This window comes from Zea mays, chromosome 9 (genome assembly GCF_902167145.1).
Source record: "Zea mays cultivar B73 chromosome 9, Zm-B73-REFERENCE-NAM-5.0, whole genome shotgun sequence".
Taxonomy (NCBI): domain Eukaryota; kingdom Viridiplantae; phylum Streptophyta; class Magnoliopsida; order Poales; family Poaceae; genus Zea; species Zea mays.
In genome coordinates, this window is record NC_050104.1 from 47,942,619 (window position 1) to 48,013,601 (window position 70,983).

At 47.2% G+C, this 70,983-nt stretch overlaps 6 protein-coding genes across 6 annotated transcripts in view; 2 read left to right on the forward strand and 4 right to left on the reverse strand.

The window, feature by feature from the left end:
• The first annotated feature begins 28,852 nt into the window (after window positions 1-28,852).
• Window positions 28,853-31,056, forward strand: LOC100280866 (60S ribosomal protein L31). The gene is made up of 2 exons (NM_001153786.2): window positions 28,853-29,000; window positions 30,666-31,056. Exons 1-2 carry the CDS (start codon window positions 28,906-28,908, stop codon window positions 30,943-30,945), a joined length of 375 nt encoding a protein of 124 aa, NP_001147258.1. The 5' UTR covers window positions 28,853-28,905; the 3' UTR covers window positions 30,946-31,056.
• Window positions 31,057-33,602: 2,546 nt separating this feature from the next.
• Window positions 33,603-34,089, reverse strand: LOC103639928 (uncharacterized). The gene has a single exon (XM_020543913.2). The coding sequence runs from the start codon at window positions 33,972-33,974 to the stop codon at window positions 33,603-33,605; it is 372 nt and encodes a 123-aa protein (XP_020399502.1). The 5' UTR covers window positions 33,975-34,089.
• Window positions 34,090-34,508: 419 nt separating this feature from the next.
• On the reverse strand, window positions 34,509-35,065 carry LOC103638332 (uncharacterized). The gene has a single exon (XM_020543905.2). The coding sequence runs from the start codon at window positions 35,063-35,065 to the stop codon at window positions 34,694-34,696; it is 372 nt and encodes a 123-aa protein (XP_020399494.1). The 3' UTR covers window positions 34,509-34,693.
• Window positions 35,066-35,784: 719 nt separating this feature from the next.
• LOC103638333 (uncharacterized) lies at window positions 35,785-36,216 on the reverse strand. The gene has a single exon (XM_020543882.2). The coding sequence runs from the start codon at window positions 36,154-36,156 to the stop codon at window positions 35,785-35,787; it is 372 nt and encodes a 123-aa protein (XP_020399471.1). The 5' UTR covers window positions 36,157-36,216.
• Window positions 36,217-66,021: 29,805 nt separating this feature from the next.
• LOC100280051 (thioredoxin-like protein 5) lies at window positions 66,022-66,841 on the reverse strand. Its single transcript, NM_001152992.1, has 2 exons — window positions 66,623-66,841; window positions 66,022-66,534 (listed from the first exon to the last, which is right to left on the reverse strand). The coding sequence occupies exons 1-2, from the start codon at window positions 66,774-66,776 to the stop codon at window positions 66,272-66,274; spliced, it is 417 nt and encodes a 138-aa protein (NP_001146464.1). The 5' UTR covers window positions 66,777-66,841; the 3' UTR covers window positions 66,022-66,271.
• Window positions 66,842-67,051: 210 nt separating this feature from the next.
• The window catches only part of LOC100279955 (CDK5RAP3-like protein), a 3,993-nt gene continuing 61 nt past the window's right edge, over window positions 67,052-70,983 (forward strand). The window contains exons 1-9 of the mRNA NM_001152905.1: window positions 67,052-67,394; window positions 67,590-67,684; window positions 67,771-67,865; window positions 67,965-68,100; window positions 68,217-68,366; window positions 68,471-69,004; window positions 69,237-69,445; window positions 69,624-69,756; window positions 70,840-70,983. The exon at window positions 70,840-70,983 is cut by the window's right edge and continues 61 nt beyond it. Coding sequence (NP_001146377.1) covers window positions 67,199-67,394; window positions 67,590-67,684; window positions 67,771-67,865; window positions 67,965-68,100; window positions 68,217-68,366; window positions 68,471-69,004; window positions 69,237-69,445; window positions 69,624-69,756; window positions 70,840-70,980 — 1,689 coding nt within the window. The 5' untranslated portion in view covers window positions 67,052-67,198 and the 3' untranslated portion in view covers window positions 70,981-70,983. The remainder of the gene's footprint in view (window positions 67,395-67,589; window positions 67,685-67,770; window positions 67,866-67,964; window positions 68,101-68,216; window positions 68,367-68,470; window positions 69,005-69,236; window positions 69,446-69,623; window positions 69,757-70,839) is intronic.

Below are 70,983 nucleotides of genomic sequence, written 5' to 3' on the forward strand. Positions count from 1 at the left end.
GTAAGGAGGTCCGGAAGCTGCTAGATGCTGGCTTCATCGAAGAGGTCCATCACCCAGTATGGCTGGCCAATCCAGTCATCGTGCCCAAGGCTAACGGGAAGCTTTGGATGTGCATCAACTACACCAGCCTCAATAAGGCCTGTCCCAAGGACCCATATCCACTTCCACGAATAGATCAAATCGTGGATTCTACCTCTAGGTGCGACCTCTTGTCCTTTCTAGATGCTTACTCTAGTTTCCATCAGATCCAGATGTCTAGCCAAGATAGGAAGCATACCACTTTTATAACTGTGGACGGGCTTTACTGTTATGTTGTAATGCCTTACGGTCTGAAAAACGCCTTGCCAACATTTGTACGAGCGATGAGTAAGACTTTTGGTGACCTGATTAGGGACAGGGTAGAGGTATACGTTGATGACATCGTGGTCAAGACTAAGAGGGGGTCGACCCTAGTGGAAGACTTAACCTTGGTCTTCGACAAGCTGCGCGCAACACGCACGAAGCTGAACCCGGACAAGTGCTTCTTTAGTGTCTCCACAGGGAAGTTGCTGGGATTTCTAGTTTCACACCGGGGCATCGAAGCAAACCTAGAGAAGATAAAGGCAATGAGGCCTCTGACCCGCATCAAGGACGTCCAGAAGCTTATGGGGTCACTGGCCGCCCTTAGCTGCTTCATCTCAAGACTGGCTGAGAGGGCGCTGCCCTTCTTCAGGATATTGCGGAAGTCCGGTCCATTCTCTTGGACCGAAGAGGTAGAATGAGCCTTTCAAGAGTTAAAGCAGCACCTTGTGTCCCTGTCAATACTGGTAGCTCCTGAGCCGAGGGAACCGTTGTACTTATACATTGCAGCGGCTTCAGAGGCGGTGAGCATGGTGCTGGTCGCCGAAAGGACGGCACAACATCCCCAGGGGAGTCAGGAAGTTCCCCTAGGAGAAGGTGGTGGTCCGACCACCACGATGTTGACGGAAGGCCAGGAGTTTGAGGACCCGGGACCAACCACAGGGGTCCGAACCATCCAGAAGCCAGTCTACTACGTCAGCGAGGTCCTCCATGAGGTAAAGGTCAGGTACCTTGAGACACACAAGCTTATCTATATTGTACTTGTTGCGTCCAGGAAGTTGCGCCACTATTTTCAGGCACACAGGGTTGTGGTGGTGACCTCCTACCCGTTAAAGGCCATCCTCCACAACTCTAACGCCACGGGCAACATCGCCAAGTGGGCGGCGGAGCTTGCCGAATTCCAACTGGACTTCTAGCCTCGCCACGCCGTCAAGAGCCAGGTCCGGGCTGACTTCATCGTGGAGTGGACCCCTTCCCCGAGCGCTCCTGGGGGTCCGGATCCCGATTCGGACCCACACCTACGAAGCCTAGGGCTCCAGTCGTCACTGAGCCCCACTGGACCCTCTTCTTCGACGGGTCCACCCGCCAGCAGGGTGGCGGTGCGGAGTGGTCCTCATCGACCCAAGTGGAGATCAAGTGAAGTACACGGTGCACCTTGAGTTCAAGGCCACCAACAACATGGCAGAGTATGAAGCTCTGATCTTCAGTTTGACTGTGGCCCTATCCCTAGGGATCCGCCAGCTCCTCGTGAAGGAGGACTCCCAGCTGATTATCAAGCAGGTCCGCGGAGAATGTAGCTGCAACGAGCCTAGGCTCGCAGCTTACCTCCTCCACGTAAGGAAGCTGGAAAAGGACTTCACTGCCCTGGAACTGCGACATGTTCCTCGGGCTAACAACTCAGCAACAGATGAACTCTCCACGAGGGCATCAACTTGGGCACTCATGCCCGAGGGCGTCTTTGAAAGATGGCTGCTGAGACCTACCACCCAGCCTGCCGAACCGGTCGAAGGGGGTGAGACTAGCACCTCGAAGCTAGCGGTCCCAGTGGTGATCCATCCGCAGGACCCACCAAGAACTGTGTGTGCTACAGAGGGTCCTGCCAACCTCTTAGCACCACAGCCAGTGTTTCAGAGTGGTCCCGATGCATGGATCTCCGAGATCCGGGACTACCTAAAAGAAAATATCCTTCCTGAAGACCATGTGATCGCAGAGTGCATAGTGCGGTTGGCTAAGCGATACACGGTGGTAGAAGGGGATCTGTACCGCCGTGGCACCAACGGCATTCTCATGCAGTGCATCACCCAGGAGGAGGGTCGTGAGCTGCTCACGGAGATCCATGGAGGAGAGTGTGGAAGTCATTCATCATCCCGCACACTGGTTGGTAAGGCCTTCCGGCACGGCTTCTACTGGCCAACTGCTCTCTATGATGCAGCTGAGTTGGTAAAGTTCTGCGAAGCATGTCAATTCCATGCAAAGTAGATACACACACCGGCTCAGGCTCTGCAAATGATTCCACCCTCCTGGCCATTCGCCATATGGGGTGGATATCCTAGGGCCATTCCCCAGGGCTATCGGCGGGTACCGTTTCCTCTTCGTCGCCATCGACAAGTTCACAAAGTGGCCAGAGGCTACCCCTATGGTCAGTATCACCCAAGGTGCTGCTGTTGCTTTCCTCAAGTCGATTGTCTGCAGATTTGGGGTCCCAAGCCGTATCATTACGGACAACGGGACCCAGTTCAAAAGTCGGCTCTTCCAAGAGTATTGCGAGGGCATCAGCACCCAGCTCTGCTTTGCGTCTGTGGCTCATCCCAGGAGCAACGGCCAAGCTGAGAGGGCAAACGCAGAAATCCTCAGGGGACTCAAGACACGCACCTATGACTGCTTAAAAAAGCATGGTGCAAATTGGGTCAACGAGCTTCCATCCGTACTATGGGGGAACCGGACCACACCTAGCCAAGCTACCAGGGAGACCCCGTTCTTCCTGGTCTACGGGGCCGAAGCTTGCCTTCCCCCGGAAATCATTATGGGCTCCCCACGAGTCTAGTCTTTTGATGAGTCTATGCAGGAACAGCTACGGCGTGAGGACGTGGACTTCATCGACGAACGTAGATGGCAAGCGGCGATTTGAAATGCACGGTACAACCAAGCGCTCAGGCGCTACCACCAGTGGTTTGTGCATAGTAGGGAGCTCAAGGTCGGGGACCTGGTCCTAAGGAGAATACTGAACCGAGAAGGGTTCCATAAACTCTCCCCCAGTTGGGAAGGGTGACGGAAATATGTCGACCCGGGTGTGTCCGCCTTGCCACAACAGAAGGAGTACCTCTACCCAATCCCTGGAATATAGAGCATCTCCGTAAGTTCTACCCATAAAAGCAAAACTAGGAGGGTTGAGTTTTCTTCCTTTGTAACTAGGTTGCGCATATGTGTACGTCAATCCGGTGAGGTCCGCCCTCGTAAGCCCGGTCTATTGGTCTACACCCATGTATATCAAGTTATAAGAAAATAATTTACCCCCCAAATGTGCTTTTGTGATGGTTTTATTCTACTTCAGTTTACAAGCATTATTTTTTATCTAACCCACCCATACAGTTTCCCGCCCTTGCTGGTATGTGAAAGTCGCCTAGAGGGGGGTGAATAGGGCGAAACTGAAATTCTCAAAAATAATCACAACTACAAGCCGGGTTAGCGTTAGAAATATAATCAAGTCCGCGAGAGAGGGCGCAAAACAAATCGCAAGCGAATAGTGAAGTGAGACACGCGGATTTGTTTTACCGAGGTTCGGTTCTCTCAAACCTACTCCCCGTTGAGGAGGCCACAAAGGCCGTGTCTCTTTCAACCCTTCCCTCTCTCAAACGGTCCCTCGGACCGAGTGAGCTTTCTCTTCTCAATCACTTGGAACACAAAGTTCCCGCAAGGACCACCACACGATTGGTGTCTCTTGCCTCAATTACAATTGAGTGTTGATCATAAGAGCAAGTGAGAAAGAAAAGAAGCAATCCAAGCGCAAGAGCTCAAAAGAACACGGCAAATCTCTCTCGCTAATCACTAAAGCCTTTTGTGGAATTGGAGAGGATTTGATCTCTTCGGTGTGTCTAGAATTGAATGCCTAGCTCTTGTAAGTGGTTGAGAAGTGGAAAACTTGGATGCAATGAATGTGGGTGTGGTTGGGGTATTTATAGCCCCAACCACCAAACTTGACCGTTGGTGGAGGCTGTCTGTTCGATGGCGCACCGGACAGTCCGGTGCACACCGGACATGTCCGGTGCCCCCGCCACGTCATCACTGCCGTTGGATTCTGACCGTTGGAGCTCCTAACTTGTGGGCCCGCCTGGATGTCCGGTGCACACCGGACATGTACTGTTTCATGTCCGGTGCGCCAGTATGGCGCGCCTGCCTTCTGCGCGCGCTGCGCGCGCATTAAATGCATTGCAGGTAGCCGTTGGCGCCGAAATAGTCGTTGCTCCGAGGATGCACCGGACAGTCCGGTGCACACCGGACATGTCCGGTGAATTATAGCGGAGCGGCTGCTGCGCGTTCCCGAGGCTGGCGAGTTCCGGAGGTCGCGCTTCCTTGGAGCACCGGACACTGTCCGGTGTACACCGGACAGTCCGGTGATTTATAGCGCACCGGCCTGAGAAATTCCCGAAGGTAGCGAGTTCGAGTTGGAGTCCTCTGGTGCACCGGACACTGTCCGGTGGTGCACCGGACAGTCCGGTGCCTCCAGACCAGAGGTGCCTTCGGTTGACTCTTTGCTCCTTTGTTGAATCCAAAACTTGATCTTTTTATTGGCTGAGTGTGAACCTTTTACACCTGTATAATCTATACACTTGAGCAAACTAGTTAGTCCAATTATTTGTGTTGGGCAATTCAACCACCAAAATTAATTAGTGACTAGGTGTAAGCCTAATTCCCTTTCAATCTCCCCCTTTTTGGTGATTGATGCCAACACAAACCAAAGCAAATATAGAAGTGCATAACTGAACTAGTTTGCATAATGTAAGTGTAAAGGTTGCTTGGAATTGAGCCAATCTAAATACTTACAAGATATGCATGGATCGTTTCTTTCTTATTTAACATTTTGGACCACGCTTGCACCACATGTTTTGTTTTTGCAAACTCTTTTGTAAATCCTTTTCAAAGTTCTTTTGCAAATAGTCAAAGGCAAATGAATAAGATTTTGAGAAGCATTTTCAAGATTTGAAATTTTCTCCCCCTGTTTCAAATGCTTTTCCTTTGACTAAACAAAACTCCCCTTAAATGAGATCCTCCTCTTAGTGTTCAAGAGGTTTTGATATATCCTTTTTGATAATATTCTTGGAAACACGAAGTTTTTGAAATTGGTGGTGGTGCGGTCCTTTTGCTTTGGGCTCATACTTTCTCCCCCTTTGGCATGAATCGCCAAAAACGGAATCATTAGAGCCCTTGAAGTGCTATCATCCCCTTTGGTTATAAATAAATGAGTTAAGATTATACCAAAGACGACGTCCTTTTGCTCTCTCCCCCAAAGATGGAGAGTCTCTTGGAGCGACGGCGAAGGATGAGTTACGGAGTGGAAGCCTTTGTCTTCGCCGAAGACTCCAATTCCCTTTCAATACACCTATGACTTGGTTTGAAATAGACTTGAAAAACATATTACTCATAGCATATGAAAGAGACATGATCAAAGGTACATAAATGAGCTATGTGTGCAAGTCAACAAAAGAAATTCCTAGAATCAAGAATATTGAGCTCATGCCTAAGTTTGTTAAAAGATTGTTCATCAAGAGGCTTGGTAAAGATATCGGCTAATTGATCTTTAGTGTTAATGTATGAAATCTCGATATCTCCCTTTTGTTGGTGATCCCTAAGAAAATGATACCGAATGGCTATGTGTTTAGTGCGACTATGCTCGACGGGATTATCTGCCATCTTGATTGCACTCTCATTATCACATAGCAAAGGGACTTTGGTTAAATTGTAACCGTAGTCCCGCAGGGTTTGCCTCATCCAAAGCAATTGCGCGCAACAATGGCCTGCGGCAATATACTCAGCTTCGGCGGTGGAAAGAGCGACCGAATTTTGCTTCTTTGAAGCCCAAGACACCAAGGATCTTCCCAAGAACTGGCAAGTCCCCGATGTGCTCTTCCTATTGATTTTGCACCCCGCCCAATCGGCATCCGAATAACCAATTAAATCAAAAGTGGATCCCCTAGGATACCAAAGCCCAAACTTAGGAGTATAAGCCAAATATCTCAAGATTCGTTTTACGGCCGTAAGGTGAGCTTCCTTAGGGTCGGCTTGGAATCTTGCACACATGCATACGGAAAGCATAATATCCGGTCGAGATGCACATAAATAGAGTAAAGAACCTATCATCGACCGGTATACCTTTTGATCCACGGACTTACCTCCCGTGTCGAGGTCGAGATGCCCATTGGTTCCCATGGGTGTCTTGATGGGCTTGGCATCCTTCATCCCAAACTTGTTTAGAATGTCTTGAGTGTACTTCGTTTGGCTAATGAAGGTGCCCTCTTGGAGTTGCTTCACTTGGAATCCTAAGAAATACTTCAACTCCCCCATCATAGACATCTCGAACTTTTGTGTCATGATCCTACTAAACTCTTCACATGTAGACTCGTTAGTAGACCCAAATATAATATCATGAACATAAATTTGGCATACAAACAAGTCATTTTCAAGAGTTTTAGTAAAGAGTGTAGGATCGGCCTTTCCGACCTTGAAGCCATTAGCAATAAGAAAATCTCTAAGGCATTCATACCATGCTCTTGGGGCTTGCTTGAGCCCATAAAGCGCCTTAGAGAGCTTATAGACATGGTTAGGATACTTACTGTCTTCAAAGCCGGGAGGTTGCTCAACATAGACCTCTTCCTTGATTGGTCCATTGAGGAAGGCACTTTTCACGTCCATTTGATAAAGCTTAAAGCCATGGTAAGTAGCATAGGCTAATAATATACGAATTGACTCAAGCCTAGCTACGGGTGCATAGGTTTCACCGAAATCCAAACCTTCGACTTGTGAATATCCCTTGGCCACGAGTCGAGCTTTGTTCCTTGTCACCACACCATGCTCGTCTTGTTTGTTGCGGAAGACCCACTTGGTTCCTACAACATTTTGGTTAGGGCGTGGAACTAAGTGCCATACCTTGTTCCTTGTGAAATTGTTGAGCTCCTCTTGCATCGCCATCACCCAATCCGCATCTTGGAGTGCTTCCTCTACCCTGTGTGGCTCAATAGAGGAAACAAAAGAGTAATGCTCACAAAAATGTGCAACCCGAGATCGAGTAGTTACCCCCTTAGGCCTTGTTCGGTTATTGATATTACATGTGTATTGGGTGGGATTGGAATGGATTTTGACTTGTTATGGATTTAAACCGGCTCAATCCCACCCAATACATGTGGATTATCACCAAAACGAACAAGCCCTTATGAATGTCGCCGAGGATGGTGTCGACGGGGTGATCCCGTTGGATTGCTTGGTGGACTCTTGGGTGTGGCGGCCTTGATTCTTGCTCATCCTCCTTTTCTTGATCATTTGCATCTCCCCCTTGATCATTGCCATCATCTTGAGGTGGCTCATCTTTTGATCTTGCCCTTCATCAACTTGAGCCTCATCCTCATTTTGAGATGGTGGAGATGCTTGCGTGGAGGAGGATGGTTGATCTTGTGCATGTGGAGGCTCTTCGGATTCCTTAGGACGCACATCCCCAATGGACATGTTCCGTAGCGCTATGCATGGAGCCTGTTCTTCACCTATCTCATCAAGATCAACTTGCTCTACTTGAGAGCCGTTAGTCTCATCAAACACAACGTCACAAGAAACTTCAACAAGTCCTGAGGACTTGTTAAAGACTCTATATGCCCTTGTGTTTGAGTCATATCCTAGTAAAAAGCCTTCTACAGTTTTAGGAGCAAATTTAGATTTTCTACCTCTCTTAACAAGAATAAAGCATTTGCTACCAAAAACTCTAAAATATGAAATATTGGGCTTTTTACCGGTTAGGAGTTCATAAGATGTCTTCTTGAGGATTCGGTGAAGATATAATCGGTTGATGGCGTAGCAAGCGGTGTTGACCGCTTCGGCCCAAAACCGATCCGGTGTCTTGTACTCATCAAGCATGGTTCTTGCCATGTCCAATAGAGTTCGATTCTTCCTCTCCACTACACCATTTTGTTGTGGAGTGTAGGGAGAAGAGAACTCATGCTTGATGCCCTCCTCCTCAAGGAAGCCTTCAATTTGAGAGTTCTTGAACTCCGTCCCATTGTCGCTTCTAATTTTCTTGATCCTTAAGCCGAACTCATTTTGAGCCCGTCTCAAGAATCCCTTTAAGGTCTCTTGGGTATGAGATTTGTCCTGCAAAAAGAACACCCAAGTGAAGCGAGAGTAATCATCCACAATAACTAGACAGTACTTACTCCCGTCGATGCTTATGTAAGCAATCGGGCCGAATAAATCCATGTGTAGGAGCTCCAGTGGCCTGTCACTAGTCATGATGTTCTTGTGTGGATGATGGGTGCCAACTTGCTTCCCGGCTTGGCATGCGCTACAAATCCTGTCTTTCTCAAAATGAACATTGGTTAGTCCTAAAATGTGTTCCCCCTTTAGAAGCTTATGAAGATTCTTCATTCCAACATGGGCTAGTCGGCGGTGCCAAAGCCAACCCAAGTTAGTCTTAGCAACCAAGCAAGTGTCGAGTTCAGCTCTATCAAAATCTACCAAGTATAGCTGACCCTCTAACACTCCCTTAAATGCTATTGAATCATCACTTCTTCTAAAGACAGTAACACCTACATCAGTAAATAGACAGTTGTAGCCCATTTGACATAATTGGGATACGGAAAGCAAATTGTAATCTAAAGATTCTACAAGAAAGACATTGGAAATAGTATGGTCAGGTGATATAGCAATTTTACCCAATCCTTTGACCAAACCTTGATTTCCATCCCCGAATGTGATAGCTCGTTGGGGATCTTGGTTTTTCTCATATGAGGAGAACATCTTTTTCTCCCCTGTCATATGGTTTGTGCACCCGCTGTCGAGTATCCAACTTGAGCCCCCGGATGCATAAACCTACAAAACAATTTTAGTTCTTGACTTTAGGAACCCAAACGGTTTTGGGTCCTTTGGCATTAGAAACAAGAACTTTGGGTACCCAAACACAAGTCTTTGACCCCTTGTGTTTGCCCCCAACAAATTTGGCAACTACCTTGCCGGATTTGCTAGTAAGCACATAAGAAGCATCAAAAGTTTTAAATGAAATAGCATGATCATTTGATGCATTAGGAGTTTTCTTCTTAGGCAACTTAGCACGGGTTGGTTGCCTAGAGCTAGATGTCTCACCCTTATACATAAAAGCATGATTAGGGCCAGAGTGAGACTTCCTAGAGTGAATTCTCCTAATTTTGCTCTCGGGATAACCGGCAGGGTACAAAATGTAACCCTCGTTATCCTGAGGCATGGGAGCCTTGCCCTTAACAAAGTTAGACAAATTTTTAGGAGGGGCATTAAGTTTGACATTGTCTCCCCTTTGGAAGCCAATGCCATCCTTGATGCCTGGGCGTCTCCCATTATAGAGCATACTTCTAGCAAATTTAAACTTTTCATTTTCCAAGTTATGCTCGGCAATTTTAGCATCTAGTTTTGCTATATGATCATTTTGTTGTTTAATTAAAGACATGTGATCATAAATAGCATTAACATCAATATCTCTACATCTAGTACAAATAGAAACATGCTCAACATTAGATGTAGAGGGTTTGCAAGATTTTAGTTCAACAACCTTAGCATGCAACAAATCATTTTTAGTTCTAAGGTCGGAAATAGTAGCTTTGCAAACATCAAAATCTTTAGCCTTAGCAATCAAATTTTCATTTTCTACTCTAAGGCTAGCAAGAGAATCATTCAATTTCTTAATCTTAGTAAGCAAATCATCATTATCATTTCTAAGATCGGGAATTGAATCAATACAAACATGAGAATCAACCTTAGCAATTAATCTAGCATTTTCATTTCTAAGGTTGTTAATGGTCTCATGGCAAGTGCTTAGCTCACTAGACAATTTTTCACATTTTTCTACCTCTAGAGCATAAGCATTTTTAACCTTAACATGTTTCTTGTTTTCTTTAATTAGAAAATCCTCTTGGGAATCCAAAAGGTCATCCTTTTCATGAATAGCACTAATCAATTCATTTAATTTTTCCTTTTGTTCCATGTTAAGGTTGGTAAAAAGAGTAAGCAAGTTATCCTCCTCATCACTAGCATTATCATCACTAGAGGATTCATATTTTGTGGAGGATTTAGATTTAACCTTCTTCCTTTTGCCGTCCTTTGCCATGAGGCACTTGCGGCCGACGTTGGGGAAGAGAAGCCCCTTGGTGACGGCGATGTTGGCGGCGTCCTCGTCGGAGGAAGACTCGGTGGAGCTCTCGTCGGAGTCCCACTCGCGACACACGTGGGCATCGCCGCCCCTCTTCTTGTGGTACCTCTTCTTTTCTCTTCTCTTGCCCTTCTTGTCGTTGTCCCTGTCACTGTCACTTGATAATGGACATTTAGCGATAAAGTGATCGGGCTTACCACACTTGTAGCAAACCTTCTTGGAACGGGATTTGTAATCCTTCCCCTTCCGTTGCTTAAGGATTTGCTGAAAGCTTTTGATGATTAAGGCCATCTCTTCATTGTCGAGCTTGGAGGCGTCAATTGGTTGTCTACTTGGTGTAGACTCCTCTTTCTTCTCCTCCGTCGCCTTAAATGCCACCGGTTGCGCCTCGGACGTGGAGGGTTCGTCAAGCTCGTTGATCTTCTTTGAACCTTTAATCATACATTCAAAGCTCACAAAATTCCCGATAACTTCCTCGGGTGTCATTAGTGGGTATCTAGGATTGCCACGAATTAATTGAACTTGAGTGGGGTTAAGGAAAATGAGAGCTCTTAGAATAACCTTAACCACCTCGTGGTCGTCCCACTTTTTGCTCCCGAGGTTGCGCACTTGGTTCACCAAGGTTTTGAGCCGGTTGTACATATCTTGTGGCTCCTCCCCTTGGCGAAGACGGAAGCGACCGAGCTCCCCCTCGATCGTTTCCCGCTTGGTGATCTTGGTGAGTTCATCACCCTCGTGCGCAGTCTTGAGTAGGTCCCAAATCTCCTTTGCATTCTTCAACCCTTGCACTTTGTTGTATTCCTCCTTGCTTAGAGAGGCGAGGAGAATAGTTGTGGCTTAGGAGTTGAAGTGCTCGATTTGGGCCACTTCGTCCGTATCATAATCTTCATCCCCTATTGATGGTACCTGCGCTCCAAACTCAACAACATTCCATATACTTTTGTGGAGTGAGGTTAGATGAAATTTCATTAAATCACTCCACCTAGCATAATCCTCGCCATCAAAGGTTGGCGGTTTGCCTAATGGAACGGAAAGTAATGGAGTATGTCTAGATGTACGGGGATAGTGTAAGGGGATCTTACTAAACTTCTTGCGCTCTTGGCGCTTAGAAGTTACGGACGCCGCGTCGGAGCCGGAGGTGGATGTTGATGAAGAATCGGTCTCGTAGTAGACCACCTTCCTCATCCTCTTCTTCTTGTCTCCACTCCGATGCGGCTTGTGGGAAGAGGATTTTCCCTTCTTCTCTTTGTGATGTGAAGAAGATATTTTCTCCTTCCCTTTGGAGGAGTCCTTCTTCTTCTCTTCGTGGTGTGAAGAAGATCTTTTCTCCTTCCCTTTGGAGGAGACCTTCTTCTTTTCCTTCCTCTTGGTGCGGGACTCTTCCGATGAAGTGCTCCCTTGGCTTGTAGTGGGCTTGTCGCCGGTCTCCATCTCCCTCTTGGTGTGATCTCCCGTCATCACTTCGAGCGGTTAGGCTCTAATGAAGCACCGGGCTCCGATACCAATTGAAAGTCGCCTAGAGGGGGGTGAATAGGGCGAAACTGAAATTCTCAAAAATAATCACAACTACAAGCCGGGTTAGCGTTAGAAATATAATCAAGTCCGCGAGAGAGGGCGCAAAACAAATCGCAAGCGAATAGTGAAGTGAGACACGCGGATTTGTTTTACCGAGGTTCGGATCTCTCAAACCTACTCCCCGTTGAGGAGGCCACAAAGGCCGGGTCTCTTTCAACCCTTCCCTCTCTCAAACGGTCCCTTAGACCGAGTGAGCTTTCTCTTCTCAATCACTTGGAACACAAAGTTCCCGCAAGGACCACCACACGATTGGTGTCTCTTGCCTCAATTACAATTGAGTGTTGATCACAAGAGCAAGTGAGAAAGAAAAGAAGCAATCCAAGCGCAAGAGCTCAAAAGAACACGGCAAATCTCTCTCGCTAATCACTAAAGCCTTTTGTGGAATTGGAGAGGATTTGATCTCTTCGGTGTGTCTAGAATTGAATGCCTAGCTCTTGTAAGTGGTTGAGAAGTGGAAAACTTGGATGCAATGAATGTGGGGGTGGTTGGGGTATTTATAGCCCCAACCACCAAACTTGACCGTTGGTGGAGGCTGTCTGTTCGATGGCGCACCGGACAGTCCGGTGCACACCGGACATGTCCGGTGCCCCCGCCACGTCATCACTGCCGTTGGATTCTGACCGTTGGAGCTCCTGACTTGTGGGCCCGCCTGGATGTCCGGTGCACACCGGACATGTACTGTTTCATGTCCGGTGCGCCAGTATGGCGCGCCTGCCTTCTGCGCGCGCTGCGCGCATTAAATGCATTGCAGGTTGCCGTTGGCGCCGAAATAGTCGTTGCTCCGAGGATGCACCGGACAGTTCGGTGCACACCGGACATGTCCGGTGAATTATAGTGGAGCGGCTGCTGCGCGTTCCCGAGGCTGGCGAGTTCCAGAGGTCGCGCTTCCTTGGAGCACCGGACACTTTCCGGTGTACACCGGACAGTCCGGTGATTTATAGCGCGCCGGCCTGAGAAATTCCCGAAGGTAGCGAGTTCGAGTTGGAGTCCTCTGGTGCACCGGACACTGTCCGGTGGTGCACCGGACACTGTCCGGTGTACACCGGATAGTCCGGTGCCTCCAGACCAGAGGTGCCTTCGGTTGACTCTTTGCTCCTTTGTTGAATCCAAAACTTGATCTTTTTATTGGCTGAGTGTGAACCTTTTACACCTGTATAATCTATACACTTGAGCAAACTAGTTAGTCCAATTATTTGTGTTGGGCAATTCAACCACCAAAATTAATTAGTGACTAGGTGTAAGCCTAATTCCCTTTCAGTATGATGACATCCGAATTGAGTAGCCAGGCCTGCAGTTCAGGACCCCTGTACTGTTGCAGGGGGTCCGGCAACCTGGGGCCCAGTTCTAGAGAATGGACACTCGTCTCCTGGAGTGGTCCGGAGCCGTGTAGCTGCTTAGCCTGGTCACGTACCCTAAGTCTGCATGCTCCACCGCTCTGCAACGGGTGTCCTAGTATTTGGAACTGCAATCCTGAGGGTCCGGACATACGGCTTGGCTCCCCAGGCTAAATCCTGCAGGTCCTGTTGCATAAATCAAAGGATGGCAGATACCAGACGATGGGTCCTATGGGTGTGCTACTAAAACTTCAAAGCCTAAGTTGTGTGCAGGTCCAAGTCCTAGTCCAGGGCCGGACCACCAGTTTTCTCTTTGGTATACTGGTATCCATCCTCGACACGTCGAGCCTACCTACCACGGGGGCAAGTACTAGAGAGAAGTTGATAGTGCTACACATCATAAAGGCAAATAACATACAGATAAGTTCTAGTTTCAACTTCATTAACGGTTCTTAAAGTATATTATACAAAATCAAAAGTTGTTACAGTCGCTTTCCAGCGGAACCCTTGCTTTGTCTCTACTACTCTACAGGTCATCAGCAGGGTCACGCTGGAAGCGCTCGACCACCAGCTCCACGGCGTCTTGTATGCTCTCCCGGGCGGCGTCTTCAGTGGCAGCCACCGGACCAACAATCACCGGCTCCAAGGATATGGTCGGGTCGTGACTCCGGAAGCACGTCAAGACGTATTCAATCACCGCCCGGCAGAGCTTGCCGCCCTCTGCCTCCAGGCGGGCCCCCAGGATCTGATCCAGGCGATGGAGGTGGTCGGCGGCAGACTCCAGCACCAGGAGCGCATCGGTGACCGACACTAGGATGGGACTCATCCCTAGCGGCACCAGTGCCATGCTTGCCTCGCCGGCCCACGCGGCGATGCGCTAGACCCCGACGCGGTGCTCCGCTTGAAGATCTTCAAGGGCTTTCCTGGTGGCCTCCACCGCCTGGGGACCCGGCACCGCCTGTGCCACGTTGAACTGGCGGATTCGCTCCTCCAGCTTCCTCTCCCTCTCTTCTGCTTCGAGCTCGTGCTCGGCCAGCATCTCGCCTCGCCGGGTGAGCATTTCTTCCCAGAAGGTGAGATCCGTCTCTCACCTGGCGAGGTCTGCCTCCCGCCTGTCCAAGGACTGCTCCTTCACCTTGAGGTTCTCCTCGGCGAGGGCGGCATCGCTGGCCTTGCCCTCGAGCTCTTGCTCCCACTTCCTCATCCTCTCCACGGCCTTGACCTGCTGGACCCGCTGGGCTTCCAGAGTCTGATCCAGAGCGTTCAGCTTGGCCTGGTATTTTGTTGTGAGGGCCTCCCTCTGGGTCAAGGCCTCCTCCCTCCTGGCCACCTTCTTCTCCCTTCGGGACGCCTCCAGCTCCCTGGTGCACACCTTCTAGAGGTTTCTCTTGTACTCCTTGCGGTCCCGCTCGAGTTGGGACCGCTCGAAGATGAACTGGCGGGACACCGTCTTGGTGCACTCCTCCAGTTGTGTGCGCCAGTCGCTGAGGCACTGGTGCTCAGCCTCGAGCGCCTCCCACTCCCGCAAAATTGCTGCCCCAGTGTCGCTAAGGACCTGGTGGGCGCGAGATAGCATACGGGAGAGGGGGACTGGCGCAACTTCTTGCTCGGCACCAGACCGGAGCCATCGCCCGAACACCACCTCCATCTCCTCCAGAGCAGGCGGAGGGTTGGAGCTGGACGCGCCTCCTGCATCACCCCCAGTGTCCAGAGGGGCCCGGATCCCCCAGCTGGGACCCCCTCCGCCGCTGCGACGTCGCCCGACGCTGGCGCCGCTACCGCCGGATCCCTGGCTAGGGCATGGGAAGCCGCTGGTGTTGTCTTGGCAGCAGCCGGGGTGGTTCGCCGGCACCACTCCCAGCAGATGTCTGCTGTTGAGAGCCAGACCCAACGGTGGGCCTGGTATCTAGCGGAGGAGGTGTGGCCTTGGGAGCAGAGGGGGAAGAAGCCATGGAAAACAGATGATGGGTTAAGACCTGTCGCCATGATGATTAGGCTCAAAGAAAAAGGGACTACACTTACTTGGGGGCCTGGACCTTCCAGTGACCCTAGAAGCGGGACGGCTGCCGCTGCTGCTGCTGTTGCGGCTGCTGTTGCTGTTGTTGCTGCTGCTGCTGATGCCCCTGGGGGCGATCACCCCTAGATGGCAGTGGTGGTGGCGGGACCAGAGGACTGTGCCTCTCCGCGTCGTGGGTCCGGGAGCTAGCCTCCTCGGCCCCGCCTGCAGTCCTCTGGCGCTTCTGGGGGGGCTCCGAGACGAGCGACCCGCCAGCACGACGCAGCCTGCGTCGCCTCTCCTCCTCCGACCCCCCGGAGTCACCTGGAGCGGAGGCGCTGCTCGCAGCCCCTTTACCCTTGTCCAAGGGGATGGGGGCCACGGCGGGGTTGGCGCTAGGGGCCGCACCGGCGGGCTGGGGACTTCCAGCCAGTGCATCTGAGATTCAGATCCCGCGGTGGGGGTCCCGGTCGCCAGTCTGGCGGACCGCCACGCCGCTCTCATCGAGGGTCGGCAGCGTGGCCAAGATCGCTGTCCTCAGGCCTGGGTCATTGCAGAGTGCGGGGATGTTCTAGGGGAGGATCAGGGACTCAGGAACGAAAGTTTCCCCAGTGATCCCTCCTACCAGGACTGCCAGCTCGTCCCAGGACAGGTCAGTGCTAGGCTCGCGCTGGATCCTGCCGATGTCGTTCGGTCCGGTGAACCAGCAGCACATGCGCGGTCTCCTCTGCAGCGGCGCGATCCGGCGCTTCAGTAGGTCGTCGACCATGTGCATCAACGTCAGGCCGCCCGTAGCCATGCCCTTGATCCTGTCCAATATGGACAGGAAGTCTGGCACCAGGGACGGCTTGGTCCTCCACAGCTTGCGATCGAGCGCCGACCCATTGCTCGGTAGGACGAGGCGGTCGTTGGCCTCGACGCTGGCAATCACCCAGTCGCTGCGCCAGTTTTCCCACCTCGCGCCGCCAAAGGTGGGGATATAGACGATGGCTAGATCTGGCCTCGTCTGGAAGTACTAGGCACCAATGTGTTCCCTAGTCTTCTCGGATTTGACCAGCACGAAGAAGTAGCGAAAGAGGGAGGTACAAGGGGCCACACCTATGAATAGGGATGGCAATTTTACCCGCGAGTTCGGATATCCGTCGGATATCCGACCCGTCGGGTACGGGTTCGGGCACAAAATTTGACCCGTGGGTCTTACCCGTACCTGACCCGATTTTATTACGGGTCGGGTACGGATTTGATTTCTTACCCGCGGGTACCCGATGGATATCCGAAAATGGTGATTTTAGATTTTCAACCTACCAGTATGTTAGCTAGTTGTCCACCCTCGACAGCTCATCCTACTGCCATCCCTCCGTGTCTGCTGATGCTTCTGATCTAGTTCTAGTACTAGTGACAGTACGTTTGATAAAGTGCCAGTACGTAGTACCAGTGCTATCTAGTACAAGTACTTGAGCAAAGAGAGTGTTAATACACCAGACGACTATGCTAGCTACTCTCCGATTTTGACGAGTTGGAAGTTTATTAACAAAAAAACATTAGCAACACGTGTCTATGGCTACATCTACACGACTGCATTGTGCAACAACATTATGTGCCTCCGGTGATCATGGCGATGTGCGACGCTCAGAACTGCACTAGACTTCATTTAGGGAGAATGCACCAAGCTGCTATACCCGACGGATACCCGATATCCGCCTGATACCCGATGGGTACGGGCACGAGTATAAAATTTTACCCGTGGGTATAGTCATGGGCGGATATGGATAATACCCGCGGGTATGGTCGCGGGCGGGTATTTACTCTACCCGATCCGAACCCGACCCATTGCCATCCCTACCTATGAACATCTCGCTGAGGTGGACGAAGATGGCTGCCTGGAGGATAGAGTAGGGCGTGAGGTGCTGAAGCTGAAGCCCAAACTCCTCTAGCAGCAGCAGAAAGAAGGGCGAGATCGGCAGTGCCAACCCGTAGGAGATGTAGAAGGTGAACAACACGAACTCCCCGGCGGCAAGATCGCCGAGGGGGTCAGCGCCGGCACGGATTCTTCCGGTGAGCTCTGGCACGCTCCACCCGAGCAGGCCGTGCACCAGGTTAAGCGCTTCCTCAGGCTGGAAACGGTCAGGGTGACCAAGCGAAGCCATGGCGTGTGCGGCGGCGCGGGCGTAGAGCAGAGGAGCACGAAGGCAAAGGGGCACAAGTGATTGGGAGAGAATGCGAAAGGATACCTGCTGCACGTGGGGTGAATCCTTTTTCAAGGAAACATGAGTCCTTGTTAGGGAAACCCTTCCGCGCGCCCCTCAATCACCACAGGAAATCTCGCCCGACGGATACCTAAGACCCAAGCAGCCCAGTCACTGACACGGGGGCCCGGGTCCACAAATCATACAGGTTGTGCGCCGGATTTCAGGTGCGGAAAGAGCGAATCGCCACACGCGATAGCGTGCCGCCTTGCCTTGGGGCCGCTGCAAAAGACAAACCCAGTCTATGACACGGGGGGCGGGTCCACAAGTCATACGGGTTGTGCGCTGGACTTCGGGTGCGAAAAGAGCGAACCGCTGCGCGCGCCTGTAGTGCGTCTCCTTGGGGCCATTGCAGAAGACAAAAGGTAATTTTTTTAACAATGCAGCAGCAACGAGGCGCCCCACACGTGGCCCGGCGAAACCACCAGGCATGGGGGCCCGTGGGTCAGTCAGCCGCGAGGACAGATATGGCAGTTGGCGTGACCGAAGGTGGATTGACGGTGGGTGCGTCAGCAGACGCGCTGAAACAGCACGCCAATCATCAATCAGGCCATGTTGAGGCAAAGTACAAGCTTTGGCCCCACCTGCAGGCTCACATCCTACCCTAAGGTGGGCTCGGGGGCCACTATCGGTACCCTGAAACTAGGGTACCCCTTACTACTGTATGAAGACACAGCACCCACGCGACTATCTTTAGTCACGTGGTAAAGGAGCTGTACGTGGGACCAGGCCATGACTCGCCCCAGCCTCGGGCGACTACTCTGGGCCAGCAACAGCACCTGACCCCACCACATGAGTGGCTCCGGGGCCGCCATGTGTCCAGAAGAAGTGATATACTCCAAGGCATCAACAGTGGGTACGGACCCCCATGGGAAAGTGCCGGACCCGTGGATACACAGTTCGGACCTCCAAGTTGGTCTAGGACCCCCACATGTACGGACCGGACCCCTAGAATGGGATCCGGACCCCCCCTCGTATGGGGTCCGAACCACCTACAGTAGGGTCCCAAGGTTCCAGGCCAGAACATACCCGGGCCTTGGTCAGGGCTCAGGCAGGGGTCTGGTGCCGACATGTGTCCAGACCTGGTCTGCTGAGAACCGGACCTATCCGCATACACTCCTGCTCCCCGCTTAGGTGGAGACCCGATGCTGCCACGTGGCATACTGTGCGCGGCATAAGCCAACGGGCAGAACCTAACATGACGCCTATGGGCTACGCGCGCCTTCACATTCATTACGGATAATGCGTGTGTCTGTCCATTCCACTAACAGGCGGCATGCTCAGTCCACGATACATGGGCCACGCAGTTACTCACACGTTACCATATCAAGGGCAATGACTCACCATTACTCGTGCAGGTTACTGCCTATCAATGCTGCATGGACTACAGCCATCATGACTTCCGCTGATTACTCATGCGTTACTCTGTCAGCATTAGTTATTCCCATAATGTATTTCTTCCATTATGCTCCTGGGTCCGCATGTCGGGGCTCAACATCCTTGTATGTGCCTCCCTTAAACTATAAAAGGGAAGGCACACAACGTTACAAGGACAGACTCAATCACACGCTCACAATACAACTTACATACAGTGGAGGTAGGGTATTACGCTCCGGCGGCCTGAACCACTATAATCCCTCGTGTCCTCTTGTGGTCATCTCAAATTCACTAGACAGGCAAACCGCTTAGGCCCCCTCCTCATCTTAGGATTAGGGCGGGTGCGTTCCGCCACCCGGCCGGTGGATTTCCCAACCGACAACATGTATATGAATGTTGATGCTATGTCATGAATATGCAATTATACAATAGAAATATAGTAAGTTGCATCTTGAATACAACTTTTCTTCACGGTACAAATCAACTACTAAAATTTCCTAGTTAGGTGTTCCTTTGGGATTTGTATTAGATAATTAATCTTATGAAGCTAGTTATGGATTTTCTAGTCAAACAGTGTCCAAACCATTTCAAACTTCACTTAGGGTCTCCAATCATCATATTAAGCCTACCCAAAAAGTTTTATGATTTTTGGAATTACTAAATTAGTTCTTAAATTCTAAAAGGCTTTATTGAAGTACCTTTAAATACTACATAATTGCAAGTTCTTAAATTCTAAAAGGCTTTATTGAAGTACCTCTAAATTAGTTTTATGATTTGTATTGGAATGATTTTTATTAAATACTACTTGATTTTAGAAATCTAACAAAATTGGTTTCATAATTTTTATCATTTTCTACTATTTTCTACAGATTTCCCAAGTTGTCAGGAAAAAGAAAAAGAAAAATGATGAATAGGGTTGGGCCGAATCTGGCCCGAACCGGCCCACGGACAGCAGAAACATGCCCACGTCCGCGCCCGCGCGTTTAGTTTTGCGCAAAGGTCCCTGACCATTTGAATAACCAGTAAAGAGTCTAGAGTACTATTCACGTGTTTCACTGACAATCGCATATAGGCCCTTGTACTTCTATTTCTTCGCAACTCAAGTCCCCGACGGTGCTCCGGTCGAACTTGGCCAGAGTCACATGTACTCGCCGGCGGTGGCCTGTTCTGGTGAGTGTCGAGTACACAGACACCATAACGGATGCTACCCGAACACACCCACGGGCTTAATTGGACCAGTTCGTCATTAGATCGTAGCTGTTCGCGACAACGACGGAGCAAGATCACCGACGTGCCCATTCTGGTTTACCCAAGCTGGTCGCATTCAATCCAAGGACTCAGAATGAATCAGTGACCTTCTAGGACTACGGTGCTCACGCCAACTTGGACGGAGACAACTAGGAACGGTCGGTTAACATGAGCTATGTCCACGGCGGTGTTCCCGGACGATGACGCGGCGTTCCCTAAGCTATAGTGCGGTAGCATTCAATTGGCAGAGACCGGGAGTTTCACTAGCACCAGAGGATGTAGAAACATGGATGAGAGGGACGTGAACAGACCTGAGAACGGCTGGCCACGGCGCGATGCCTCACGGCAGCGTTCCAACCGATTTGGGGGAAATCCAAAATTCGCGAGCTATGGTGGATGATTTGAGGCGAGGAGTGGTGCTCTATGCGTGTAACAAGAAGGCGGAGCAGGGAGGGCACTCAATTTATAGCGAATTTGGGATGAGAATGTTCACGGTGGGGCTCGGATTTCTCCCACGACGGTCAGGCGTCGTGGCAAACAATGGTGCGATGACACGACTGGATATCTATGATCATGAAAGTATGACACAATCGCATGGACACCATGTAGTAGAGAGGCACAGTGAGGGAGGGCTCAACCGCCGATGATACCGCGGCATGAAGCACTCAATAGAGTGTCGCGCGCCGACCATATCTTTTACCCCTCCGGCTCAATCCGCAGAGCAGTGAATCGATCCAAAGTTATCCACTCTCCCCAGGCACGAATCTCCCAGGCGAGCGCGAATCGTGGCAGAAGATCGTCGGCGCCGGGTTCAAAGTTGATCAGAAACCACTGTCAGTTTATGTTCAGTGTAAGGCCCGACTGACAACCCGACTTCTAGGGCATTTTACTCCAATTTCTGTACCATTCTTGGGCTAGGTCACTTAATCAAACTTGGACTACTATAGTAGCTCTACAACTTTGTTGTGGTGACTCATGGTAAAATCCTCATAGATCAAAGATATAGAGTGATGAGGACATCACTTCTATACATACAATGAATGGACCGATAACACGATCTCGTGCACGACAGCTAAATCTCCAGGTACGTTCTACCCTAGTCAATTGTGTTTTAGAGCTTACGCTTGGGGCCATGGATGTTTTGATGATTAGGTACCTTGGAGAGGACCAGAAAGGACTTGAAAAAGGCCAAGGTGTTGAGGAGGAGCAGCAAGGGCGTCCACAACAGGAAGGAGATCAAGTCCGAGTCGGCTGCGACTCCATCTCGGGTTCTAGGACCAGTCTACACTAAAATGGACGCCCAAGATGCATCCGGACTCCAATTGCGACGGACTGGATATGGTTGGAAAGATAACGAGATTATGTAACCAACCCAACTGGTTCCACCCTAAAATTCATCTGGAGTAAACGGGAATCGTCGAAACAATTCAGCGTTCAGGTTTTGTTTTGGTGCTGCGAAACCGTCTGTTGGGCCGTTGGGCCGTGTATCGCGTCGGAGCCCATTAGGGGCGAGTCCAGGGGTCACGCACGCCCTAATACTCTATTTATTCAGCAGTCGCCGCCACATTTAGGTTTGGGTTTTGCTTAGATCAATTCTGTCATCGAACAGTGTCGTCGTCATCGGTTTGTGAGACCCCAACCCGTAATCAATACAATTTTGGTTGCGTTTCTTTCCTGTTCTTGCTTGTGTTCTTGATTGCGCTTGCAGGGATAAGCCTTCGTGGCGAGGTCACTCGTGTGTCACGGGTGATAACCAACTGAGCCGTGGTGTAGTGATTGCGAGGAATCGTTCGCTCGAAGCCTTGGATCATCAACGTCAAGATCTCCACTCAATCAAGTTATCGTATCTCATGGAAGATCGGGCCGCGTCTTCTATCAATTGGTATCAGATTTCTAGGTTGCCCGTGAGGTATAATCCTACCTTTAGATTAGTTTTGTTTCGTCCCATAGTCCACAAAAAGCCAAAAAAATAATTACGATCAGTTTATTCCGACCTAAAAACCATCGCCTTAGCCTTTGCACAATTCAGTTTTAGAGTGTTTTAAGGAATTTCAGAGATCCTTTGTGAATTTCTCTAGGACACAATACAACTCTGTTTCAAGTGAAATTTTGTGTGCTTCCATCCTTTGTGATTTTGGATCAGTGATAAAAAATTCATAATATTTCGAGCTCTTTTGCTGGTACTCCTTTGGAAACGCGCCTTTGATTTCTACTAGTGCTAAAAAATCTGCTCTATTTACAGAACTGTCATTTCTACTAGATACTTGTACCTCCTTTCTTGTGCTTTGGTCCAACTGTTCTATTACATTTTCTAGGCCAGCAACTAGGACGAGTACTTGGAACACTTATTCAGCATTGTTATCTGTTACTGACTTGTGTGCCATATATATATATATATATATATATATATATATATATATATATATATATATATAGTCAGCCTTCCCAGAACTCCAGTTTTCTCTCGAGCAGAACAGGTACTTCTTTGCAATCACACACACGTTCGTTGGACAGTCACACCGATCACCGTTTGCCACCTGCAGTGCTGGTAAGAACGTTGTAAGAGCGGGGTAAGACGCTTCATAATTTGTATTCCACCACCACCACCACCACCCTGAGAGATAGTTGTAGGGTTCACATTGTTTGTTGCCTTTTTGTCTCTGTTTTGTGCTAACAATGACAGGACCAAAGAATCAAATGGACAAGGACAAGGGGCCTAAGCTTAACGACGATGAGTGTGTCTCTCAGATAGAATTGAAGGAGATGATGCGCGCGATGATTGAAGCTTTTAAAAAATACCAGGACTTTGCCTCGACATCCTATGAGCACCTTGATCGACGAGTTGATGAACTTGTTACACGCATGGACGTACTGGAGGCTCGTCCCCCACCACCAACTCCAGCCCCAGCTCACTCTCCTGTGGACGACGACGACGATGTGTATGCACCGCTGCGACAACGCCTCACACGTAATCGACAAGGCATGGGAGGTAATGGTAGACGTTGTCATCATAATCCTGAACCAGACTATGATCCATTTGCTAAGATTAAGTTCTCTATTCCACCGTGCATGGGTTCTTATGATGCTGAAGCTTACTTAGACTGGGAGATGACGGTAGAACAAAAATTTAATTCCCATCTTGTTCCTGAGCAGCATAGGGTTAGACAAGCCACTAGTGAATTTAGAGATTTTGCTATCATTTGGTGGAATGAACTTGTTAACCCACGTGCTGCACCACAAACATGGAATACGTTAAATGAGGAGATGCGAGCTCGCTTTGTTCCCCCTTCTTATAGACATGATCTTCGAAAACAATTGCAACGCTTAGATCAGGGAGACATGTCGGTACAGGAATACTACCAAGAGCTTCAGAAAGGTATGCTACGATGTGGGGTAGTTGAGGATCCGGAGGATCAAATGGTTAGGTTTTATGGGGGATTGAGGCGGGAGATTCAGGATATTGTTGATTATAAAGAATATCATTCTATACAACGCTTGTTCCATCTTTCTATGTTGGCAGAAAAAGAATTGCAGGGTCGTCAACAGCGGAGGAGCAGCACTTTCGCGCCACACCAGCCACCGGCGCCAGCCAAGGCGTCATCCTTTCCGGGCGTATGGACGTCCACATCTTCCTCCACCAGCGGCGCACGCAGCACTGCACCTTCGACATCACAGGGACACGGCAACAGCAAGTCCTTGGTGCCTTCGGGTGTTGCAGCAAAACCTGCTACGACCACCTCTTCCACAGGCCGCTCCTCCGACATCAAGTGCCACCGCTGCCAGGGACTTGGCCGTATTCAGCGAGATTGCCCCAGCAAATGGGCATACATTGCTACTGGTGATGGTGGGTATGTTAGTGCTTCTGATGTTGAAGATGAAGATACTGTTGGAGCTAACATTGCAGAGACTTATGATGGTGATGAAGAGGTTCTTGGTACAACAGCGACCGAGACCTATAAGGCCTTGATTGTGCAACGAGCTTTGAGTGCCACGACTAGTGATGACGACAACAGACAGCGCCACAACATCTTCAACATGTTCCTCATCGTCAAGGACTGTCGTGTACATACCATCATTGACGGTGGTAGCTGCAACAACTTGGTGAACGTTGAGTTGGTCAAGAAGCTTGGCTTGACCACACGACAGCATCCCCACCCTTATCACATTCAATGGTTTAACAACAACGGTAAGTTCAAGGTAACAAAAATAGCAAGGGTGCATTTTTCTATTGGCTCTTACCATGACTTTGCTGATTTCGATGTGGTGAGTATGGATGCTTGCTCTCTTTTACTCAGACGTCCTTGGGAGTTTGATACTGATGCTATTCACCATGGTAGATCTAATAAATATACTTTTATGCATAAGGGAAAGAAAATTGTGTTGCTTCCTATGACTCCCACTGAAATGGTCCACTTAGAACATGAGAAAAAGATTAATGCTAAGCAAAAGGTGTTTTGAACTCTGAAAATTAGCAACCTATTAAGTTAAAAACTCCTACTTTGCTAGCTACTAAATATGATCTTGATGAGTTACATGCCTCTGTTGGACTTTGCTATGCCTTAGTGTGCAAAAATGTTTTCTATTCCATTGATGATACGTCTATTGCTTTGCCACCGGCTATTGCTAACCTTTTGCAAGAGTATATGGATGTGTTTCCCTCTGAGATACCTCTGGATTACCACCTGAGTTGCCTCCAGATTTTCGGGTTAGTTCCACCTTTAACATTTCAGATTTGAAGCCATATATGGGTGGCGAAGATGAGATCGAGTAGAGGACGACTCCAATTCAAGAGGAGGAGGATGATGAGGACATCACTTCTATACATACAATGAATGGACCGATAGCACGATCTCGTGCACGACAACTAAATCTCCAGGTACGTTCTACCCTAGTCAATTGTGTTTCAGAGCTTACGCTTGGGGCCATGGATGTTTTGATGATTAGGTACCTTGGAGAGGACCAGCAAGGACTTGGAAAAGGCCAAGGTGTTGAGGAGGAGCAGCAAGGGCGTCCACAACAGGAAGGAGATCAAGTCCGAGTCGGCTGCGACTCCATCTCGGGTTCCAGGACCAGTCTACACTAAAATGGACGCCCAAGATGCATCCGAACTCCGATTGCGACGGACTGGATATGGTTGGAAAGATAACGAGATTATGTAACCAACCCAACTGGTTCCACCCTAAAATTCATCCAGAGTAAACGTGAATCGTCGAAACAAGTCAGCGTTCAAATTCTGTTTTGGTGCTGCAACACCGTCTGTTGGGCCGTGTATCGCGTCGGAGCCCATTAGGGGCGAGTCCAGGGGTCACGCACGCCCTAATACTCTATTTATTCAGTAGTCGCTGCCACATTTAGGTTTGGGTTTTGCTTAGATCAATTCTGTCATCGAACAGTGTCGTCGTCATCGGTTTGTGAGACACCAACCCGTAATCAATACAATTTTGGTTGCGTTTCTTTCCTGTTCTTGCTTGTGTTCTTGATTGCGCTTGCAAGGATAAGCCTTCGTGGCGAGGTCACTCGTGTGTCACGGGTGATAACCAACAGAGCCGTGGTGTAGTGATTGCGAGGAACCGTTCGCTCGGAGCCTTGGATCATCAACGTCGAGATCTCCACTCAATCAAGTTATCGTATCTCACGGAAGATCGGGCCGCGTCTTCTATCATAGAGGCTTAAAATTGGCCTGTTAACAATGTTTTCAGAGTTAAGCATATGGGTGCTCTTGGATCTTTTGCAATTTACCCCAATTTGCACCACAAAACTTGGAAAACCCCAAACATGAAAGTTGCTTAACTTTGGTTATTCTATCACTTTGATGTATACACCTTTGACTAAAAGTGTATAGAATTTGAAATCACCCAATAGGGCACTAATTAGGGTTTTAGGGTTTCAAATTAGGGTTTTGAGTGTTCTAGGGTATATATTGCACTTAACTTCTCTAAGCTTAACCTTTCTTGAACATTTCTACCAACTTGTTGAGATCATCCCTTAGTGCTCATCTCACAAGGTCATAGGTCTCCAACCCTTAACGAGAGATACTCTAACCTAGGGTCAAGAATCCCTTTTACCAAGTCAGAGCATCACATCACATGTTTGTTTTGAAATTTTAGCCTAGTGGATGCATCCTAGGTGTATCATACAGAATGAAATGTCAATGCATATGATGTCATACCAAAGTTTTAGTTCTCGCAACACCAGGGGTGTTACAGTCACCGGACAGTCCAGTGCACACGAGACAGTCCTGTGAATTTTAGCTAGAGCGCCAACCAAAATCCCGAGAGTGTCCAGTTCGGCCATAGCGCAGTCTAGCACACCGGACATTGTTCGATGCACACCGGACAGATCGGTGCTACCCAGGCTGTCCCGATCTTGGCCAAACATAGCCAATTATTTTCTACAGTTTTGCTCGACTTGAGAAGTTTCCTAGCACTTAGATATACATAGTTAGCAACTAAAACAATTCACTAAGTGCTAGATTCATACCTTTGCTTCTCCATTTCAATAGGATTTGCAATGTGCTCATACTCATAGTAGGCATGATAGATCAAAGTGATGTGTTGGACACTTAATCACCAAAACACTTAGAAAGGACCCAATGGCCCAATTCCCTTTTAGATACCAATCGATCAACCCAATCAAGATCATCAGAAATCCGATTGAAAATCGTTGTCTTTTGAACATCCAAATTTGCATGTCGCTGATTGATTGATAGTATATCAAAGACTGGCACGTGAGACATTTGCTTGTGGATCCTCCTTGCAATATGATTTGGAACTGGAATAGCATTTTCCCTAGTAAGAACATAATTCCTGATAACACCAGCATAAGATCTGGGCGTATATTTAACTTTAGAGACAATTTTCCAAGGGACATCTTCCTCTAGATTAAAAGCTTTCTAGAGATGAAAATACGCATTGAACATGTCACAAGCATAAGAACGAGTATTATAAATGAAGAATCCCACATCCTTTGATGAAACCGCAAATCAGAAAACCCTCTCGGAAAGGAACACAATCTTGAAATCAAGAGCGGATCCTCCTAGAATAGATTGCAGAATATAGCCAACATTAAGCCCCGAGAGGCGAAGTTTGCATCTTCCAAAAGAGGCAACCAATATGAAACTAGAACTAGAATTACTGGGGAGACAATTGATTGGCTGATGAAATATGCTCCATACACTTGATTGGAAGCGGAGGCCCAGGAGGAAATCCAAGGAACTAATACAATCATCTAGAGCAGGGTCATCGGAAGCACCACCTTTCTCGACGGGTAGCACCCTAGAGGGCACACCATTCTCCCCTGTCTACTTTTTCCACCAAATTTGAGAACTTGCCAATGTGGAAGATTGTGATTGGTTGGCGACTGGTCACATCTGCCATCATGTTTATACGTCGGCACACCCGCTCCTATAGACATATGCATGCAAATACATTATCTTTATGGTTTTCATTATAGTATCGAGCTGACAGATCTCGACATCCATAAAGTCACTACATGTGTCTTGCTATTTAATAATGAAAAACAAATACTTATTCAGATATTAATTTTTTCATATTTTTACTTTGATTATGAATAAATAGGATATAAAATATGATATGTAAATGTATACTCTTGTTTCTAGCATTGAGATGGTAAAGAATCATAAAAGGTAAACCTCAAATTTATCATATATCTTCTTTTTGTTGTAGAGAGCAAGTAATATATAAAATAATTTATGCAAAATTTTATTTTTATTTGTAATAAAGATTTCAATAACATAAAAAATATTAGCATCAAGTTTCAAACATATCTATTTTAAAATATTAAATTTGTCTTGATAATTCAGATACTCACTTTCATTGCTGTTGTTGTTGATCTAGACATCACCCACCACCAAAAGCAAATCACCATTGAATCGTAAAATGGTTGTGGAACAATACGATTATTCCTACCAAATAAAAACTTTACGATCACACCTTAGGGCCTGTTTGGCATCATAATTTTTAAATATTATAATATTGAAATACCACCGTTTTAGAGCATAAATAATATGGTTTTCAAATACAATGATATAACCATGACATTTCTTATTATCAATGAATGTTTGGTTACATGGTTTTTTATTTATAAATAAAGTAACATTAACACTTGTCATACCAAGTGTATGTGGGTTGTTGGTCACCAGTAGCAAAAGTCTCCTTGGGACACAACATCCAAAACTTCATTGGACGCATGCACACATGATAGAGAAAACTCCAGTCCCAACTTCAATACCCAAAAACCTTAAAATACTACGGTTCTGGTCATACTACAATATTTGAAACAAAGTTTTAGTGTCTATTTGGAAACACAATATTTTCTTAGTCCTAAGACAATACCATGGTATTTGAGCATACCATGGTATTTTACACCAAAAGGTGTTTGAAACACATCTAAAAACTATGTATTTTAAACCATGGTTTTACCAATACCACAATATTTTTGGGGTTAAAAAAACTTTGGTCTTGCACATAGCTATAGCCGTCTCTTCCCCACTACAAATATTGTGTCTTCAAATATGTGTCGGATTGAACGGTAAAATATACCATAGTTATGTTATGGCATATAATAAACTATAGTATTATAAACTTTGGTTTTATGAAACAGAGTTCCCAAACATACCCTTACTCTAGCACCAACCAAACACCTTTAAACCATAAATACTAAAATACTATGGTATTTACAAATAACATAGTTTTTATATCGAAACACCAAAAATACTGATATGACTGGGCCCTCACTACCTCAGCTGGTGATGGGCTTCGAAAAGGATGGACCGCCCCATCTGTTCGGCCCAATTCGAAGACACAGCACTGATATAACCGGGCGATGCCTAGGGTTTCTCAGTCTTTCCCTGCCACAGTCATCAGCCGCCGTAGGGAGCAGGAGTGAGGGAGCGCGATGGCGGAGAAGAAGCAGCGCCCAGGAGGGTCCAGGAAGGACGAGGTGGTTACCCGCGAGTACACCATCAACCTACACAAGCGCCTCCACGGATGGTATAGTCGCAGTCGCAGACACCTCCGCACCCTTGCCACTCCCGTCTTTCCCCGAACCTGATCTAGCGACGCTTGCTGCGAACGAATTTTCCTTGCAAGAATGAATCGATTTCGTTTAGTTATACAGGCGTGTGCGAACTTTGATCTGTGCATATTGGGCCAGCACGTTGCAATTGTTCAGTTCTCTGGTTGTTTTTGCAACAACTCCGACCTCCGGGTATAGTCCAGTGCATGTCTTTGACCTTGTGGCTGTGCACTCTACATACCCGGCACAGTGAAATCTGCTCATCGTACACGTGTTGCTCCTTGAAATGCTACTATGTGTTACATTTGGGCAGGAAATTGCTCTAATTCAGCGCTCCCAGTGGATGGCCTGTTCGATGTGTTTGCCACGTTTTGTCTTGGTGCCTCTAGTAGACATAGTTTTATTTTCTGTTGTAATTGTAAGATACTGCCGTTTGTGCCTCATTGAAGATGCGTTGCTACCACTTACTTTCATCCTGAACTCATGATACATGTTGCATAGACAAATAGCAGCAATTTTGTCTATAGCAGGTAGCAGCAATTTGTGTTTTTTTGTCTTGTGTTCTGTCAAGGTGCTCTATCCATGAGATTTATCAGTTCCTGTACTGGACATCAAAATTAGTCCAGCCAACTGCAAGGAAGTAGATATTTTAAAGATCAAAGTAGTCTCAAGCCTGTTTTCACCTGATCAGATCTTGCACTACTCCGTTTGTGGCAGGATCCTCTGCTGTAACGTCCGTGAACGTTGTGGCCGACGACTGGCTGACATGTGGGACCAGCCCCATACTGCAGTAGCTGGACGATACGGCAGAGGAGCCGTTCCTCTTTGTTTACATGCACATTTTCTTTCGGTTGGTTTGTATATAGATGTCATGCCAGTGTGCTGCAATTGGACTAAGGGGGTGTTTGGTTTCTAGGGACTAATTTTTAGTCCCTACATTTTATTCCATTTTAGTTTCAAAATTGTCAAATATAGAAACTAAAACTCTATTTTAGTTTCTATATTTAGCAATTTATAGAGTAAAATGGAATAAAATAATGGGACTAAACATTAGTCCCTAGAAACCAAACACCCCCTAACACTCTGATTATGTTGCAGCTCCTTGTTTGAATGTGTAATTTACTATTTTCCAAGTGCCTGCCTTTTTAAACATGTGACTGTGTAGTCTATACAGTTACATGCCCCGCAGAGTGGAATCTGCTCATCATTACATGTGATTGTTCTTCCATGTGTTCTATTTGGGCAGGAAATATTTCTAATTTGATGCTCACTCTTGTGGCACATTGTTTTTGTGGGGTCTTGTGAAACATGAACCGTGCTTTGAAGCTCCATCCTGTGTTGTGCAAGTATGCTGCTACTGCCGATTGTGCTCTACTGCTCTACGATCCTTGATGACATTGGTTTCACTTGTTTTGTTTCATATAAGCTGGATGGTTGTTTGCACATGCTTTTACTAGAGCACAGGCAGCAGCAGGTTGTGCTCATAAACCATTGGATGCATATGCTGGATGCCCTTTCACTTGCAGTGTTTCATTAGTACTTTGCCTTGTTCAATTTCGTATGATTTTTTCATATGCTGATATGCCAAATATTTTCAAATCAATTATTAGTAATTGACTGCTTATCTTGATTTCGTGCAGCACCTTCAAGAAGAAAGCCCCCAATGCTATAAAGGAAATCAGGAAGTTTGCACAGAAGGCAATGGGCACCACTGACATCAGGATTGATGTGAAACTCAACAAGCACATCTGGAGCAGTGGTATCCGGAGTGTGCCGAGGCGTGTCCGTGTCAGGATCGCACGCAAGAGGAACGATGAGGAAGACGCCAAGGAAGAGCTTTACTCTCTTGTTACCGTTGCTGAGATCCCCCCAGAAGGCCTGAAGGGTCTGGGTACCAAGGTTGTGGAGGACGACGAGTAGATCTGCCTGGGTACTGATCTGTGTCAACTGTCAAATCATTTTTTTTGGTGTTTTTGAGTTTGTTAGCACTAAGTCGATAGCCTTGTGAGAAATCTTTGAGTTTTCTGATGGCGCGCTTGTTCTCGTCTGGTTTTGAACTTTTGAAGATACCCGCACCAAGTACTGTAGTCTGTCGTTCCAAATCTTTTCTGTAGGCATCAGATATGCAGCATGTCTGAGTCTGACGAATTTTGTTTCATTCGCATTTGAACTTGGTAAGTACGAATTATTTCAAAGCAAATTAGTTACAATTAGTTACAAATGGAATCCTCTTCGTAGCTGCCAAACCGAAATGGAAACCTCTTCGTTGCTGCATTGATTTGTGATCTTGTTTTACAATTAGTTACAAATTCTTGCTGCATTTGTTTGTGATTTTGTCTTACAACATTTTCAAATTAATTTCAAAGCAAAAACCAAATTCTGAATATGGCAGCCGCAAATACAACCACGAAGACGAAGGATCGAATCACCATATGAATTATAAATTCGGGTGCCGTGGTGTATTTTTTGAAAGCCTAAGAATTTGGACGACACATCTGAAGTCATTGGATGTGAAGGGATCGGTTTCTAAGATGCTCCTAGAGAGTGGTGTTAATGTAAAATTTGTGCCATATTCTACATATAAGAAGCTAAACAAGTTTAATTAGGAGTTGATAAAGACCAACGTAATGTTCAATGGTTGAAGGTTTTAATATTACTAGATCAGGTGGCGCCCTACCCGGTACTTGAAAAATATGAATAAACAACTATATATGATATATTAAAATTAAATGGAGGATGACTAAATCTTAAACAGAATTGTTTAGTTCAGAGAACAAGTATATCTTCATTGGTACCAGTACGAATCCAGCATTATGCTGGGACGAAGTGCTCTAGATAATAAAAAGAAAACATGTACACTGACACTAAAAAAATCTATTCTTGGACTGCAAATAAATTACCAAACTGTGCAGCATGATAAACGGAACCAAAATAAAGAGAGGTTCACATCTTTTTTTACTGCAATAGCCAAAATGGTTTATCCTCCCCAAAATTATTCAGTAACCAAAGCCAAAGAAAATTTTGTAGCGTGGTGGTGGTGGCGTGGTGCCGGTGCAGCTGAAAATTTTGTGGCCACCGCCAAAGAGACATTTTTACACAAGCAGTAGAAAGCTCACATTGACGGGATCATGGGAAAGCATGCAAAGTGCAGATCAGCAGATGCAACTGCAGACCGCGAGACAGTAGAACGCGTGACTGCTGGTTCTCTGATTAACACAACTCTGCTACTCCATCCCATAGTCCACGCTCGAGGTCACTCCAACTGATATATGAATATATGATGTACAACTTCTCCGCCGCCATGGAGAAGAAGGGATCGTCTGCTGATCAGATCATCGACGGTAGATGCTAATGCTGCGCAGGCACGTATAGGCTTGCCTGGAACTGGAACGGACGGGGAACAATTGGGACGGTTTCATTTAGGGATGAAAACGGGACGGATACAGCCGGATACAGGGTCATCCCGTATCCTACCCTAATGTATTTTTCTCGGATATGGGACCGGATACGGGTAGTTAAGATTCGGGACGGATACAGGACGGGATCGGGTAATAATCTGGACGGGTAAGAAACGGATAACAGATATTACTCGGATAGGTACCGGATAATTGTCGGGTAGTTCATCCGATGATATTAATTGTCCAACCATCCATAAGTTAAGCAATACATAATCATGTATATGATAGATCATATGTAAGAAAGGAAACCGGTAAAATTGACATCATGCAGTTCAAAGTTGCTTATCACAAGGACATTGTAGAACCAACACCGCAATATTTAAAATTCATAAAATATTCTAGTTTCACTAAAATATTGTAAATAAGTTAAAAAAACTAATAAACATTTTATATGAAGATAACTCAAGTCCTCGTATGAAAATGATAAAGTGAAGTACTGATTATGTTGAAACTTGGATACTTACACTAATTTCACATGTAACTCGTACAAATAAGTGAAAGTGAAAGGAAAGAAACGTGGGCATCTTATAGATCTTATGATCTAAACATTTTTCATGGTTACATATGGACATATGTTGTATCTCCGTAAATTTTCACGATTTTTTGAGGCTATTTATGTATTATTAATTTCTTGTCATAGAAAACTATCAAAATACAATTAAATCATTAAAATATTGTTTAAACAAAAAATTGATGTATTACAAAGTCATAGATCTCTTCAAGCTCTACAATTTTCATATAAACTTTATCTTCATCCGATTTCATATGTAAAAGTTATGATTTTATTACTATATTATGCAGAAAAAGAAAAAACGGGTACCCGAATTCCGGGTACCCGTATCCGACCCGGGATTTTCGGGTACTGACCGGGTATTAGGGATTCCGTATCCTACCCGTATCCGAGGTTCAATATCCGGGTAATACCCGTATCCGTCCCGACAAACAAAATACCCGTATCCGTATCCGAAATTACGTCCCGTTTTGGTACCCGTATCCGATACCCGTTCCGGGTACCCGTCCCGTTTTCATCCCTAGTTTCATTGGCCAGTCAGGGCTGAGACCACCTCGGTCTTCTTCCCGTACATCACGTTCCACAAGTCCAGCGGTCGGGTACAACGGCTACTGCTCTGCCGCCGCGGCGAGCGGGGCAGACGTGTACGGTGTAGCAGCGATGTGCGGTGCCGCGTGTCCCGCCGCCTGTAGGAACCGCTCGACGCCGAGGTGCGGCAGGAGGAGGCTGAGGCCGAGTCCGTCCTGCTGCGGCGGCTGCAGGTTGGCCTCGTCGGCGCCGGTGACGCGCTGCACCATGGCGCGGAAGGTGGCGGCGTCGGTGCTGATGTACGTGGTGGGCGCGCGCTTGGACGGCCGCGGCCGGCGCCGCTTCCCCGCGTGCCCGCCCGCCGGGCCCAGCCGGCACCGCGTGGACGAGGACGGCGACGCTACGCCCGTCGAGGTACAGTCCATCACTGCCACGACGCCTTGCATCAGCATCGCCGCTGTCGCCGTGGCGACGAGGCCAGAGGTAAGGCGGGCCGATGGAGCGGAGCTAGCCGGCACGGGCGACGACTGGGATGTGTGGGGCTGGCGGCGAGTTTGGGAGGAGCCGAGGAGGCATGGGCGCGGTGGGACTGGAGGTCGGACGTGGACCATTGGAAGATGAATTTGAGTAAGTTTTCGGGTCCGTGTCGGCACAACACACAGGCCGGCGTGGCAGCATCTGCTGTGAGGAAATGGCATGGGGTTTCAATCGGATGGCTGACCTTTTCTGGATGACGTGGCTGCTGTGAGGCACTGAGAATCCTCGTAGCTATTAAGACACTGAGAATCCTCACATTGACGGGATCATGGGAAAGCATGCAAAGTGCAGATCAGCAGATGCAACTGCAGACCGCGAGACAGTAGAACGCGTGACTGCTGGTTCTCTGATTAACACAACTCTGCTACTCCATCCCATAGTCCACGCTCGAGGTCACTCCAACTGATATATGAATATATGATGTACAACTTCTCCACCGCCATGAAGAAGGGATCGTCTGCTGATCAGATCATCGACGGTAGATGCTAATGCTGCGCAGGCACGTATAGGCTTGCCTGGAACTGGAACGGACGGGGAACAATTGGGACGGTTTCATTGGCCAGTCAGGGCTGAGACCACCTCGGTCTTCTTCCTGTACATCACGTTCCACAAGTCCAGCGGTCGGGTACAACGGCTACTGCTCTGCCGCCGCGGCGAGCGGGGCAGACGTGTACGGTGTAGCAGCGATGTGCGGTGCCGCGTGTCCCGCCGCCTGTAGGAACCGCTCGACGCCGAGGTGCGGCAGGAGGAGGCTGAGGCCGAGTCCGTCCTGCTGCGGCGGCTGCAGGTTGGCCTCGTCGGCGCCGGTGACGCGCTGCACCATGGCGCGGAAGGTGGCGGCGTCGGTGCTGATGTACATGGTGGGCGCGCGCTTGGACGGCCGCGGCCGGCGCCGCTTCCCCGCGTGCCCGCCCGCCGGGCCCAGCCGGCACCGCGTGGACGAGGACAGCGACGCTACGCCCGTCGAGGTACAGTCCATCACTGCCACGACGCCTTGCATCAGCATCGCCGCTGTCGCCGTGGTGACGAGGCCAGAGGTAAGGTGGGCCGATGGAGCGGAGCTAGCCGGCACGGGCGACGACTAGGATGTGTGGGGCTGGCTGCGAGTTTGGGAGGAGCCGAGGAGGCATGGGCGCGGTGGGACTGGAGGTCGGACGTGGACCATTGGAAGCTGAATTTGAGTAAGTTTTCGGGTCCGTGTCGACACAACACACAGGCCGGCGTGGCAGCATCTGCTGTGAGGAAATGGCATGGGGTTTCAATCGGATGGCTGACCTTTTCTGGACGACGTGGCTGCCGTGAGGCACTGAGAATCCTTGTAGCTATTAAGACACTGAGAATCCTCACATTGACGGGATCATGGGAAAGCATGCAAAGTGCAGATCAGCAGATGCAACTGCAGACCGCAAGACAGTAGAACGCGTGACTGCTGGTTCTCTGATTAACACAACTCTGCTACTCCATCCCATAGTCCACGCTCGAGGTCACTCCAACTGATATATGAATATATGATGTACAACTTCTCCACCGCCATGAAGAAGGGATCGTCTGCTGATCAGATCATCGACGGTAGATGCTAATGCTGCGCAGGCACGTATAGGCTTGCCTGGAACTGGAACGGACGGGGAACAATTGGGACGGTTTCATTGGCCAGTCAGGGCTGAGACCACCTCGGTCTTCTTCCCGTACATCACGTTCCACAAGTCCAGTGGTCGGGTACAACGGCTACTGCTCTGCCGCCGCGGCGAGCGGGGCAGACGTGTACGGTGTAGCAGCGATGTGCGGTGCCGCGTGTCCCGCCGCCTGTAGGAACCGCTCGACGCCGAGGTGCGGCAGGAGGAGGCTGAGGCCGAGTCCGTCCTGCTGCGGCGGCTGCAGGTTGGCCTCGTCGGCGCCGGTGACGCGCTGCACCATGGCGCGGAAGGTGGCGGCGTCGGTGCTGATGTACGTGGTGGGCGCGCGCTTGGACGGCCGCGGCCGGCGCCGCTTCCCCGCGTGCCCGCCCGCCGGGCCCAGCCGGCACCGCGTGGACGAGGACGGCGACGCTACGCCCGTCGAGGTACAGTCCATCACTGCCACGACGCCTTGCATCAGCATCGCCGCTGTCGCCGTGGCGACGAGGCCAGAGGTAAGGCGGGCCGATGGAGCGGAGCTAGCCGGCACGAGCGACGACTGGGATGTGTGGGGCTGGCGGCGAGTTTGGGAGGAGCCGAGGAGGCATGGGCACGGTGGGACTGGAGGTCGGACGTGGACCATTGGAAGCTGAATTTGAGTAAGTTTTCGGGTCCGTGTCGGCACAACACACAGGCCGGCGTGGCAGCATCTGCTGTGAGGAAATGGCATGGGGTTTCAATCGGATGGCTGACCTTTTCTGGACGACGTGGCTGCTGTGAGGCACTGAGAATCCTCGTAGCTATTAAGACTTTAGATTTCGATGTTAAGGGAGTTGCCTTGAAGCTTATAATTGAAAGTAACACGATCGCTATAGCTTTCTTTGTCGTCGAGGTGAAAGATAACTAGTCTTGTTGTCGGTACCCTGAAGCTAGGGTACCCCTTACTGCTGTATAAAAACGCAGCACCCACACGGCTACTTTTAGTCGCGTGGTAAAAGAGTTGTATGTGGGACCAGGCCATGACTCTCCTCAGCCTCGGGCGACTACTCTGGGCCAGCAACAACACCAGACCCCACCACATGGGTGGGTCTGGTGCCGCCACGTGTCCAGAGAAAGTGGCATACTCTGAGGCATCACCAGTGAGTCCGGACCCCATGGGAAGGTGCCGGACCCCTGTATATACTGTTCGGGCCTCCAAGTTTGGTCCAGGACCTCCACGTGTGCAAACCGGACCCCTGGAATGGGATCCGGACCCCCAGTATGGGGTCCGGGCCGCCCACAGTGGGGTCCCAGGGTTCCAGGACAGAACATAGCCGGGCATTAATTAGGACCCGGGCAGGGGTCCGGTGCCGACACGTGTCCAGACCTGATCTGGTGGGATCCGGACCTTATCACATACACTCCTGCTCCCCGCCCAGGCGGAGACCCGACGCTGCCACGTGGCCTACTGCACGCGGCGTAAGCCAACGGACGGAACCTGGCATGAAGCCTCTGGGCTATGCGCGTCTTTGCATTCATTACGGATAAGACGTGCGCCTGTCCATTCCAGTGACAGGCGGCGTACCCAGTCCACGCTGTGTGGGCTGTGCTGTTACTCACACGTTACCATAGCAAGGACAATGACTCACCATTACTCGTGCGTTTCCAAGAAAAAGGCCTATCAATGCTGCATGCACAACAGTCATCATGACTCCCGCTGATTACTCATGCGTTACTAAGGAAGCTGAATGGCTCCGCCTATACGCCTCTACTCGTGTGTGCTGTCAGCATTAATTATTCACATAATGTATTCCTTCCATTATGCTCTTGGGCCCGCATGTCGGGGCTCAGCATCCTTGTACGTACCTCCCTTAAACTATAAAAGGGAGGGGACACAACGTTACAGGGGACACGGTCAATACAGCTTACGGACAGTGGATGTAGGGTATTACGATCCAGCGGCCTGAACCACTATAAACCCTCGAGTGTTCTTGTGTTCATCCAAAATTCACCAAGCAGGCAAGCGCTTAGGCCCCCTCCTCATCTTAGGATTAGGGCGGGTGCATTCCACCACTCGGCCGGAGGATTTTCCCACCGAAGCAGCACCTTGTGTCCCTACCAATACAAGTAGCTCCAGAGCCAGGGGAACCGTTGTACTTATACATTGCAGCAGCTACAGAGGTGGTGAGTATGGTGCTGGTCGTCGAAAGGACGGCACAACATCCCTAGGGGAGTCAAAAAGTTCCCCTAGGAGAAGGGGGTGGTCCGACCACCACGATGGTGATGGAAGGTCAAGAGTTTGAGGGCTCGGGACCAACTGCAGGGGTCCGAACTATCCAGAAGCCAGTCTACTATGTCAGCGAAGTCCTCCATGAGGCAAAGGCCAGGTACCTTGAGACGCACAAGCTTATCTATGCTATACTTGTTGCGTCCAGGAAGTTGCGCCACTATTTTCAGGCACACAGGGTCGTAGTGGTGACCTCCTTCCCGTTAAGGGCCATTCTCCACAACTCTAATGCCACAGACAACATCGCCAAGTGGGCCGTGGAGCTTGCTGAGTTTAACTGGACTTCCAGCCTCGCCACATTGTCAAGAGCCAGGTTCTGGCTGACTTCATCGTGGAATGGACACCTCCCCCGAGCGCTCCTGGGGGTCTGGATCCCGATTCGGACCCCACACCTGCGGAGCCTGGGGCTCCGGTTTTCATCGAGCCCCACTGGACGCTCTTCTTCGACGGATCCGCCCGCCAGTAGGGTGGCGGTGCTGGAGTGGTCCTCATCGACCCAAGCGGAGATCAAGTGAAGTACATGGTGCACCTTGAATTCAAGGCCACCAACAACATGGCAGAGTATGAAGCATTGATTTTCGGATTGTCTGCGGCCTTATCCCTAGGGATCCGCCAGCTCCTCGTGAAGGGGGACTCCTAGCTAATTATCAAGCAGGTCCGCGGAGAATGTAGCTGCAACGAGCCTAGGCTCGCAGCTTACCTCCTCCACGTAAGGAAGCTGGAAAAGGATTTCATTGCCTTGGAACTGCAACATGTTCCTCGGTCTAACAACTCAACAGTAGATGAACTCTCCACGAGGGCATCAACTTGGGCACCCGTGCCCGAGGGCGTCTTCGAAAGACGGCTGCTGAGACCTACCGCCCAGCCTATCGAACCGGACGAAGGGGGCAAGACTAGCACCTCGAAGCTAGCGGTCCCGGTGGCGTTCCATCTGCAGAACCCACCAAGGATTGTGTGTGTTATAGAGGGTCCTATCAACCTCTTAGCACCACAACCAGTAGCTCAGAGTGGTCCTGATACATGGATCTCTGAGATCCAGGACTACCTGAAAGAAAATATCCTTCCTGAAGATCATGTGTCTGCAGAGAGCATAGTGCGGTTGGCTAAACGATACACACTGGTAGAAGGGGATCTATATCGCTGTGGCGCCAATGACATTCTCATGCGGTGCATCACCCAGGAGGAGGGTCGTGAGCTGCTCACGGAGATCCATGGAGGTGAGTGCGGAAGTCATTCATCATCCCGCACACTGGTTGGTAAGGCCTTCTGGCACGACTTCTATTGGCCAACTGCTCTCCAGGATGCAGCTGAGTTGGTAAAGTCCTGCAAAGCATGTCAGTTCCATGCAAAGCAGATACACACACCGGCTCAGGCTCTGCAAATGATTCCGCCCTCCTGGCCATTCGTTGTATGGGGGGTGGATATCCTGGGACCATTCCCTAGGGCTGTCGGCGGGTACAGTTTCCTCTTTGTCGCTATCGACAAATTCACAAAGTGGCCAGAGGCCACCCCTATGGTCAGTATCACCCAGGGTGCTGCTGTTGCCTTCCTCAAGTCGATTATCTGTAGATTTGGGGTTCCAAGCCATATCATTACGGACAACGGAACCCAGTTCAAAAGTCGGCTCTTCCAAGAGTATTGTGAGGGCATCGACACCCAGCTCTGCTTTGTGTCTGTGGCTCATCCCATGAGCAACGACTAGGCTGAGAGGGCAAACACAGAAATCCTCAGGGGACTCAAGACACGCACCTATGAGTGCTTAAAAAAGCATGGCGCAAATTGGGCCAACGAGCTTCCATGCGTACTATGGGGGAATCGGACCACACCCAGCCGAGCTACCGGGGAGACCCCGTTCTTCCTGGTCTACGGGGCTGAAGCCTGTCTTCCCCCAGCAATCATTATGGGCTCGCCACGGGTCTAGTCTTTCGATGAATCTATGCAGGAACAACTGCGGCGTGAGGACGTGGACTTCATCGACAAATGTAGATGGCGAGTGGCGATCCAGAATGCACAGTACAACCAAACGCTCAGGCGCTACCACCAGCGGTTTGTGCATAGTAGGGAGCTCAAGGTCGAGGACCTAGTCCTAAGGCGAGTACTGAACCGAGAAGGGCTCCACAAACTCTCCCCAAGCTGGGAAGGACCCTTCAAGGTGACGGAAATATGCCGACCCGGGTGTGTCCGCCTTGCCACAACAGAAGGAGTACCTCTTCCCAATCCCTGGAATATAGAGCATCTCCGTAAGTTCTATCCATAAAAGCAAAACTGGGGGTTGAGTTTTCTTCCTTTGTAACTAGGTTGCGCATATGTGTACGTCAATCCGGTGAGGCCCGCCCTCGTAAGCCCGATCTGTTGGTCGACACCCATGTATATAAAGTTATAAGGAAAAGATTTACCCCCAAGATGTGCTTTTGTGATGGTTTTATTCTACTTCAGTTTACAAGCATTTTTTTATCTAACCCACCCATACAGTTTTCCACCCTTGTTGGTATGATGACATCCGAATTGAGTAGCCAGGCTTGCAGTTCAGGACCCCTCTACTGCTGCAGGGGGTCCGGCAACCTGGGGTCCAGTTCTAGAGAATGGGCGCTCGTCTCCTGGAGTGGTCCGGAGCTGTGTAGCTGCTTAGCATGGTTTCGTAACCTAAGCCCGCACGCTCCATCACTCTGCAACGGGTACCCTAGTATTTGGAGCTATGATCCTGTGGGTTCGGGCATACGGCTTGGCTTCCCAGGCTAAATCCTGCAGGTCCTGTTGTCGAAGGCTGAAAGATACCAGATGGTGGGTCCTATGGGTGTGCTCCTAAAACTTCAAATCCGAAGCTGTGTGCAGGTCCAGCTCCCAGTCCAGAGGTAGGTAGTCTCAAACTGTAGAGACTACCTCCTAGGGGCCGGGCCACCAATTTTTTCTTTGGTATACTAGTATCCAGCCTCGACACGTCGAGCTTACCTCCCAGGGGGGCCAAGTACCAGAGAGAAGTTGATGACGCTACACATAAGAAGGGCAAATAACATACAGATAAGTTCCAGTTCTACTTGATTAACGGTTCTTAAAATATGTTACAAGACCAAAAGTTATTACAGCCGCTCCCCAGCAGAACCCTCACCTTGTCTTTACAGGTTTAGCTATTCGGCGTCGGCAGGATCACACTGAAAGCGCGCGACCACCATCTCCACTACATCTTGAACACTCTCCCGGGCGACGTCTTCTGTGGCGGCTATCAGACCATCGATCACCGGCGCCAAGGATATGGTGGGGTCGTGACTCCGAAAGCACGTCAGGACATAGTCTACCATCGCCTGGCAGAGCTTGCTACCCTCTGCCTCCAGGCGGGCACCGAGGATCTGATCCAGGCGCCGGAGGCGATCGGCGGCAGAATCTAGCACCGGGAGGGCATCGGAGATCGACATTGGCAGCTCCGACACTGGGATGGGGCTCATCCCTAGTAGCACCAGTGTCGTGCTTGCCTCGCCGGCCCACTCGGCAATGCGCTGGACCCCGGCGCGGTGTTCTGCTTGGAGATCTTCGAGGGCCTTTCTGGTGGCCTCCATCGCCTGGGGACCCGGCGCCGCCTGCGCCGCATTGAACTGGCGGATCTGCTCCTCTAGATTCCTCTCCTTTTCCTCTGCTTCGAGCTCGTGCTCGGCCAGCAACTCGCCTCGCCGGGTGAGCATTTCTTCCCTGAAGGTGAGATCTATCTCTCGCTTGGCGAGATCCGTCTCCCGCCTGTCCAAGGACAACTCTTTCTCCTTAAGGTTTTCCTCGGCGAGGGCGACGTCACATGCCTTTCCCTTCTGCTCTTGCTGCCATTCCTGCAGCCTTTCCACGGCCTTTACCTGCTGGGCCCGCTGGGCTTCCAGAGTCTTGTCCAGAGCACTCAATTTGGTATGGTACTCTGTCGTGAGGGCCTCCCTCTAGGTCACGGCTTCCTACCTCCTAGCCACTTTCTTCTCCCTCCGGGTCGCCTCTAGCTCCCTGGCACACACCCTCTGGAGGTCTTTCTTGTACTCCTTGCGGTCCTGCTCGAGTTGGGACCGCTCAAAGGTGAACTGCCGGGACACCGACTTGGTGCGCTCCTCCAGTTGGGTGCGCCAGTCGCTGAGGCGCTGGTGCTCAGCCTCAAGTGCCTCCCACTCCCACAAGATTGCTGCCTCAGTTTCACTAAGAACCTGGTGGGCGCGGGACAACATGCGGGGGATGGGGACTGGCGCCGCTTATTGCTCGGCACCCAACCGGAGTCGCCGCCTAAATATCACCTCCATCTCCTCCGGAGCAGGTGGGGGGATGGAGCTGGACGTGCCCCCTGTGTCACCCCAGTGTTGGGAATGGGCGCAGATCCCCCAGCTGGGACCTTCTCCACTGCGGCGACGCCGCCTGACGTTGGTGCCACTGCCGCCGGATCCCCAGCTGGGGCATGGGAGGTCGGTGCCGCTGTCCTGGCAGCAGCTAGGAGCGGATCGCCGACACCACCCTCAGCGGATTCCTGCTGCTGAGAGCCAGACCCATCGGTGGGCCTGGTATCTGGCGGAGGAGGCGTGGCCTTGGGAGCAGCGGAGGAAGAAGCCCTGGCAAATAGATGATGGGTTAAGACTTGTCGGCATGCTGATTAGGCTCGTGGAAAAAGGGACTACACTTACTTGGGGCCCTGGACTTTCTAGTGACCCTGGAAGCGAGGAGATCGCTGCTCCTGCCGCTGAGGTCGCTGTTGCTGCCCCTCCTGCTGCTGTTGCTGCTGCTCGTGCTCCTGGGGTGATCACCCCCGGATGGTGGTGGTGGCGGTGGGATCGGGGGACTAACGCGCCTCTGCGCCGTGGGTGATCCCTCGGAGCTACCTGGGGCAGAGGCACTGCTTGCAGCCCCTTTGCCCTTGTACAAGGGGCTGGGGGCCATGGCGGGATTGGCGCTGGGAGCCACACCGACGGGCTGGGGACCCCTAGTCGGAGCATCAGAGATCCGGATCCCATGGAGGGGGTCCAGGCCGTTGGTCTGGCGAATCGCCACACCGCTGTCATCGAGGGTCGGCAACATGGCCAAGATCGCCGTCCTCAGCCCTGGGTCATCACAGAGCGCCGGGACGTCCTGGGGGAGTATCAGGGATTCCGGGACAAAAGTCTCCCCAGTAATCCCCCACCAGGAGTTCTAGCTCGTCCCAGGACAGATCGGTACCCGGCCCGCGCTGGATCCTACAGATGTCATTCGGGTCGGTGAACCAGCAGGACAGGCGTGGCCTCTTCTGCAGCGGCGCGATCCGGCGCTTCAGGAGATCGCTGACCACGTGCATTGATGTCAGGCTGCCCGTGGCCAAGACCTTGATCCTGTCCAATATGTGCAGGAACTCTGGCGAGATGGATGGCTTGGTCCTCCATTTCTTGCGGTCGAGTGCTGACCCATTGCTCGGCAGGATGAGGCGGTCGTTGGCCTCGGTGCTGGCAATCACCTAGTCGTTGCGCCAGTTTTCCCACCTCGCACCACCAAAGGTGGGGATGTAGACTACGGCCGGATCTGGCCTTGTCTGAAAGTAGTAGGCACCGATGTGGTCCCTAGTCTTCCTGGACCTGACCAGCACTAAAAAATAGCGGAAGAGGGAAGTGCAGGGGCCACACCTACAAACATCTCGCAGAGGTGGACGAAGATCGCTGCCTGGAGGATGGAGTGGGGCGTGAGGTGTTGAAGCTGAAGCCCGAACTCCTCCAGCAGTAGCAGGAAGAAGGGCGAAATCAGTAGCGCCAACCCGCAAAAGATGTACGAGGTGAACAGCACAAACTCCCCGGTGGCGAGATCGCCAAGGGGGACAGCGCCGGCACGGATCCTTCTGGCGAGCCTTGGCGTGCTCCACCCAAGCAGGCCACACACCAGATTGAGCTCCTCCTCAGCCTGGAAGCGATCAGGATGACCGAGCGAAGCCATCGCGTGTGCGACGGCGCGGGCGTGGAACAGAGGAGCACAAAGGCAAAGGGACGCAGCCGATTGGGAGAGAATGCGAAAAGGTAACTGCTGCACGCGAGGTGAATCCTTTTTCAGGGAAACCTGAATCCTTTTCAGGGAAACTCTCCCGCGCGCCCCTGAATCACCGTAGGAAATCCCGTTCGACGGGCACCTAGGACACAAACAGCCCAGTCTGTGACATAGGGGCCCGGGTCCACAGGTTATACAGTTTGTGTACCAGATTTCGGGTGCGAAAAGAGCGGGGTGTGAACCGCCGCACGCGATAGCGCGCCTCCTTGGGGCTGCTGCAGAAGACAAAAGGTTATTAAAACCAACAACGGCAACGAGGCGTCCCACGCGTGGCCCAACGAAACCACCAGGCGTGGGGATCGTGGGTCAGTCAACCGCGGGGACAGATATGGCAGTTGACGTGATCGAAGGTGGATTGACAGTGGGTGCGTCAGCAGACGTACTAAAACAGCGCGCCAATCACCGATCAGGCCATGTTGAGACAAAGTACGAGCTTTGGCCCCACCTGTAGGCTCGCGTCCTCCCCTGAGGTGGGCCCAGGGGCCACTGTCGGTACCCTGAAACTAGGATACCCCTTACTGCTATATAAAAACGCAGCACCCACGTGGCTACTTTTAGTCGCGTGGTAAAAGAGCTGTATGTGGGACCAGGCCATGACTCGCCCCAGCCTCGGGCGACTACTCTGGGCCAGCAACAACACCTGACCCCACCACATGGGCGGGTCTGGTGCCGCACGTGTCCAGAGAAAGTGGCATACTCTGAGGCAACACCAGTGAGTCCGGACCCCCATGGGAAGGTGCCGGACCCCTGTATATACGGTCCGGGCCTCCAAGTTTGGTCTAGGACCTCCACGTGTGCGAACTGGACCCCTAGAATTGGATCCGGACCCCCCAGTATGGGGTCCGGGCCACCCACAGTGGGGTCCCAGGGTTCCAGGACAGAACATACCCGGGCCTTAATCAGGACCCAGGTGGGGTCCGGTGCCGACACGTGTCCAGACCTGATCTAGTGAGATTCGGACCTTATCACATACACTCCTGCTCCCCACCCAGTCGGAGACCCGACGCAGCCACATGGCCTACTGCGCTTGGCGTAAGCCAACGGACGGAACCTGGCATGAAGCCTCTGGGCTACGCGCGTCTTTGCATTCATTACGGATAAGACGTGTGCCTGTCCATTCCAGTGACAGGCGGCATACCCAGTCCACGCTGCGTGGGCCGTGCTGTTACTCACACGTTACCATAGTAAGGACAATGACTCACCATTACTCGTGCGTTTCCAAGAAAAGGGCCTATCAATGTTGCATGCACTGCAATCATCATGACTCCCGCTGATTACTCATGCGTTACTAAGGAAGCTGAACGGCTCCGCCTATACGCCTCTACTCGTGTGTGCTGTCAGCATTAATTATTCACATAATGTATTCCTTCCATTATGCTCTTGGGCCCGCATGTCGGGGCTCAACATCCTTGTATGTACCTCCCTTAAACTATAAAAGGGAGGGGACACAACGTTACAGGGGACACGATCAATACAGCTTACGGACAGTGGATGTAGGGTATTACGCTCCAGCGGCGTGAACCACTATAAACCCTCGAGTGTTCTTGTGTCCATCCGAAATTCACCAAGCAGGCAAGCGCTTAGGCCCCCTCCTCATCTTAGGATTAGGGCGGGTGCATTCCGCCACCCGGCCGGAGGATTTATTTTCCCACCGACAGATACCTACCTGAGAGACATTGATAATGAAGAGGATGACCTCTGGATCTATACCACTATATAATTCATCTCTTCAAACTTTGCAAAACTAATCAAACCAAATCATCCCACACTTATAACCTCCACTAAATCCACCAACTAAATGGCACACAGACGTAACACACTATCAAAACTAATGGTTCAGATCGCTGGATAAATCTCTCTTAGTCACTCAAAATCCAATGGACAATATTATTCGGATCATCCCTCATCTCTTCCCCTCTCCCCGTGACCCCAGCCTCCCCCTCACCCCTCCCCCGCGACCCAGTCATCGCCTCCCCCTCCCCTCACTCGCGGCGTCGCCTCCGTCCCCTCTCCTCTCTGGGATCGTAGCGTTAGCACGAGCTATACGCTAGTCTAACTCAAACACAAGACTCAGATTCATTTGAAGGACTCTAACTTAGATTTTGAAAGGACTTGGTCCATATGTCAAGACAGGATGTACATGTCAAAATGAACAACGAAACGAGGAGTGTATCTTCACAATAAAAGCACGACTCGACACATAAGAGATTATTGTGTAAGGATAGAAATAGATTTAGTTTGTAGGAAGAGTTTTTTGTTTCTATCTACATTCAATTTGGTGCATTACCAGATATTTTCCTTGTAATCCCCTCCTCCAACTATAAAATGAGGGACAAAGCATCCCAAGAGGCCAAGATCATAAGAAATAGCCGCGACATACTAGACGTAGGGTATTATCTCAAGCCGAGAGCCCAAACCAGTCTAAATCCTCATGTACTTGTGCATTTATGTTTGGTTCTTTGATCTCGTAAACACCCCCATACAAATTCACAGCCAAAAAATCATCGACAATTGGTGCGCCAAGTAGGGGTATGCGTTGATTATAGTAGATCTGACAACGAAAACTTTTACACTAGGGCAGGAGATCACCTTCGGCAACCTTAGGTTCATTGGTGATGCGCCGGGAGCCCTCAGGCACGTGTTGGACATCACAACAAACATCATCATCTGACCTGGCTCGGTCTGCTTCACTAGCGATGTGTTTGGGCAACTTAGGCTAATGTCTAACACCTTAGTGACACCAACATTTGAGATCTTGGATCAATCAGATTCGATTTACAAGGTGGCACAACCACTATCCCTGCATCTTATGCCTATATTTGACATGTTAATTAATGATACTATAAAATGACATCGATCCATTTTACTAAGTGATTTTGGTGTTTGATGATCAACATAATAGGTGGACTAATGGTTGTGCAAGTGTTTGTGTTTTGTAGTTCACAGGATGCGAAGTGGATTGGATTAAGGCTCTAAGGATGCAACACCTCAAAAGAAAGACCTTAAAGACTCCTAGAAGACTTATATAAATATTCAGCACGAGTCCAAGACACAAGACAAAAAGAGCCCAAGCAAAGAAGATTGAAGAATAAGATGGGCTGAAACTAGGTGCACCAAACCTGGTGAGTACGCACCAGACCGAGGCACTGAACCAGTTTGCTAGAGAAGCCCTTCTCGGGGTTTTGACAAGGTGGGGCACCGGACCGGGTGAGTGTACACCAGACCCGTCCCAACGGTCAGCAACGGCTAGTCGGCCAATGGTCATCTGACGTTGTGTGCACCGGACCGGGTCCGTGTGCACCGGACCACCGCATTATAGCAGGGTCGGTGTCAAAAGCAGCAACAGCTAGCTAACATGGAGGTACTAGACCCTTGGCTCGATGGTGCACCAGACTGGTTCGACGCAAAAATGCAGGATTCCTCTGATGGATCTATTTGCATGGGGGCTCTATATATACCCCTTGGCCGACCATTTGTAGGTGTGGGAGCCCAAGCAACATACCAACTCAAGTGTGAGACAATACAAGTGTTTAATAGAATCACTCGGTGATTAGTGTAGGTGCTTTGCGAAGTGCTTAGGTTAGTTAGACCGCTATTGCGCTTGCTCTAGTTTAGTGCCTAGTTGATTCAGTGAGGTTAGAACAACCCACAAACCCCTCGGCTCTTGCGTGAGCCATTATAATATTGTACCGACTAGGACGAGAGTCTTGTGAGACCACACCAACCAAGTTTGTGGTGTGGTTGCCACCATATACTGGAGGAAACGAGGCCCATGATGTTTTGGCTGAAAGCTTGATAGTGAAGATAACAGGGAATGTTCGAGAGGAGGCCGTAAGCAGAGCACCACTTGCGCATGAAGAAGGCCCGCGACTCTCTATGGAGTTACGCGACCATGTGCTTGGCCCTCGCGTGGGCTTCCTTTTGTGTAAGGGCACAAACGAGAATTAGTCAGAACCTTGCGCCGTTCTGGATACCTCGGCAAAAATACTAGCGCGTCCATGGGAGTTTGCAATCTCTACCTTTGCTCTTTAGCTTCCTAATTTACATAATTACTTAAGGTGCAATATTTACTATTCTTTGTTTAGAATATAGGATTGGAACTTAGGTTGCATAACTTTTTTTGCAGTAGAGATAGCAACACTTAGATAAAACCTAGCTTGCACAATCTTAGTTATTTGTATAGGTTTTATTTAGGAGAATTATTTGTGCCCTAGATTAGCGAGAATTTTAGAAGTCCTAATTCACCCCCACCTAGGCATCCGTGTTCCTTTTAATTGGTATCAAAGCCCAATTTAGCTCATTTGGAATGTTTTTATCTTAACCACTAATACAACCGACACTTTTTAGAGGAAGCAATGGATACCCATAGGCCACCATACTTCGACGACACTATTTTTCCTTATTATAGTGATAGGTCACCATACTTTTTAGAGGAAGCAATGGATACCCATAGCCGAAGCTGTTGATCTAGGTGTTTGGAGAGTCACTCACGATGGGATGAAACCAACCAAGAATTTTGAGAAACTCACCGCGAGTGACGAGAAAGAAATTCATTTAAATGCTAGAGCAAAAAATTGCTTGTATGAATCTCTTAGCCTAGAAATTTTCAATCAAATCTTTGCTTTGAAAATGGCTAATGAGATTTGGCTAAAATTACATGAGCCCCATGATGGCACATCCAATGTACATTAGCAAAAACATTGTCTAGTTTTAAATGAGTACAATTCTTTTGTTGTGAAGGAAAATGAGCTTGTTAGAGACATGTATTCATGTTTAAATCTTGCTATTAATGAGCTCAACTCTATTGGAATCAATAAGCTAGATGATGCAGACATTGTGAGAAAGATCATCTCCCTACCACCTCAACAAAAATATGGGAGCATCATCACCATCCTGCACAACTTGGAGGATCTGAGAAAAATGACCCTCACATTGTTGATCAGGAAGATTGTGGCATTTGAGATGTCACGAAAGATGGGTCTAGAAGAATCAACCTCTTCAAAGCCATATGCTTTCACTTGTGATGAGCTTAAAGATAAAAGGCAAGAAGAAGGTTGAAAGCTCAAGTTCCTCGAGTGAAGAAGAGGAATATGAAGAAGAAGAAGATGATGATGATGAAGAATATGATCAAGCCTCTATATCATCCTTCGAGGATGAAGAAACAATCTGACGCGTCAGAAAGGTAATGAGGATGATTCTTAAGATTAATCTAATGGGTGTGCGGTGTGCCCCTACTGGTCGAGGATCTTCTCTTTAACATAGATCAACCTCCCCCTAAGGGTTGATTTGGTGACAAGGGGATCATGGGGGGATTGAGGGGGAAATAAACTAATTTCCCTCTCAATCCACTCCAATCCTCCCGTGATCCCTGGTCACCAAATCAAGCTTAAAAGTGTGCATACTGAAAGTCGTCTAGAGGGGGGTGAATAGGCTAAACCTGAAATTTATAAACTTAAACACACACTAAGGCTGGGATTAGCGTTTAGAATTAAATTCGAGTGCGGAAGATTATTTCTCTTGCTAAGAGTTGCTCAATTGATGCGGATGACATTTGGAAGCAAACTCAAATCAATATTAGCAAGGAAACTTTAGAGAGAGGAAAGAGGGCAAACAAATCAAGCGAAGATCAATGCGATTGAACACGGTGATTTGTTTTACCGAGGTTCGGTTTCAAAGAACCTAGTCCCCGTTGAGGAGGCAACAAAGTCCGGGTCTATTTCAACCCTTTTCCTCTCTCAAACAGTCACTTAGACCAGATGAGCCTTCTCCTTAATCAATTGGGTCACTGAGACCCCGCAAGGATCACCACACACTTAGGTGTCTCTTGCTAGCTTTACAAGCACTTAAGAGAATAAGAATAGAAGAGGAGAAAGCAATCCAAGCAACAAGAGCAACAAAAGAATACAAATAATCCTCTCACAAGTCTCTAAGCACTAGAGTTGATTATGAGAGCTTGGAGTGGATTGAATGCTTTGAATGTGTCTTGAAGTGTTTGGCTTTGCTCTTGCAATGAATATGGAGTTCAGAAAACTTGGATGCCATTTAAGGAGGTGGTTGGGGGTATTTATAGCCTCCAACCACTTCCTAGCTATTGATCGTTTTTGCTAGCGATGGGCACACCGGACAGTCCGGTGGTGCATCGGATATTCACTGTTCACTGTTCGGTGCGTGCCACGTCAGCATGCCCATTGGGGTTTGGAGCGAGTTGACCATTGGAACCTTTGTCCTGTAGTTGCACCGGACAGTCCGGTGCGCTCTAACTTCTCTGCTCTGACTTCTGCAGAGCATTGTTCCCTTTTTCAGTCGACCATTGGCGCCAGGTAGCCATTGCTCCGTTAGCTCACCGGACATGTCAGGTGCACACCGTACAGTCCGGTGAATTACAGCGGAGCGCGCCCAGAAGAAACCCGAGAGTGAGTTGTTCGAGTGCTGCTCGACCAAGTGCACCGAACACTGTCCGGTGCGCCATTTGCAGCACACTCTCAAGTCCTTTGCTCCAAACTAAATTGAGTGCCCAACTGAATTTCTTTCTTAGTTTGTGTTGAAACTTATGCACCTGAGATAAAAGATATCTAGGCAAACTAGTTAGTCCACGTAGTTTGTGATGGACGTCAACCATAAAAATCGATTATAGGAAATGATTAAGCCCATTTCCCTTTCAATCTCCCCCTTTTTGGTGATTGATGCCAACACAAACCAAAGCAAATATAAAGTGTAAAACTGTAACTAGTTTGCAATTATAATTGATGTGCATAGGTTACTTAGAATTAAACCAATTGAAAGACTTTATACATATGTGTAAGAATAAACGTGATTGCTTTCTTCTATTTAACATTTTAGACCACATTTGCACCACTTGCTTGTTTTTGCAAATATTTTTGGAAAAATCTTTTCAAATTCTTTTGCAAATAGCCAAAGGTATAAGAATATGATTTCAAGAAGCATTCTCAAGATTTAAAATTCCTCCCCCTGTTTCAAATGCTTTTCCTTTGACTAAATAAAAGCTCCCCATGAAGAAATTCTCCCCTTAGCTTTCAAGAGAGTTTTTGAAATGATTTTCCCTTTTTGAAATAGATACCAAATGAAATTTGTACCAATTGAAATTTTTATACTAACTTGAAATTTTGAAACCAAATAAGATACCAATTTCAAATTAACTCAAATACCAATTGAAATAAACATTAGTGAAGTAATTTCTTCCTTTATTTTTCGAAAATTTTGAAATTGTGGTGCGATCCTTTTGCATTGGGCTTAATACTTCCCCCCTTCGGCATTAATCGCCAAAAACGGAGAACTTGAAAGCCCTTTACAATTCTCCCCTTATGGAGCCTAATACTTTCTCCCGATTGGTAAAGGAAATATGAATGAAGGGTCATACCAATTGAGAGTTTTCGGAGTAACGACAAAGGGTAAATGATACCGTCAGAGTTGGAGTGGAAGCCTTGCCTTTGCCGGATACTCCATTTCCCTTTCAATCTAAGACTAAACATAGAAATACTTGAAAGCACATTAGTCTTAGCCTTGGCACAAGAAGAATAAGAAATATGCATTTGTACCAGATGAAAGAGACATGATCAAAGGTATACAATTTAGTTATGTGTGCAATGTTTCAATCAAAGTTCCGAGAATCAACTATATTTAGCTCATTCCTAAGTTTGTTAAAGGTCTTTTCATCTAGTGGCTTGGTAAAGATATCGGCTAATTGGTTGTGGGTGCTAACATAAGCAATTTCAATATCCCCTTTTGTTAGTGATCTCTCAGAAAGTGATACCGAATGTCTATGTGCTTAGTGTGGCTGTGTTCAATGGGATTATCCGCCATGCGGATTGCACTCTCATTATCACATAAGAGAGGGACTTTGCTCAACTTGTAGCCATAGTCCATAAGGGTTTGCCTCATCCAAAGTAATTATGCACAACAATGGTGTGCAACAATATACTCGGCTTCGGCGGTGGAAAGAACTACTGAGTTTTGTTTCTTTGAAGCCCAAGACACCAGGGATCTCCCCAAAAACTGACAAGTTCCTGATTTGCTCTTTCTATCAATTTTACACCCTGCATAATCAGCATCGGAATATCCAATTAAATCAAATGTAGATCCCTTGGGGTACCAAAGCCCAAACTTAGGAGTGTAAACTAAATATCTCATGATTCTTTTCATGACCCTAAGATGAACTTCCTTAGAATTTGCTGGGAACCTTGCACACATGCATACTGAAATCATAATATCCGGTCGTAAAGCACATAAATAGAGTAAAGATCCTATGATTGACCGATATACCTTTTGATCTACGGATTTACCTCCCGTGTCGAAGTCGAGATGCCCATTTGTTCCCATGGGTGTCTTGATGGGTTTGCCATTCTTCATTCCAAACTTCTTAAGTATATCTTGAATGTACTTAGTTTGGCTGATGAAGGTGCCTTCTTGGAGTTGCTTGATTTGGAATCCAAGGAAATACTTTAACTCCCCCATCATTGACATCTCGAATTTCTGTATCATAATCCTACTAAACTCTTCACAAGTTGACTTGTTAGTAGACCCAAATATAATATCATCAACATAAATTTGGCATATAAACAAGTATTTAGCAATTGTTTTAGTGAAGAGGGTAGGATCAGCTTTACCGACTATGATGCCATTAGTGATAAGAAAGTATCACAGGAATTCATACCATGCTCTTGGGGCTTGCTTGAGCCCATAAAGCGCCTTTGAGAGCTTATAAACATGGTTAGGATACTCACTATCTTCAAAGCCGAGAGGTTGCTCAACATAGACCTCTTCTTTGATAGGGCCATTGAGGAAGACACTCCTCACGTCCATTTGATATAGCTTAAAGCCATGGTAAGTAGCATAGGCAAGTAATATATGAATTGATTCAAGCCTAGCTACGGGTGCATATGTTTCATCAAAACCCATACCTTCGACTTGTGAATAACCTTTTGCAACAAGTCGGGCTTTGTTCCTTGTCACCACACCATGCTCATCTTGTTTGTTGCGGAATACCCACTTGGTACCTACAACATTTTGGTTAGGACGTGGAACTAAATGCCATACCTCATTCCTTGTGAAGTTGTCGAGCTCCTCTTGCATTGCCACCACCCAATCCGGATCTCTTAGTGCACCCTCTATCGTGTATGGCTCAATAGAGGACACAAAAGAGTAATGTTCACAAAAATGAGCAACTCGAGATCTTGTGGTTACCCCCTTGTGTATATCACCAACTATGGAGTTGACAGGGTGATCTCTTTGAATTGCTTGGTGGACTCTTGGGTGTGGCGGTCTTTGATCATGAATCTCTAGATCATCTTCCTTGTCTTCATTATCATCACCTCCCCCTTGATCAATGTCTTCCTCTTGAGGTGGCTCATCATCTTGATCTTCATCCTCTTCTTCTTGAGCCTGATCCTAATTTTGAGTTGGTGGAGATGCTTGCATGGAAGATGATGGTTGATCTTGTGCTTGTGGAGGCTCTTCGGATTCTTTTGGACACACATCCCCAATGGCCATGTTCCTTAGTGCGACACACAGAGCCTCTTCATCATCTAATTCATCAAGATCAACTTGCTCTACTTGAGAGGCATTAGTCTCATCAAACACAATGTCACAAGAAACTTCAACTAATCTAGTGGACTTGTTGAAGACTCTATATGCCCTTGTGTTTGAGTCATAACCAAGTAAAAAGCCTTCTACTTCTTTAGGAGCAAATTTAGAATTTTTACCTTTCTTAATAAGAATAAAGCATTTGCTCCCAAAAACTCTAAAATAAGAAACACTGGGGTTTTTACTGGTGAGGAGTTCATACGATGTTTTCTTGAGGATTCGGTGAAGATATAACCGGTTGATGGAGTAGCAGGTGGTGTTAATCGCCTCAGCCCAAAACCGGTCTGGTGTCTTGTATTCATCAAGCATGGTTCTTGCCATGTCCAATAGAGTTCTATTGTTCCTCTCCACTACACCATTTTGTTGAGGTGTGTAGGGAGAAGAGAACTCAAGCTTGATGCCCTCCTCCTCAAGAAATCCTTCAATTTGTGAGGTCTTGAACTCCGCTCCATTGTCGCTTCTAATCTTTTTGATTCTCAATCCGAACTCATTTTGAGCCCGTCTTAAGAATCTCTTTAAGATCTCTTGGGTTTGAGATTTTTCCTGAAAAAGAATACCCAAGTGAAGCGAGAATAACCATCCACAATTACAAGACAGTACTTACTCCCGCCGATGCTTATGTAAGCGATCGAGCCTAATAGGTCCATGTGGAGTAGCTCAAGCGACCTGTTAGTCGTCATGATGTTCTTGTGTGGATGATGGACTCCAACTTGCTTCCCTGCTTGACACGCACTACAAATCCTGTCTTTCTCAAAATGAACATTTGTTAGTTCTAAAATGTGCTCTCCCTTCAGAAGCTTGTGAAGATTTTTCATTCCAACATGGGCAAGTCAGCGATGCCAGAGCCAGCCCATATTAGTCTTAACAATTAAGCAAGTATCTAGTTCAGCCTTGTTATCATTAAAATCAACTAATATACCTAACCATCTAACACTCCCTTAAATGCTATTTAATCATCACTTCTTCTAAAGACAGTAACACCTACATCAGTGAATAAACAGTTGTAGCCCATTTTGCATAATTGAGAAACTGAAAGCAACTTGTAGTCTAATGAATCTACAAGAAAAATATTAGAAATGGAATGGTCAGGATATATAGCAATTTTACCCAAACCTTTGACCAAACCTTGATTTCCATCCCCGAATGTGATAGCTCTTTGGGGATCATCATTTTTCTCATATGAGGAGAACATCCTTTTCTCCCATGTCATGTGGTTTGTGCACCCGCTATCGATTATCCAACTTGATCCACCAGATGCATAAACCTACAAAATAAATTTAGACCTTGTTCTTAGGTACCCAAACGGTCTTGGGTCCTTTGACATTAGAAACAAGCACCTTGGGTACCCAAACACAAGTCTTTGGGCTCTTGTGTTTGCCCCCAACATATTTGGCAACTATTTTGCCTGATTTGTTAATTAGCACATAAGAAGCATCAAAGGTTTTAAATGAAATGTTATGCTCATTTGATGCATTCACAATTTTCTTTTTAGACATTTTGATATGAGTGGAATGCCTAGAGCTAGAAGCCACATTTTTATACATAAAAGCATGATGAGAAACATTGTGAGGTTTTCTAGCATGAATCTTCCTAATTTTATGCTCAGGATAGTTTGCAGGATATAAATGTAGCCCTCTCTATCCTGAACCATGGGAGCCTTACCCTTAACAAAATTAGATAGTTTCTTGGGGGCATTAAGTTTGGTGTTGCTTTGGCTCCCTTGTTGGAAGTCAATACCATCCTTAATGCTAGGGTGTCTCCCATTATAGAGCATGTTTCGGGCAAATTTAAATTTTTCATTTTCTAATTCATGCTCGGCAATTTTAGCATTTAATTTAGCTATGTGATCATTTTGTTCTTTAATCATGGCAAGGTGATCATCAATAGCTTCAATATTAATATCTCTACATCTAGTGCAAATAGTGACATGTTCAACAGTAGATATAGAGGGCTTGCAAACATTCAATTCTTCTATCTTAGCATTTAAACTAGCATTCTCATCTCTAAGACAAGAAATTCAATCATTGCACATGCTAAGATCCTTAGTTAAGTTTTCACATTTTTCTACTTCTAGAGCATAAGTATTTTTCAACTTAACATTTTTTTTATTTTCTTTAACGAGCAAGTTCTCTTGGCATTCCAAGAGATCATCCTTCTCGTTAATGGTTTCTATTAATTCATTTAATTTTTTCTTTTGGTCCATGGTGAGGTTGGCAAAGAGAGAAATTAAATCATCATTATTATCATCACTAGAGCTACCCTCATCATCAGATGTAGTGTATTTAGGGGTATCTCTAGAATGTACCTTCTTCTTGCCGTCCTTAGCCATGAGACACTTGTGGCCGACGTTGGGGAAGTGGAGGCCTTTGTTGATGGCGATGTTGGCGGCGTCCTCGTCGGAGGAGGATTCGGTGGAGCTCTCGTCAGAGTTCCATTCCCGCCCCATGTGCACCTCGCCACCCTTCTTCTTGTAATATTTCTTCTTCTCCATTTTCTTCTTCCCTTTCTTGTCGTCGTCTCTATCACTGTCACTAGTATATGGACATTTTGCAATGAAGTGACCGGACTTACCACATCGGTAGCACACCCTCTTGGAACGGGGTTTGTAGTCTTTCCCCTTCCTTTGCTTCAGGATTTATCGAAAACTCTTAATAATAAGAGCCATCTCCTCGTTGTCGAGCTTGGATGCATCGATAGGTAGTCTACTTGGTGTATACTCCTCCTTCTTTTCTTCTGTTGCTTTAAATGCAATGGGTTTCACCTCGGGTGTAGAGGTGGCGCCTTGCTCCAAGTTGACAATGTGTTTGGAGTCTTTGATCATAAGTTCAAAGCTCACAGACATGCCAATCACCTCCTCGGGAGACATCTGTTTATATCTAGGATCCCCACGAATTAATTGAACTTGAGTGGGATTATGAAAAACAAGAGATCTTAGAATAACCTTGACCATTTCATGGTCATCCCACTTGGTGCTCCCGAGGTTGCGCACTTGATTGACCATGGTCTTGAGCCGATTGTACATCGCTTGCGGCTCTTCTCCTTTGTTGAGGACGAATCGACCGAGTTCTCCCTCGATCGTTTCGCGCTTGGTGATCTTGGTCACCTCGTCCCCTTCGTGCGCGGTTTTGAGGACGTCCCATATCTCTTTGTCATTCTTCAACCCTTGCACCTTATTATACTCTTCTCGACACAAGGAGGCAAGGAGTATAGAAGTTGCTTGGGAGTTGAAATGCCTAATTTGGGCGGCCTCATCCGACTCATAATTCTCGTCGCCCACCTGTGGTGTCTGCGCTCCAAACTCAACAATATCCCAAATGCTTTCGTGGAGTGAGGTTAGATGATGCCTCATTTTATCACTCCACATGCAATAATCTTCACCATCAAAATATGGTGGTTTGCCTAGGGTCCGAAAGTAATGGTGCGCGTTTAGGAATGCAAGGATAGCGTAGAGGCATCTTACTATACTTCTTGCGCTCGTGGTGCTTCGAAGTTGTAGACTCGACGCCGGATGTGGAGGGTGATGAAGAGTCGGTCTTGTAGTAGACCACCTTATTCATTTTCTTTTTCTTCTTATGACCCCTCCTATGTGACTTGATAGAGGAAGAGGATTCCTCCTTATACTTGTCGCCGGACTCCCTTGATAGAGTCCTTCCCGAGCCCACGGCCTTGTTGCCTGTGACGATCTCCCTCTTGGCGTGATCTCCAAACATCACTTCGAGTTTGTTAGACTCTTATGAAGCATTGGCTTTGATACCAATCAAAAGTCGCCTAGAGGGGGGGTGAATAGGTAAAACCTGAAATTTATAAACTTAAACACACACTAAGGCCGGGGTTAGCATTTATAATTAAATTCGAGTGCGGAAGATTGTTTCTCTTGCTAAGAGTTACTCAATTGATGCGGATGACGTTTGGGAGCAAACTCAAATCAATATTTGCAAGGAAACTTTAGAGAGAGGAAAGAGGGCAAACAAATCAAGCGAAGATCAATGCGAGTGAACATGGTGATTTGTTTACCAAGGTTTGGTTCTAAAGAACCTAGTCCCCATTGAGGAGGCCACAAAGACCGGGTCTATTTCAACCCTTTCCCTCTCTCAAATGGTCATAAATGTAATTTTGGGCATGAATTGGTTAGCCCAACATAAAGCTATTCTCAATACTGATCTAAGAACAATCAGGTTGAGTTATGGCCAAGAAGAAATTCTTTTGTCTATCCCTGTAGCCATTCCAGCTAGACCAACTGGCAGAGTGTATGAAGCCATCATACCGGAGATCAAAGATATTCCGGTAGTATGTGAGTTCCCAGACGTCTTTCTAGAAGATTTGCCTGGATTGCCACCCGAAAGAGATGTAGAATTTGTAATTGAGTTGAAGCCCGGTACGACTCCTATTTCTAGCAGGTCGTACCGAATGCCTCCAAATGAACTGGCAGAACTCAAGACCCAATTGCAAGATCTACTAGAGAAGGGATTCATCCGGCCAAGCTCGTCACCATGGGGTTGTCCAGCCATCTTCGTCAAGAAGAAGGACCAAACACTTCGAATGTGTGCGGATTATAGACCCCTTAATGAGGTTACTATCAAGAATAAGTACCCTCTTCCACGGATTGACATTCTATTTGATCAACTGACTGGAGCAAGGGTATTCTCCAAGATTGACCTCAGGTCGGGCTATCATCAGATCCGTATCAGACCCGAGGATATACCAAAGACCGCATTCACTATGCGGTATGGATTGTTTGAATATCTGGTTATGTCTTTCGGACTAACGAATGCTCCTGCCCACTTCACATATCTGATGAACTCGGTATTTATGCCTGAGTTGGATAAGTTTGTGGTGGTCTTCATCGACGATATCTTAGTATACTCCAAGAATGAAGAGGAGCATGCTCAGCACTTGCAGATTGTATTAACGCGCTTGAGAGAACATCGGTTATATGCCAAGTTTAGTAAATGCGCGTTCTGGCTGGAAGAAATTCAATTTCTGGGACATGTATTATCTGCCAAGGGGATTGCGGTAGATCTTAGCAAAGTCAAGGATATTTTGGAGTGGAAACCCCCAACCACTGCACATCAAGTCTGAAGTTTCCTTAGGCTGGCTGGTTATTACCGTCGATTCATTCCGGATTTTTCTAAGCTTGTGAAACCAATCACGAGTTTATTGAAGAATGATATTAAATTCAATTGGTCTTTAAAATGTAATGAAGCTTTTGAACAATTAAAAGTATTATTAACCACTGCTCCAGTATTGGCTCAACCGGATATTAATAAGCCCTTTGATGTGTATTGTGACGCATCAGGCAGTGGTCTCGGCTGTGTATTAATGCAAGAAGGCCGAGTAATAGCTTATGCTTTATGGCAGTTACGCCGACATGAGGAACATTATCCGACTCACGATCTGGAGCTAGCTGCAGTGGTTCATGCCCTCAAAATATGGCGTCATTATCTGCTGGGGAATGTCTGTCATATATATACAGATCATAAAAGTTTAAAGTATATCTTTACCCAGTCAGAACTCAATATGAGACAAAGGAGATGGCTCGAGCTGATAAAGGATTATGAATTAGAGATTCACTATCACCCAGGCAAAGCTAATGTAGTGGAAGATGCATTAAGTCGTAAGGCTTTCTGCCATTGTCTTACCATGAAGACTTCTGACAAGACGTTATGCCAAGAAATGGAGAAGTTGAACCTGGGAATGATTCAACAGGAAACTTCAAATCATTTGAAGCTTGAGTCAGTCATCCTGCAACGAATAATTGACACACAAAGAAGTGATGAGGGTATGAAACACATCCATGAGAAAATAGAGGCCGAAAAAGCCAAATGTTTCAGAAAGGATGATCAAGGCATTGTATGGTTCAACAACCGCATAGTTGTGCCAAAGAATGAAGAAATTCGCCAACAAATATTAGATGAAGCACATCTTAGTCGCTATTCTATTCATCCCGGAAGCACTAAGATGTATCATGATCTGAAACAACATTATTGGTGGACAAAGATGAAGATTGAAATCGCACGCTATGTGGCAAGATATGACACCTGCAGACGTGTCAAAGCCATACATATGAAGACTGTTGGTCCATTACAATCTCTACCAATACCAACATGGAAATGGGAAGATATTAGTATGGACTTTATTGTGGGATTGCCCAGAACAGCAAAAGGCTACGATTCTATCTGGGTTATTGTTGATCGGCTCACAAAAATTGCTCATTTTCTGCCAGTCAAGACATATTACCCGGTCCTCACATATGCAGAACTGTATATTGCTCGTATTCTCAGTTTGCACGGTATTCCGAAGACTATAGTATCAGATCGTGGACCTCAATTTGTATCCAAATTCTAGGAAGAACTTCACAAATCCTTGGGTACTAAATTTCTCCATAGTTCGGCCTATCATCCTCAAACCAGTGGGCAGACTAAGAGGGTAAATCAGATACTCGAAGATATATTGCGAGCATGTGTTCTGGAGTTCCCACAGAAATTGGATGATTGTTTACCATTAGCGGAGTTCTCATATAATAATAGCTATCAAGAAAGTATTAAGATGGCACCCTTCGAAGCTTTATATGGACGACGATGTCGCACTCCGTTAAACTGGTCTGAACCTGGTGAAAGATATTTCTTCAGGCCTGATATGGTAAAGGAGACAGAAGAGAAGGTTCAACGAATAATTCATAATTTGAAGAAAGCTCAAGCTCGGCAGAAGAGTTATGTAGACACCCACCAGATACCCTTGTACTTTCTAGTTGGAGACTATGTCTACCTGAAAGTTTCACCAATGAAGGGTGTATCACGTTTCAGGGTAAAAGGGAAGCTTGCACCCCGGTATATTGGTCCTTTTCCTATCCTTGAAAGATACAGACCAGTGGCATACCGACTTCAGTTACCCGAAACCTTGTCTGTAGTACATAATGTGTTCCACGTGTCACAATTGAAGAAGTGTCTTCGGGTTCCCGATCGAACCATTGACGTAACGGATGTTTCCCTAGAATAAGACTTGACATATTCTGAGCACCCTATTCGAGTCTTGGATCAAAAAGACAGAATTACCCGAAGAAAAACCCTCAAGTTTTACAAGATACAGTGGAACCAGCATTCAGAAGATGAGGCTACATGGGAAACTCAGGACTTTTTAGAAAAGAATTTCCCAGGCTTTTTAGCCTCATGTAATTTGTAAAGTGTATACAATTGTTGTAATAAAGGAGCGAGCCCCAAACCACCCCTGCCATGTACCAAGAATAAGGAAATAAAGACATGTCGTGTTTCCTTTTCCATTACTTACCCTAGGACTTTTAATCTCGGGACGAGATTCTTTTATGGGGGGAAGGATGTAACACCCCTGGTGTTACTGTCACTAAAACTTGAGCATAACATCATAAGCATTGTCATTTCATATGTTTGACACACCTAGAGTGCATTCACTAGGCAAAAAATTCAAACAAGTTGTATTGAGATGATATTTTGCAAATAAAACCCTAGAGTAGAGTACTTAACCCTAAATGAGATTTAGAAGGGTAAAACAAAACCCAAATAGAGAAAACCCTAAAGCTTGAATAAAATAGTTATAAAATGCTACTAAGAATAGACTTGAATTACATTCACACCCCTGAAATACCAAAAACCCTAATAAGAACCCTGGTGGCGAGTTGACATATGCAAGGGTTAAGTGCTACATATGTCGTGTGATTGGAGATCCTCAGCTGAGTATAATCGATTCGGATCGCCGTACCTTCGCGGTTATGAAGACTTGGTCACTGACTTATACGTAGAAATCCAGTAAAGATGAAGGGTTGTTAAGAAATCGGCTAGTGCAGGTCAAGTGTTTGAACTAGGGTAGAAAGAACTCTAGTTGCAGGTAATCGTACTTAACCTGACAAATTAAAATTGGATTTTTAAGGATCCACTTTAGTAAGCATTTCTGCAAACAGAGTCATTGATTATTGATAAGCCTTACCTTGACTCCCTTAAAGCCAGCATATCCTTGAGAGTCTTTTACTTTGTCGGGTAAGTCTTGCGAAAGTACACTTCGTACTCAGGGCTTTGTCCCATGTTGTTTTAGGTGAAGAAGCAACAAACTTTTGTTGCTTCTGTTCAAAGGTGGTACCCAAAGACGAACAACAAGACTAGAGTTGCGGGAGGGAAGGCCCTCCATTAAAAACTTTTTACTATCTATTTGGGAGGAGTTTTTGCCTCCCATGGTTTGTAATAATAATACTCCGCACTCGTATATTATGTCTGGTCTGTAAATATTTCACTCTATCTTACTTTTAAATAAAACTAAGTTATTGTAACTGCTTCCGCACTTCCGCATCTCCGATGATTTGTAATGTCTGCGTGACGGGTGAAACGCTCTTGGGAAAGGTAAGAAAAGCAGATACCGAACTTGTCAAGTGATTCAGGGGCACCTGCAGGGTTGTCTAAGGTCCGTTGGACAAGGATAACTGTAGGTGGGCCTAATGACTTGGGAGGTTCCGTCACAGTCAATTGGGTCACTAAGACCCCGCAAGGATCACCACACACTTAGGTGTCTCTTGCTAGCTTTACAAGCACTTAAGAGAATAAGAATAGAAGAGGAGAAAGCAATCCAAGCAACAAGAGCAACAAAAGAACACAAATAATCCTCTCACAAGTCTCTAAGCACTAGAGTTGATTTTGGGAGCTTGGAGTGGATTGAATGCTTTGAATGTATCTTGGAGTGTTTGGCTTTGCTCTTGCAATGAATATGGAGTTCAGAAAACTTGGATGCCATTGAAGGAGGTGGTTGGGGGTATTTATAGCCTCTAACCACTTCCTAGCCGTTGGTTGTTTTTGCTGGTGATGGGGACACCGGACAGTCCGGTGGTGCACCGGATAGACACTGTTCATTGTCCGGTGCGTGCCACGTCAGCACGCCTGTTGGGGTTTGGAGCGAGTTGACCATAGGAACCCTTGTCCTGTAGTTGCACCGGACAGTCCGGTGCCACACCGGACATGTCCGATGCGCTCTGACTTCTGCAGAGCATTGTTCCCTTTTTCAGTCGACCATTGGCGCCAGGTAGTCGTTGCTCCGTTGGCTCACCGGATATATCCGGTGCACACCGGATAGTCCGGTGAATTATAGCGGAGCGCGCCCAGAAGAAACCTGAGAGTGAGCTGTTCGAGTGCTGCTCGACCTGGTGCACCGGACACTGTCCGGTGCGCCATTTGTAGCACACTCTCAAGTCCTTTGCTCCAAATTAAATTGAGTCCCCAACTGAATTTCTTTCTTGGTTTGTGTTGAACCTTATGCACCTGAGATAAAAGATATCTAGGCAAACTAGTTAGTCCACGTGGTTTGTGATGGACGTCAACCACCAAAATCGATTATAGGAAATGATTAAGCCCATTTCCCTTTCACATACAAGTGTTGAATACTTGTAGGAGACATGCACTTGAATTTTTAAGACCAAAATACCACATGAAGAGGTCCTTAGGGGTAAGTCATCTATAATTTGAGCTTTGGCACATATAATTCTAAATGATACCAATTGAAGGATATTAATACAAGCATGAGTATCATTTAGTTAGGAGTTTGATTAACCTATGTGCCATGCTTTTCTTAAACATCTAAACCATGTAGGTTTGCTAAACACGAAATTGAACCGAGCAATCCTACCATATAATATATCTAGTATGCATGCATTTCAATTGAACAATTGGAAATATAAAAGCGTGAATAATAACAATTGAAAACACAACAATTGAAGGCAACAACTAGGCATGAAAAGTAAACTAGATACATGGAAGAAGATACACATATCTAAAGAAATGAATAACAAATCTAGTTACCTTAGTCATGTGTGGGGAACTTGTGTCCAAAGTATTCACTAACCCACTTGGTAATAAACTTGATCCAATATGATGTATCACATGATATACACTCCACTTTTGCCAAGTCTCCAAATGTCCCTAAGTCCTTTGGACCTCTCACTTCCCTCTCGGTACCCAAAACTTCTTGGTGTTCTTCATGTTTGAAATAATTTCCTTAGGCATCCAGATGCATTTATCCCCCTTTCCCTTATTGATTTACTTGTTGGACTTGATGGCTATTACCTTTCCGTTCTTCTTTTTCTTGATTAAGTACGGTGTAGCCGCCTTTTTGTCCACCTTGTTGATATAGGTGTTATTAAGAGATCTTTTAACTTAATTCTTTTAAAGAATATGTTTAAATATATAACTCAATAAGGATATAAAAGGAACTTTTTATTTAACCTTCTATTATAAACATATTTATTTCAGGGGATATAACTTCAAAGGTAAGAAACTTTTTATTAAAGATATTCTAACTTCAAATTTTGGGGAGAACTTTATTAAAAGTTTATCATAGAATTTTCAGGTGTTACAAGGACTTGTCGTCTGAAGGAGAGTGCGACCTATTGTCTATGATGGTCTTGCTGATGCAGCTCTCCTGACGTCATATGGCGGATTGCTTCATCTGTGCGGTATGCGGGTCACTGTAACGACTTTGGTGCTGAGTTTCCCTGTAGTGACACGTGGTGGCACCCATGGGTCAAAGTCGGAGGGCACCGAGGGCCTTACGCGGTGATGCAAGGACTCTCTGTCATCCCTCCAGCGTGTCGTGGCATTATCCAAGACGATATGCGCGTGGCGACGTGCCCTACCATGTCTGGTGTGGGGCAACAGTGTCTGCCCTGTCTCCACGTTAGTGGGGGTACATGCGTGCTCCTAACGTGTGCGTGTTAGGAGGGCATGGTTCCGGGGGCCACAAACGTACCAGCTCCGCCGTGGGCCTTGTGCTTCTCTATCTCGCAGAGTTGCTCGACAGGGCTTGGTCGACCGATCCACCTCGTAGAGTTGCTCGATAGGGCTTGGTTGGACGACCCGCCTCGCAGGGTTTCTGGGTAGAACTTGGTCGGTCCTTCTGCCTCACAGAGGCGCTCGGTGAGACCAGTCGGCCCGTCCGCCTCGCAGAGTTGCTCGGCTGGACCTAGTCGGTTTAGATGGGTCGCCAAAAGTTATGGGCTTACTTTGGATACGTCACGACCCGGCTTGCGAGCCGGCTCGCCGAGCCAACAAGCCTGGGCATAAGCGTGAACTCGTCCTCCAAATTATAATATAAAATCTTTAAAATAATTTAAGTAACATATTTTAAATTATTAAAATAAATAAATTATTAATACAATATAGAAAATAGATTAATTTTGTACCACAATCTTAAATAACATAAACTAATCATCTATTTGGTACTAACACTATATGCTAATTAGAATTTTATATAACAAATTGTTGCTGGGTCAAGCCATGAGCCCATGAGATAGCCTGCGAGCTACAACGAGCTGGCTCACTCTTTTATGGAACCATAAAAATAAGCTTGGCTCGGACTTATTCGGAGTCTCGAGTCGCTTTGAGCCCGAGCCGACTCGTCGAGCTCGAGTTTATTTTTTCAGACATATTTCAGTTCTTTCTATGCATTTATTCTTCTATTTGCTCGTTTGTTTCCGGTTCTCACTTTGTTTTCTAAGTTATAACGATATTACTCCTTGATTTAAAGGCCTTTAACTTCGCTCATTTTTTATTAATAAGGGTAAGAGCATCTCTAAGAGACTAGCTAAATAACTTGTCAAGTTAAATTTTAGCTATTTAATAGCATAATAGCTCTCCAACAGACTAGCCATTTAACTTTCTAATCTATCTGACTCTCTAAATTAACTCTCTCACTAGTCAAATTTGGCTAGCAACTCTCGCTAGCCAAGACAACTTGTATGTTGGAGAGTCTGTTGGAATAAGATGTTATATATAGAGTTTAATATTTATAGAGATACAAATAAAGAGTTAAATAGAGAGTAAAAAATAAAAAGTCTCTTCGAAATGCTCTAAATGACCCTTATTCTATTTTCTCCCGCGAAGCAAGGGAACCTCGGCAGATCGCCAACACAGATGTACATGTCCGTCTCGGTTTGACACAAACACAGGTAAACATAAAATTGTTTCTACGCTTAAAATGATATTTTGTTGTTCAAATTGTTCAAGTATGTACTGTATTATATCTACAAGAGAAAGGGAAGTAACACAAGTACTATACTGTGATACTACAAGGGAAAGGGGCAGTTTGGTTGTAAAGACACCAAAAAATTGCCAGTTAGACGCTTAAATTCTACATCATGACATGCCTAAAAAATCTGCCACACTTTTAGAAATCATTGATGAGTAGGACCTACACAGCACAAGAAAAATTTTGCCACAATTTTAATTATAAACCAAACACACAGTCAAACTTATCTAACTTTAAGTGTGGTGGTAAACTGTAGGCAAATAAGACAGCCTTAGCCGTGGTAACCCTGTTCGCTTGGCTGAATTTATACCATTGTCGGAATGTACTATTTGGAACAGCAAACAGCGCAAAGACCACAGCCCAAAGATCGTGAAATGCAATTATTTAATTGAACATTTGAACCTAGGATTCGGACTCTGGGAATGTACTATATTGTACTGTGATACCATCGAAATACTAGCTTAACAATCTCGCAGTTTCTTTTTTTTTGGTCATATATGAACTGAATTATTAGTTCCACACAATTTCCCAGCTTCTGGTTCGGCATGTAGATAAACTGAATTATTAAGCTTCACACGATTCCCCAGCTTCTGGTCCGGCATGTAGATGAACTGAATTACAGTACATGTTATTATGGCCACTCTACGCAGATGGAACCCGAACGGGAAACCAGATCTGTCAGTACTCAGTTGCCGCCAGCGCAGAGGAGGGCGTCAACCTTGTCCTTGAGGTGCGCCTCGTCGTCCCCGAGGCGGGCGGCGGCGGCGCCATCCTCCCAGCGGATCAGCGTTGGCACGCCCTTGAGCCCGAACCTGGGGTCCACCCTCCACGGGTGCGCCGGGTCGCGCCAAGTGGGCTTGTCCCCGACGTAGGCGCGCAGGAGCACCGCGTCCTTGCCCTCCAGTGCCTCCAGCCGCTCGTAGATCACCGGCTCCGCCACGTTGCAGTCTGCCGCGCCGCACAACGACGACGGTGGGTAAGTACGGGACCAGAGCGTCACCACGACTAGAGCTGAATTCCCAGAATCTGGGCTTACCGGGGCACCAGGAGAGGGAGGAGCCAGGCTTGCGGTCGGCCAGGAAGAGCAGCAGCTTCACCTTGCCGTCGGAGGCGGCGTCCGGGGAAGCGAAGAGGCGATCGAAGTGGGCGTCGAAGTCGGAAAGCCCCGCGTCCACCTTCTCCACCGTCATCTCGCCCTCCTCTCCCCTTCCGCTGGCCGAGTAAAGAGAGCGAATTGGAGCAGCAAGAAAGATTGGGAGACAGATTGGTGGAAGTGGAATGACCGAATGACCTAGGAAGCACACGAGACGGCGTGCCGTGTGATTCCTTTCTGGGATTTCTCGCAGCCTGCCGGTGGTCCCCGCATCTCAACCCGCGTGTTGCGTACGCGAGCCGGAATCGGGGGAGGTTTGGGTATGGACTGAAGAGGCCCAAGAGCTACCGTCGAGCCCAACAACCAAATGCAGCCGAGTCCAACAGAGTCATCCTCATACATCGTTCACTACTTCACTCTCGTCGTTCTCCCCGATCGGTTCCGGCCTCGCGTTCGTCGTCTCCTTCCCCCTCGCCGGCCGCGTGATCTGCCTGCCGCGCGGACGCCGCGGGCGCGACGATGCACGACCCGTCGGAGATCCGCAACCTCCCCATCGACATCGCCTTTGGCCGCCTCCAGGAGTGGCTCGTGGACCGCAAGCGAGTGCCGCACGACTGGCGGAAGCGCCTCGCCGGTATTCGCGCCCGCATCGCGCCCGCTTTCTCCGCCCTGCCGCGGAACCTGCACCCCTCACTCCTCGCCCTCGATCCAGAAGGTAGTAGAGTTGTTCCTCCCTCTCAGCGGGTCATCAGTGTAAGAATTTCTCCATGCTCTTGTAAACCCTACCCTCCCGCCGAACCCCGCCACTTTCTTCCTTATCTTGCTTTCTTAGGTCGCTCGATTCTATTTTCCTACTCTATTTGCTGTGTGGAATGTAATCCTTTCCTTCTGGTTCCTTGCCTTGGTTTAGAAATTGGCTACCTTGAAGCAAAGAAGATATACAGCATTCTCCTAGAATCCAACACCGAGAGTCGCAACATATTTGGCCGCCTGACGGGATCCGCGGTAGTGTTTGCTTTTTCATCTATGGGACAAATGCATCGTCGTTTGCTTGAATTGACATTCAAACTTAATACAATTGTATTTTCTAGGGTGAATGGGAGTCAATTATTAAAGCTTACGAGAAGGACCATGTCTTCCTTGGAGAGGCAGCGCAGATCATGGTTCAAAATGTTAACTATGACATGTATGAAATCTGCCTAGATTTTTAGTTTGACTGTCAACTAAATTTGTGATTAGCTGAGCTTGGCCATTGTTAATTGATTTGATTTTGGGCACCTTCAAGTCCATATCAGAGGAAGCAGATGCAGAAGACTCAGCAGCAGCTTGCAGAGCTTGATCGAAGGGAGGCTGACATCAAGCGTCTTGCGGCATTGTCAGCGACTAGATATGTAGAAGCCTGCCAGGAACTCGGTTTACAGGTCAGCTTCTCTACCTTTCACCCTACCTTTAAGGGTATTTGGCTTCTCTATTATACATTACTCACCACATCATACTGACCTGGAGTGCCACTTGTTTTAAACTTTATCATCTGCAGGGAATAAATGTGAGGGAAGAACTAATAGAGTCCGCAAAAACACTCCCATCTACTTTTAGCAAAATCTTGGAGGTCCTGAACAGTGATCCTGTCTCAAATGCTATGGAGTACTACACAACTTTTGTTAAGGACTGCCATACTGAGGACAAGGTGCAATCAGGACTATGTAGAACACATCACTTACTGAATACACAATTTTCGGCTGCTAGAAACATTTTTGTGAATTTTAACCACTTTGTTCTTCTGAACTTCAGAGAAATAGTGATTCTGTGCTACCCAAACTGAAAGACTTGCAGGCCAATCCTCCTTCTTTGCATGTCTCAGTATATAATGAGATCAAGAGTTCTCTTGGAGAGGCATCAAAATCTCCTGGGTTTACTGTGATCGCGGGAGAAATTGACTCAAATGTTGCTGCTGCTGATGATATTGATTGGGACATTTCTGTGGATACTAATGAAATTGATTGGGACATTGGTGCTGTGGAACAACCTGGTGAAGAATCTGGCGATGGCTTTGGATCGTATGAAATTATTGATGCTAATATAGAGCTGGCCGGTTCTGAAAATTATAATGTTGGTGTCTCAGACAAATCAATGAACAAAGAAGATCTTGCATCATCTGAGTCTGGTATTTGCTGGGACATCACTGCTGATAGTTCTGAAGAAATTGCTAGTATACAGAATGCTTCATCTGTATTAGAGCAATCTCAGTCTCAAATGATAGCTGAAGATAGAAGTTTGTTGCTGGAAAAAGAATATAGGAATAATATTCTGGATGATTTACTCGAGGTATGTTGACCATTCCCACTCCCTCCCCATCTTTTCTAGTTCAGATGCTATTGCATAATCTTTCTTATTACCTTTCCCTTTCATCTTGTTTGTACTGAAGAATAATGTTATTTTTAGAAATTCAGTTGGTGACTAGTGTTTGCGTTGTATGGTGAGACAAGGCTGCTTTCTGGATGCACCCTCTCATTGCCATTGTACTGTATAGTTCATTAATTTATGGTAACTGAAACAGGTAAAATCATTTTTGACTCAACGCTTAGGGGAGATGAGGAATGCAGACACATCATCTCTACAGCATCAAGTGCAAGCTGTCTCACCTTTTGTTCTCCAGCAGCATGCTCCTGACAGTTTGGAGAACATGCTTGTAGAGATCTCGTCAGCAATCTCATTGCTAACTAATCAGAAGACTCTTGACCTTATAATGATCCTTAACTCTAAAAGGTAAGGGGTTATGAAGCTTCCTGGTCTCCTTAATGTCTTTCACTACTAGTTCTATAAAGTGCAAAAGTTCTTTCTCAGCCTGTTCTTGAAGGCTTGCATACTACACCAGTTTTTTCACCATAAATGCATAATGTTTCTATATATTCTTTAACTGGTCACTGTTTCTTCTTTTCCCAAGGTTTCTGGATAGATTAGTTTCAAGCTTAGAAGAGAAGAAGCATCACGAAGTAAAACTACGGGAAGGTTTAGGTGATTTATCTGTTAAGCGTATGGAGCTGCAAAACGCACTGTCATCATCATGGCCAAAGCAAGTAAGTGGGAAAAAAAATCCTTAGTAAAATTGGCTATAGAAAAACACAGTTTCATCACTTGCTGAGACACTCTGTAAAAGCATACTTTGTCTGATGGATGATTCAAATATCCTGGCAATTTGCTATTGAGCTTGATGCTGTTCCGACACACAAGTCATCCATTTGCTGGTGGATGATGGAAAAGATTACCTTCGAATTTCCACATTGTTTGCCAGCTAATGTCTTATTTTATTTGGCGAAATAGCTCTGCAGTGTGCCCCTGCAAATTCTAACTAACTACAGTGCCCAGAAATGAATTTCAATTAGGGCCCGTTTGTTTTCTTGGAATTGAATTCTATTTTAATAATTATAATTTAGACAAAACTAATTAAGTTTATATATTTATTTATGTAATATATTTGTATATTATCCTAAATCATATGAGAGAGATAGTTATATACTACATTTATGTTATAGAGGCGCAAGTAGAAGAATGTGCTATAAGTTGTACATCGGAAAAATAGCATGTAAATCTATAGAATCAATTTCCATCTCTCACCCCATGAATTTGAGGTAGGCTTATATGATAACTTTGGAAAGTGGTGGAATGTCATATTCTAAAAAAATAGTCTATTCTATTAGTAAGATTCCAATTCCTCGAAATGATAGGAAACAAACGGGGCCTTATATTCTGTTGCACTTTTCATTTGCACATATACTTTTACAGTTTTTCTGAGATTGGTAAAAACACGTGTAGTAGCACATAATATCGGTGCGAAAATGCCTATACTTAGCTGTGTCCAGCAGCTTACCATCTTATCTCTTGTCTCATCTAATATTTCAAACTTCACTTTGTGAGCAGTGCAAAACAGTGTTTTGCATGACATATACACGATCTATTGGAGACAGCCTTATGATTTATAGTGTTGCAAAAATACCTATGCTTATGATTCATATTTGCTCATTGCAAATTGGAGTCCATTATGTGCTAATGAACCAAAACACCAATATGTCTCCTTGGTCCTTGCGCTTTATATAGCCAATAAATCTTTTTAAGTTTGCTGAATGTGGAGTATGTTAATTATTTTCCTTCTATATATACAGGAGGCAGCAATTACAAAAACAAGGGAACTAAAGAAGCTGTGTGAGTCGACACTGTCGTCTGTTTTTGATGGAAGACCAGTGTATATAATTGGAGAGATCAATACTTTACTGAGCTCAAGTGTTAGTCAATTAGCTGGATGACTG

Coding starts and splice junctions, on each gene's coding strand:
- LOC100280866 (NM_001153786.2), top strand. CDS start 28,906: ATGGCGGAGAAGAAGCAGCGCCCAGGAGGGTCCAGGAAGGACGAGGTG. Junction 29,001..30,665: donor CACAAGCGCCTCCACGGATG/GTATAGTCGCAG, acceptor GATTTCGTGCAG/CACCTTCAAGAAGAAAGCCC.
- LOC103639928 (XM_020543913.2), bottom strand. CDS start 33,974: ATGCTGATGCAAGGCGTCGTGGCAGTGATGGACTGTACCTCGACGGGC.
- LOC103638332 (XM_020543905.2), bottom strand. CDS start 35,065: ATGCTGATGCAAGGCGTCGTGGCAGTGATGGACTGTACCTCGACGGGC.
- LOC103638333 (XM_020543882.2), bottom strand. CDS start 36,156: ATGCTGATGCAAGGCGTCGTGGCAGTGATGGACTGTACCTCGACGGGC.
- LOC100280051 (NM_001152992.1), bottom strand. CDS start 66,776: ATGACGGTGGAGAAGGTGGACGCGGGGCTTTCCGACTTCGACGCCCAC. Junction 66,535..66,622: donor CTCCCTCTCCTGGTGCCCCG/GTAAGCCCAGAT, acceptor GCGGCGCGGCAG/ACTGCAACGTGGCGGAGCCG.